At 39.5% G+C, this 72,089-nt stretch overlaps 1 protein-coding gene across 1 annotated transcript; it reads right to left on the bottom strand.

Moving 5' to 3' along the window:
* Nucleotides 1–37,155: 37,155 nt before the first annotated feature.
* Nucleotides 37,156–61,356, bottom strand: pde1a (phosphodiesterase 1A, calmodulin-dependent). The gene is made up of 17 exons (XM_053328324.1): nucleotides 61,093–61,356; nucleotides 60,902–61,029; nucleotides 54,775–54,801; nucleotides 49,943–50,056; nucleotides 49,673–49,855; nucleotides 47,870–47,936; nucleotides 46,821–46,937; nucleotides 45,256–45,396; nucleotides 44,651–44,751; nucleotides 43,786–43,911; nucleotides 43,574–43,675; nucleotides 40,162–40,282; nucleotides 39,958–40,039; nucleotides 39,699–39,819; nucleotides 39,364–39,548; nucleotides 37,297–37,476; nucleotides 37,156–37,211 (listed from the first exon to the last, which is right to left on the bottom strand). Exons 1-17 carry the CDS (start codon nucleotides 61,336–61,338, stop codon nucleotides 37,156–37,158), a joined length of 2,097 nt encoding a protein of 698 aa, XP_053184299.1. The 5' UTR covers nucleotides 61,339–61,356.
* Nucleotides 61,357–72,089: the final 10,733 nt, after the last annotated feature.

The raw sequence follows: 72,089 nt of genomic DNA, 5'->3' as shown, positions 1-72,089 counted from the left end.
GGCACAAAACAGAAAACGGAAGAGGGAGAAAGAGAAAGATTTTGCAGGGATGAAAAAAAGCTTTTCAAAGTGGTTGAAAGACAGTAGGTAAGTTATGTCAGTGTATCAAGAGGAGGCTTGTAAACATTCAGGTTAGCTAAAGCTACTACTAGTAAAACAACAGGTTACTGTTGTCTTGCAACTGTGTTTTTTATTTATATAGCGCATTTCATACACAATGGCAACTCAATGTGCTTTACATAAAACAGAAAAACATGTAATTTGAGAAACTTAAAACATACAATTAACCCCCCCCCCCCCCCATAATAAAAACAAAGTACAGAAAAATAGAAAGACATAAATAAAATGATTGCAGCATAAAATAATAAATTAGCTTTAAAATCATTAAAAGGACATAGAGTGCAAATGAAAGATTAAAATGTAAAGTGCTTTAAAAGAGCTCAATCATAAGCACAGGAGAAGAGAAATGTTTTCAACCTGGATTTAAAAGTGTTCACAGTTGGGGCAGATTTCAGTTCTGCTGGTGGTTTGTTCCAGTTGTGTGCAGCATAACAGCTAAAAGCTGCTTCACCATGGTTGTGTCCGAAATCACTCACTCATTCACTACTCCCTACTCACTATATAGTGAATTCAATATAGTGGACTATATAGTGGACTCAACGGCGGAACGTCTCGGACACGCTCGGACACTACTCCGCTCGTTGCTCGGCGTCTAGCAATGCATGATGGGATATCTTGCTCCGGTTAGTGACCATCGGATGCTCACTACATTCCGCGGTGGATTGTGGGATAGATTCAGTGCACTATATAGTGAACATTAATAATCACTAAACATTCGGACACCACTACAAAATGGCGTGGTCACTATATAGTGCACTATATAGTGGTTAGGGGGTGATTTCGGACACAGCCCATGTTTAGTTTGAACTCTGGGCTCAACTATCTGACCTGAGTCAGTAGATCTCAGAGCTCTACTGGGTTTATATTCTACTAACATGTCATTCATGTATTCTGGACCTAAACCATTCAGTGATTTGTAGACCAGTAGCAGAACTTTAAAATCTATTCTATAGCTGACTGGGAGCCAGTGTAAAGACTTTAGAACTGACTGGGAGCCAGTGTAAAGACTTTAGAACTGACTGGGAGCCAGTGTAAAGACTTTAGAACTGACTGGGAACCAGTGTAAAGACTTTAGAACTGACTGGGAGCCAGTGTAAAGACTTTAGAACTGACTGGGAGCCAGTGTAAAGACTTTAGAACTGACTGGGAGCCAGTGTAAAGACTTTAGAACTGACTGGGAGCCAGTGTAAAGACTTTAGAACTGACTGGGAGCCAGTGTAAAGACTTTAGAACTGACTGGGAGCCAGTGTAAAGACTTTAGAACTGGAGTAATGTGCTCTGATCTCTTTGTTCTGGTTAAAACTGGAGCTGCAGCGTTCTGAATGAGCTGCAGCTGTTTAATGCTTTTTTGTGGGAGTCCAGTCAGAAGACCGTTACAGTCGTCGAGTCTACTTGAGATGAAAGCATGAATCAACTTCTCCTGGTCTGTTTGAGACATAAAACCCTTCACTCTGGATATGTTCTTAAGCTGATAGAAGGCTGTTTTGGTGATTGATTTGATGTGACTGCTGAAAGTCAGATCTGTGTACTGATCAGTATTTACAATATAACAGATCATGACAAGAAAAATAAACTTTTTAACTAGATGGTGAATCATAAAACAGATAAATTATAGAACTTGGGATACACTTGAGTTTAATGTCTTCACTCGGATATAACACTACAGTGCTGTTGTGATGTATCTGATAAGTCAGATCAGATGCAGCGTCCAATCAGTAACTGATATCCAATAAGGACAGGGTTAGGGTTAGGTCCATGTGGTTTGACTGCTGTATTTTTGAAACCTCCTTAACACAAAGTTCATGTCATTCAGGTGTGAGGATGGAGAGAAAGAATCAGGACACACATCTGAGCTCGCGATGCTCACTAGGGGCACTATCGTAATCTCATGACTGTCTTAAAACTGTCATAATGTGATGTCGTCTTAACCCTTAACCCCTTATTTCGCTCAAATCATACAAATAATACAAACACAAATAATACTAATACAATAACATAAAGTGACTGAAATTACAGCTGGGTTACATAACCATTAAAAAAAAATTCAGGCGGGGGTGCCGGGTGGGGGGGCGCCTGCAATGTATCTGCATACCCCTCAGAAAGTAGGTAGTTGCACCCCTGAATGTGATCAATCCTTAATTCATGTTTCAGAGAGCAGAGAGAGTGTAGACATGAAAATATAACAGCAATAATGATGGAAATGTATTTTATAGAAAGTGAACTGTGGAGTTTATTGTAGAACCATTAGAGCCATCAGTCTTCACTGCCACATCATAAAAAGAAATCCTTATACTATCTTATTAAAACTATTAAAGATCGTGTAAAGTGAATTCAGACATTTTCTTCTAAACACATTAAATAGGTCATAAATGTATTTAGATGTGAATTGTGGAGCGAGGCTTCACAAACTGTGTTTCAACATTTCTGTGTTCAGGATTTAGTGGGCGGGTCTGAAAATCACTGTTGCGTTAGCATAAACCCGTCCCTGCTGCTGTAGAGATATAAATACATTCAGCACACACTACTACTACTACAGTCTACATTTAGCCAGTTAGCTGAGTTAGCCAACGAGCTAGCTGCCAAGCTAGCAGCAGAAAGCTCTCAGACGTAGCATCCATGTTTCTGGTAGAGGTGGTGACTTTGATTGACAGGTGACACTTGGTAGGGGGCGGGGTTTCAGTAAAATCGGCGGGCACTCCCACAGCGTTTGGGAGCAGAGAAAGAGGCTGATTTTTACACAACTTTGAAGCCTAATTTCATATATTTGGTGATTTTTTTAATCATTCAAATTTGGCAGGGTGGTTAACAACACACTTTTCTGTGGTATGTCAAACTCAGAACACATATTTATTCTTACTTTACACTGACTTTAACTATTAATTTCACTAAAACACATGGCAATAGATACAGAGATAATTTGACCCAGAACAGCCTCAATGGACAAACATTTGTAGCACCTATACAAATGTGTACTATTTTAAAATATTTTCATTTGTGTGCATTTTGGGGCCACTTTAGGAAAAGTCATCACATTTCTGAACAGTATGTTAGGGTTAAGCAGCAGCAGTTCACTGAGGTTCAATTAGTGAAGTGAGGAGTGTAACAGTCTCACAACCTCTGGAAAGAAGCTGGCCTTAAACCTTGTTGTCCAGCCAAGGTCAGGGGGGGCTGATTTCACCGACCTTCTGCAGAGCCTTTCTGTCAGTTTCCTGATGTGATACGTGATTCTGCATGTGTTTCATGTGTCAAAGTATCTGCTGTGAGAAGCTCTTACTGGTTAAATATAAAACCATCATGCATTCAGAGGGTTTCCTTTAGTGAGGTGAGGTCACATGACTGATCATGAGTCACGCTCCAGGGTCAGCTCTGTTTTCTGTGCTCTGAATCGTTTTGTACAAAAATGAGATGATGAGATCTCACCAGACTGGATTGGCTCTCAAAGGTCAGACGAGACATCATCTCCTGCAGGCGTAAAATTACAACCTGGCATCATTATGATAATTATTACATGCTTTTTAAAGGTCTAGACTTGTTGTGACAGTGCAGCTTTGTTGTGCTGTTGGCATTCACTGAAGGATCTGTGGCTTTAAAGATTCCGGTGGCTTTTAAAAAAAAAATTGCTCACAGCACACTTCTGTAACGCATCAAAAATATCAATTATGAACACAGGTGCAGCTGCCAAGTGCTTGTGAAAGTTAGAGATAAGGGTTGGGCTTGGTATTCTAAAATATGGAGAAATCAGTTTCATTCCAAAGCAAATCAGTCTTTAAAGTTGTGGAGGATACACACAAATATAAAAAAAAGTGTTACTTTCTTCTTTTCAGGAGGTTTATGCTGCAAAGTATGCATTCTGAAAACAAGATACCTGAAGTTTGTCTTTGCCGTTGCCGTTAACATGTCACCATCACAACATGCACTGATTACCCTGCCTGCTTGCTTTATATATTAATGTAGGGACAGGAAGGAGTTAAGGGACTGAAAGTACTCCACTAACTTTAACTACCTGTTTAGAGAGAGGGCCTGTGTGTGTGTGTATGTGTGTGTGTGTGTGTGTGTGTGTGTGTGTGTGTTCGTGTGGTTTAGGTCTGTGGCTGGGTGTTATGAGACTAGGTGGCTCAGACTTTGTGTGAATGCATTTTTAGTGGAGGCTTAGTGAGTCAGCAAAGTGAAGCACTGTTAAAAAGGTGATTCATATCTTCTTAATCTTCCTGGGAAGAAAAACGTTTGAAAGCTAGTTGCAAGATCAACAATAAAATGTTAATGTAAAAAAAGAAAAATCAATGTAGAATGATATTATAAAGATGGTGCGGTCCCTCAGGAGATGTAAGTGGCACCATCACAGAGTCAGCATCTCCTCATCTGTCATCACATCAGCACTCACCATGAAAAAAATGATTGAGGATGACTTCAGTATCTGGGTCTGCCTCCTTCAGCCAAGTCAGGCCGATGATGCAGGTGTCTCTGAAAGCCCCCTCCACCAGGCACCTGGACTGCAGCACATCAGTTTTATTCTACAGTGATGTAGGGAAGAGGAAGATGGAGCTCCTCATCTACCTCCCTTTCCTCAGTCAGATCTCTGATGGAAGGATGAATGCTGACATCTTGAGACTGTGGTTATACTGTAGAAGATCTCAGCTTTAGATAAGTGGTATCTCAGACGTTTAGCTGGACACTAGACTCAATGCCAGACAATGTGAGACTCATACAAACTCAGTGTACAGAACAAGACAAGAAGGAGAACTAACATGACATGACAGACTGTGTCATCGCAGCAGTACGCACCGAGCATTTCAACTGCCGTACTGGAAGTGCTTCAGTAGCCCAGTGATCACTGTGCATGCCGCGTAATCACAACATCCCTGGTTTGACTCCAGCAATGAACCGTTGTTGCATGTCATTCCTCTCTTTCTGTTTCCTCTTGGCCTCACTGCCATCTACTTTAATAAAGGCAAAAAAAAGCCCAAAAACATACTATTAAAAAAGCTATATTCTAAGGTCCAGGAGTTCAGAGATGACCCATCACTGAGGGCGATGCGATATGCATCTTGATGCATTGCCAGTGATCCAATAAATGTGAATCAGCTACCAATGCAAAATGATATGATCCACACCTGCAGTGCGATTTGACATAATTAAAGACAATGCCATTCAACATGATATGATGTTATTTGACACACTGCAAAAAAAAGATGCAATGCAATTTTAATATGATATAAAGAGTTTGATTTTATTTCTTAAGCATAGAGTTAATTATAGATGAACTAAAAAGTGGCATTTTTACTTGACATATTTGTTTCTCTAGTACTTCAACTCACAAAAATACCTTTTCACAAGTCCTGATTTAAGAAGATTTTGAACTTCTCTACAAGTGACTTTCTGAAAAGAGAATCAGGGGTTGTTAGGGACCAAACAGAGGTAATGAGGAGATGGGAATGTTGGCTAAAAACAGGGTTTTGTTTACCCAAAAGAAAGCAAATATTTTTACAAAACCAAGAACTTTATAACTAGACCTATAAAAGCAGTCAACAAAAGATACTCAATATAGCAACAAAGAAATTGAGCTGAGAACAGTATTGAAAGCTCATAATGACATGAGGGAACACTTATACTGGCTTTACCAAACCAAACAACACACAAGGGTGAAACTAAATAGACGCCGCCTACAACTAAATACAAAGCAAACTAACTAAACCAAACCCTAACTGTGCTGGATAAACAATATCCATGGAAGTTCCTTTTACAGCTATAAAGGCTACTTCAGTTTCTTCCTCATGGCTGTATGCAATGCCTAATTTCATATATTTGGTGATTTTTTTAATCATTCAAATTTGGCAGGGTGGTTAACAACACACTTTTCTGTAGTATGTCAAACTCAGAACACATATTTATTCTTACTTTACACAGACTTTAACTGAAGCTAAGTTTACTGAGTGATACATTCAAACTCAAGTCCATGTTTTTATGGCAGCACCATAGCACTACATGTAAATATTCTACATGGCTTGTGCATTAGTTGACATATATTTATTATCTGCAAACTCAGCCAGTCATAATGTAAAATAAAGGCTATGTAACATGAAAAGTCAATGAAACATGAAACTGATGGGCTGAATTGTTGAAATGTAAAAACATTGTTATTCTATAGCAGGGGTGTCCAAAGTTTTTTTAGTGAGGACCGAATACAGAAAAATAAACAAAGGGCCGAGCCACACACTAGAGGTGACATATTGACACATGAAAACTGTGTTGTTATGACCTGCAGGTGGCACAGGGGCTCGTAACAGTGTGTATTTCTAACTCACCTATAATGTGAAGAACATTGCACTCAGTGGGAGCAGTGATGCTGTCCTTTGGATTGAAGGATGGCTGACATGTCAGGAGAAAGTTTGGTGGTTGAGACACGAAGGACTTCACAGAGATGGCTATCAGTCATTCTGCTTCTCAGTCTGCTTTTGTTCTGATTTAACAGAGAAAATGTTTGTTCACATATGTATGTTGAGCTGAACAGGCTCATCATTCTTTTTGCATGACAGAAAAATCTTGGAAACGCTGGTTGAATTCTGTCAGGAGAGATGCAATCACAGACACATTTATCCTTTTTAGCAGAAAGGTCGGCCTTTGGAAAAGCAGACTTGATTTCAGACAGCGCAGGGAAGTGTGCAGCATTAAAGCTTCGTAGTTGTGTCTCAAACAGGCGGAGCTTTACACAGAAGGCTTTCATATGCGCATACAGGTGTGGCACCAGCTGTTCTTTGCCTTGTAGGTTATTGTTCAGTGTATTCAGATGATGAGTAAGATCAACTAAAAATGCCAAGTCGGCCAGCCACAGAGGGTCACTCAGTTCATGACGAAGTCGGCCCTTCTCTTTCAAAGACTGGTCAATTTCTGATCTCAGTGAATAAAACCGCTGCAGCACATAGCTGCGGCTGAGCCAGCGCATGTCAGAGTGGTAGAGTACATCCTCGTATTCAGCATCCACATCAGAAAGGAAAGCTTGAAATTCTCTGTGGTAGAGTCCTCTAGCTCGAATTATGTTGACAGTTTTTACAACAGTGTTAATCACATCGCCCAGCTGGACAGTCTTGGCACACAGTGCTTCTTATTGGATTGCAGTGCATCCTTACAGCCTCACCTCCGCTCTCTTTTACCTTGGCGCACACAATCGATGCCATTCCTTTGCGATCGCCCGTCATGGCCGGAGCTCCATCCGTTGTTACTCCACAGAGCTTGTCCCATTTAAGCCCCATTTTTTCAACTGTCTCTGACACAGTTTCAAAAATATCTCTACCCATCGTTGTGCCTTTTAGGCTCGTCATATCAAGCAGCTCCTCCGTACAGCAAAAATTATCGTCTACTCCCCGCAAAAAAATTAACAGCTGCGCGGTGTCTGTAGCATCTGTGCTCTCATCGCATGCTATTGAGTAAAAATCAAAAGCACAAGCTTTGTCTCTCAGATGAAGTTTCAAGTTAGCTGACAAGTCCTCGATTCACCGCACCACTGTATTTCAGGATAAGCTCACGTTGTTGAAATCCTGCACTTTCTCCGGGCACATTATTTCTGTGACTTTGGTGAGGCACTGCTTTATGAAATCACCGTCTGAGAACGGTTTGCCGTGCTGGGCAATAAGTTTAGCAACAGTTGTTGAGTTTGCAGGTTAGCTGCCATTTGCTTGACTTTCTGTGTTTGTTCGGCACCAGTGTACGATGTGTAGTTCTGATGTTTGGTCTCATAGTGCCGACGGACATTATACTCTTTCATCACAGCAACATCTTCATTGCAAATCAAACAGACACACTTTCCGTTGATTTATTTGAAAAAATATTCATTTTCCCACCGTGTTTGAAATCTTCTACACTCACTTGCTATTTTTCGTTTTTTGGGTGCTGCCATTTTTGGTGACTCGTGGTAAAAGTTTTTCTTTGCTTAATTTTGTTTAGTAGAGGTTGAGCAGCACTGTTTCCGTGGCTGGTTCCATCTACTGTTGAAACTGAGAAGTGCAACAGAGTTGAGCTCAAGCTTCTTCTGTGGGCCATATTCAATTATATTTTCAGAATTTGCTGCGGGAAAATAAAAACTGGACCGGCCCACGGGCCGTAGTTTGGACACCCCTGCTCTATAGCGTCCCTTGGTTTATCAGCAAATAGTACACAGGCTACTGTGTTCTGTAGCTAATACAATAACTGTTAGCTGTGCCATGAGGTCTCTGAACTACAGTAGCCTGTAGCCTAGCCTGTAGCATAGCCTGTAGCATAGCCTCAACTAGCAGTCAGAACAACAAACATTCCCTGTAACTCTGTGCCAATCACTGATACACAGGCTCAAAATAATCATTATCAGTTAGCAGTTTGTTTTCAATAAAAGCAAAAAAGTGACAAACTGCACTAAACAGACTTCTTTAATGAATCATGACGTAAGGATGTGACTACATAAATCATGTTTTTTACATTTGTTTTTGAGAGTTTGAGGATTTACACTGTTGGAGATGGTGACTTGGAACTGGAAAATGAGCAGCACCAGGGGCCCGAAGCATGAAACACTGTGGAGTCATTGTAGGAAAAAAAACCTCATGTGCACCAGTCTCATTTCCACTCCCAGAATTAGCCATAAATGTACACCTATTTATACTGTCATGTCATATCATGCATTCATAACATGGACCTGTAAACCATCATTGCAAGTAGTAGTAGCTTTATTGTCATTATATTGAGAGTCAGACAAAAATATTTGTCTGACTCTCTCGCTTCTTTTGTTTTCACACATCAATTCTAGTTATGTTGAAAGATCGCCTCCTACTGTTAATTGTTCTAGTTTTTTTTTTTACCTGTTTGTTTATTTTGATTTCTTGTTTGATTGATTTTTATTTCCATTTAATTAAAAAAAAGCCCTCTCTGATACTTTGCATATACATGACTGTGTACTGTGTACCTCAACCTCTATTCAGAGACATACAACATTCTTGAACTAATGATAACTGTAAACAATACCTGTACAGTATTTTATATGGCGATGCGTTACGGATGTGTAGTCAATAATTATTTTTTATTTCTCATATCGAAAAAACTTTTTTTTTTTTTATTTGGGTCATTAGTGCCCCAATTAATGATAAAAAAAATATTAAAAGCAAAATGATGCCTGTCATATAAATTAGAAGTATGATCAGAAGGTAACCAGGCATTTGATCACTGATATAATCAGTGTTTTACAGATTCCTGTGTAACCATATAAAAATGATATAATCAGTACAGTTGGTCATCAATTTAAACAATCTTGCAGATTTGGACTTATTTTTCCACCTTCATGTCATCATAACCTGGCGTTAGCTCTGGGAAAACGTGTACAGTTTGGTCTTAAATATGCACGAGGCATATTCTATATTAATAAATACCATTGTATGTGTGGGGAAAAGGGTATGTGTAGTTTTTGTGTGTAGCTACACATCATTTATTCATCTGTCTCCGGCTGTTTATTTTGAGAGATTAAATTAGATCATAACGTGGCTTGAGCATCTTGGCTTCTTGCTTATATTATCACAACTGCTTTGTGTTTTCTGATATCTACTGTTGTTACCAGCAGAAAACATCTGTATCATAGCAATGACTCGTCAAAATAAGGGTTACCTCTAATAGTCAGACTCAGTTGCAGTTGTGTCTATGTTAACAGCTGTTCATGTGCTGTGTTGATGATGTACTGTAGCTTTAATCAAAGATCAGATGACAGTGTTTATGTCATACAGTACAGTCTGATGGTCATGGCCACAGGAAATCTGACACCAGCTTTTTGTAGTGTTCAGTGTTGGAGGCGTTTGCTGGTGTCCACATCAGGATCCATATTTCTATCAACATTCTGATAGATGCAGCCAGTGTTTGCTCATCACTGCAACAGGTAGTCACTCTATTATTTTCTGGAAATCTGGTGTGTCAGCAGAATGGATATTAATAACGTTCTGCAGCTGGCCCAGGTGTTTGAATATCAGCACCATCTCCACTCTATTTCTCCAGTGTTTTTGCCACACTTGATCATATCAGTCACGGACTTATGGCTATATGTTTTTGCAGATCTACTTCTAAATCATTAACAATCACTTCTGCCATGCATATCTGTCACTGTGGAGAAGCATGGAGACAGTATATAAATGCAGGAAGTTGCAGACAAGCTCTCCAAACTTTCGTAGGATATGCAAGATGACCATAATGTGCATGCAAATAGATACTTAAAAGCAAGCATGTCAGTTTCCTGAGGTGGATGTGTTCATCTCTCCTTCTCCTAGATTACCACAAAGGCAACAACAACATGGCTTCAAAACTGAAACTTTTCAGTTATCACATGCCTTTCCTTTGCTAATGTACCACACTTTAGTGTATTAGAAAGACAAAATGTCAAATGTTAATCAGGGGTGTTTTTCCAATATTGTCCCAGATTAATGTCATGTAAAGTTTTATGTTGTAACTTTTATGTAACCATTTATTTGACTTATTCCAACCTCACCCTGCAATATAAATATTGAAAAGAATACCGTTCAGGGTCAAATTTGACCCAATTTTTTACATTTGAGAGCTGTAAAAACACCATATACACACCTCTACTCAGTGGACTTGTCCTAATGTGAACCACACTATAAATAAACAGAAATAAAATGCTTTTTTAAAAAAAAACATTTTTATATATGCATATATGTAGTTTGATATGACGTTTACCTACTAAGAGAATCATAAATCAGTTGTATTCAGTTGTATTGCCAGACTCTATATCTCACCTCAGGATCAAACAACGTGTCTTTTTTCTCGATTCCTCCTCCGCTGTATAAAGAAAATAAACAGAATGGACAAAAACTCTGGGAAGCTGATTCCATCTCATTACATTTACACTGTCCAACTTACAGTCACATTTATAGGAACTAAATTACAAATTCAATCAGCTTAGCCTTTGACCATTTATCTTAATCTCATCTGGGAGCTGAGCACATAAGATTTGATGAAAGGGGAGATAAATGAGAAAAACCCAGTGTATTCTTAAAACTTTTCTTTTTTTTCCTCTTTTGGTTTGGAGTCATGTGACGTTGTCTCTCATGAAGATGTGCGGTCATCTATCTCCATCTGAAATGCAATGCAGCAGGGGCCACTGTGTTAAATCTACTTGGAAATGAAGTGCTTCAATATATCTCCTGTATCCATCACATCCATATTACATCTCCAAAGCAATTGGTTCTCTACTTAGGCACTGTGAATGGAGATATGACATTCACATTCAGCTCACTGTTGAAACTGAAGAACAGCCGAGCATCTCAGGAAACTGGAGTTCTAGTGTTCTCAATAGACACTTTTATGTTTACCTCACTCCAGTGAACAGTACGGTATGGATGTAAACCCATAACCTGCACTTAAAGTCCATGTAGAGTAAGAATAAATATGTGTTCTGAGTTTGACATACTACAGAAAAGTGTGTTGTTAACCACCCTGCCAAATTTGAATGATTAAAAAAATCGCCAAATATATGAAATTAGGCTTCAAAGTTGTGTAAAAATCAGCCTCTTTCTCTGCTCCCAAACGCTGTGGGAGTGCCTGCCGAGTTCGCTGAAACCCCGCCCCCTACCAAGTGTCAGCTGTCAATCAAATCAAACTACCCGAAACATGGACGCTACGTCTGAGAGCTTTCTGCTGCTAACTCAGCTGCTAGCTCGGCGGCTAACTCGGCAGCTAATCGGCTAACTGTAGACTGTAGTAGTAGTAGTGTGCGCTGAATGTATTTATACCTCTACAGCAGCAGGGCGGGTTTATGATTTTCAGACCCGCCCACTAAATCCTGAACACAGAAATGTTGAAACACAGCTTGTGAAGCCTAGCTCCACAATTCAAATCTAAATGGTTGAAATGCTTTTTACACCTTTTTTAGAAATACATTTATGACCTATTTAATGTGTTTAGAAGAAAATGTCTGAATTTACTTTACACAGTCTTTAAACACATCCAGTCACCTATAAACATGCTCACATAGAGATGCTCACAGAGAGAGCTAAATGTACTTCAAATCCAACTGAAATCAAGAGTAATGATTATTATGATGAAGAAAAAAAGCCTGCAGAGGAATATGAGAAATGCTTCATGTTGTCTCACCCAGGTGGAGCAGCGTGTTGATGTGTGTCTTGTTTGACTGCCAATAGCTGGCAGGTGGATATGGAGCGAGAGAAGGTAAATAAACTGCTGTAGCTACAAGTCATTTACAGACACTGTGTAGGAATTTTGAAGAACAAGTGTAAATGTTATAAGAATAATGTAATTCTGGAGGCATTGAATGGAAAAAATATGAGTTAAAAGACACATAAGAATTTAAAAGCATAAGTTAAAGCTGCTAAGTTCATTGCAAAGCTGGTTTAAAAGGTATGAATTCATTACTTTATAAAAAGATTTTGAGTTAACCATCATGTATTGTTCATACTCTGACTCACAATTTGTCTCTACATCAATTCACATTCATACATTTAGCTATAAATAAATGTTTGATTCATCTTATGGAAAAAAAGACATTCACAATCACTATTTTATGGTCCAAGAGAATATTTTATAGAATATGAAGAATACATCATGTTTGAATGCTGATTTATGATTGTTGTTTCTTATAAGCGCAGGTCAATGCCATTTTTTTTACATTTGAATATATAGAAATGTGTATCTGCTTTTATTTCTATTTTTGTATACTGTGGGTCACATTAGGAGAAGTCCAGCTAAAATAAGTGTGTATAGGGTCCTTTTACAGATCTCAAATGTGACTCTGAATAGTATGTAAGGGTTAAAATGCATTATGATCTAAAGATCAAGATTATCTGTTATCCATTGCTCTGACCTTTCAGGTAAAAGAGGTTAAAAAGATAAAAGGGATAAAAAGATGATCTGTGTTTAAAATGTCTTATTTACTTTTTTGGAAAATGTACTGTAAGTTACATTTTGCAGTGTTTCCTTTTGTTTCTGTGTTTTAAGTTCTTGTTTGGGTAAAATACTGATCTGCTTTTGATTGCTAATGCCTCGTTCAGCCTGTGTAGGGGAACTTGTGACTTATTCTCGTCCATTATAACAGTGAACTTAAGTGTCCGTGTTATTGTTTTTTTTTTCAGTTTGAGAAACTTTGAGCTAAAGGGCTTCCATAGCTAGGTGGCTCCTATAGCTACATTATAGATTTACTGTTGCCCTATGAGCCTTCATATCTTCAGGCAAGAGTCTTCTACTTGTTCCTTCTACCTGTCTTCTTACCAAGGGGGACCGGGGCCATCTCTGTGCTGGCCCCTCAGCTATGGAACTGTCTGAGTATCTCAGTCAAGCAGAATCAGTTTCGTCTTTTAATTCACTTCTTAAAACTCACTTTTATGAAAAGACCTTCTTATAGTTATACTGAATATATTCCTCATCCTTTTGTGTTTTCATTTCTATATTTAATCTCTAGTTCATGGTTTTGACTATTATTGCTTTTACTGTTTAATGATTTGATGTTTGCCTGTACTTTTATCAGAACAATTTTGCTCTTTCTTTTTTTTTTTTTGTTTTGCTTGATTTCATGGAAAGTGCTCTATAAATAAAGTTATTATTAGTATTATTTTGGCGACTGGACCTTCTTCAGGACTTTCTTCTTTCTTATTTACATTCTTAGTAATACATGAGCTCATAAAAGACACAATTTCTTGCCATGGGACAGTTCTTTTTACATGAAAGGAGGGTGTGAGGGTCTTTCTAACCCTGATGGCCTCTCTTGCTGAGTTATCAGCTGTAAGGTTTCCAAGAGCAGGCAATAGCTCCACCTCACCAACAGGGATGTGGGCCCTGAATGCACAGGTCTGGATTATTCCCTGCAGGAAGTTCACACAAGTAGCCTTCACACATTTCTCTCAAACTGCTGATCTCTGAGCAGCGAGGCAGAGAGGAAAATTGCAATTGATCTTCAGTCCTCTGTGGTGGGCAAAGTTCCAAATAGTACTAGCAGTAATAAAATCACTTTAGGAGTGGTATCAAGGTTCTCATTTAAGTCGAAACAAAAAAAAAGCCAATAAGCACATTTCCCAAAATGTCAAAATATTCCTTGAAAACATGCACGTTTTCAGGGAACATTAAAAACTGAAGAGCATGTTCATAAACTTAATGGTAATTATCAAAAGCTAAATGCCAACTTAATAACTTGTGTCAAGATTCATGCAATAAGGATGTGAAAACGAACCATAACTCACATTGTTTGCAAAAAAGCTAAGATTCTTGTGATTCAATTGATGCAAACCATTTCTAGATACAACTACAACAGCAGGTACAATCAAACCTCTGTCATATCATCTCTATCTATCGACTCTTTCTATCTATAAAGCGCCAAATCACAACAAAACAACTGATTAATAAAACGTTTTACATTGGCAAAGGCCCAAACGATCCAATCCAGTAAAATATGTATTCCAAACACATTATTCCATCAATGAATGCCCATGGACTGCTGCTGCATCATTTCAAATTAGTTGGCATAATTTGAGTTATACATGATAATATTAGCAATATCATGGTATCAGAATGGCAGATGCACTCTTTCGTCCTGCTGTGATCTTTCGGCTGACACCTGACCCAATAGGAACGTCCATTTCCTGTCCACAGCCTACATTAGCCAGTGAGAGTCTGTGCCGCCCATCTTTTTTTTTTCATTTAAAGACCAAGCTTATTGGACAGAAATTCTGACCGTGACCATATGCAGCTTTAGTGGTTTCTATAAAGCCACAACAAGGAAATTATGCAAGTTTAAGATAGTCTGTGGTGCTTTTCCACCATAGCACTTGTTTTGGCTCTTTTATATGCACAAAGTTTAGTTTCAAGAAGGGAAAACGCCTAATAATACCCCTAGAAAAACATTATCTGTGGTACCGGTTTCAAATTTGAACTTGGAGTAGGAAAGGCTAAAAGCTGTGGTCCCATTGTGTTTTCTAGTTAATAAGTCCCAGTTATAGTTCATCTGCAGGCAGCTGTATGCAAACAAATAAGTAAAACCTAAATCACAATTCCAGTAGCACTGACTGATGAGGAAAAAACATCAGTGTTACCTTTCGAAAGGGACCAAAACCATCCATGTACTCCAAATAATAAGAATAAAACATCTTTATAAAGATATTTTTTTAGTCCGTTTTAACCTTCTGTTTTATTTGCTGGTTTGGGTCCCTCACTATGAAAAACAAGAACAGGCTGAACAGCATAGTGAGAATGTGTGGTAGGATTGTGGGAACCGACTTTGAGGAGTTCTCTGTACTGTACAGAGCCAGGGCCATCAGGAAAGCAGAAGCTATCCTGGCTGACCCCAGTCACCTGCTGTCCTCCGAATATCGGCTGCTGCCATCTGGTCGCCGGTTCATGGTACCAATGTGCAGGACCAATAGATTCAAATGCTCTTTTGTGCCTGTCACTATTGGCCTCATCAACAGCTTGTCATGATCGGTCCCCTCTGAAACATTAGTGCACTTGGATCTGTTGTATATTGTGGTTGCATGTGTAGGTATTGCTTTTGTATGTATGTATTGCTGTATTGTTGGATTCCCTGCTGGCTGTATAACAAATTGTCCATCATGGGGATAATAAAGTTTACTAACTAAATGATTCAAGAACAGCTGTCTTTCTTTTTTAACTTTAGGTATGCCTGGGATAGACTTTTTTAATTCATTTAACAGGTATTATAAGAGGTTTAACATCTTTATGCTGTGTCACAGTGGTGCCAATGACTTCCAACCCTAACCCTAAGAAAATACACTCTCAACCGCATGGTGGACTGACAACCAAGTGCATGATAACCAGGTCGCCTTGAGTGCATTAATCTCCGTCTCCACCCCTCACTCACCTTCTCTGCTGCCGAAACCCTGATTCATGCTTTTATAACATCCAGACTAGACTACTGCAACAGCATCTTATACGGTTCATCATCCAAACCCCCCCAAAAACCCAAATACATTCAGAACTCCCCATCTCACCCTGCTCACCCACAAATCACTTAACAACATGGCCCCCACCTACCTCACAGACCTGCTCCACCATTACACCCCCTCCCGTGCCCTCTGATCCTCAGAGGGAAATCTCCTTGCCCTACCCCTTCGGACCAAGCACAAACTTGGGGGGACAGAGCCTTCTCCACTGTCGCCCCCACCCTCTGGAATTCACTCCCCAAACCCATCAGAGACTGTACAGACCCCCACCATACCTTCAAATCACTCTTAAAAACACACCTTTTTAAACTGGCTTTTAATCTGTAAACTGTTTTTTATCCTCTTTCCATTTTATGTCTTTTTAACCTTCTACATTGTTTGTTCTTTTCATTTTATGTTTTTACTTGTAAGCGTCTTTGAGCACGTGTAAAAGCGCGTTATAAATAAAATGTATTATTAATCCTTATTATGTCACACGGCCATAAATGTCATGGATGGATAGTCAAGTTATAGTTCTGGTAACATAAGGGTGTTATGGGTAACTGTACATCACACACACAAAACTCTCAAATCTCACAATGTATTGAAGAAGCTGATTTGTTAATCCAACTTTCTATTGAGATGTGATTTTGAGAAAAGAAAACATACATTTATATTTGTATAAGAAAAAGAATCATTAGAATGATGACACTGACAACAACAGCTGCATGAATGGTAAATGGACTGTACTTATATATTGCTTTTCTAGTCTTTTTGACCACTCAAAGCGGTTTTACATTACATGTCACATTCACGCACATTCATACACTGATGACAGGGGCTACCACTCAGGGCACCAACAAGGCCATTAGAGGAAACTACCTCTTCACTCACACATTCATACACCATTGGTGCAGCCATCAGGAGCAATTTGGGGTTAAGTATGTTGCCCAAGGAAACATTGACATGTGGACTGGAGGAGCTGGAAATTGAAAAGCAGATCTTTCGATTAGTGGACGACCACTCTTCCTCCTGAACCACAGCCAGTTTGACGAGGCTTGCAAGACCTCATCAAATATTTTTCTCATTATAAGTTGAGACATTTACCTTTTTTAATTGAAGTAAAAAGTAGGTTATTTAGGTTTAGATAAGGTTATGAACTATTCACAGTCCAGTGTATGCTTACAAAAACATGCTGTTTGTTTTTTTTCCAAAAAATATGTTTTTTTATTATTATTATTTTTATTATTATGTGTGTATGTATATTGTTCGTTACTTTGAAAATTGACAATAAAAATATTTTGAAAAAAAAAAATATATTTTTTTAATGAGATCAACACACACTATTTCCATCCTATTTTCGCCTGTTGGGTGTAATTTCTATGCAGCTGCACCTCTTGTTCATCATCAATAGGGATTAAGTTTGGGTGATGAAACAAACAAAGTTAATGACATTCCCTTTCACCAGTAAACTAAATGACTGTATTCACAATCCAATCATTATGATCCTCAGTGTGGTGAGACCTCCTCCTCCCTCTCAGCGTGATGGCATTAGTCATGCCATCAACTCAAATAAAGAACAGACACCCTGAGTGTCAACAATGAGACAGACACTTCTTTCAGCGGATACGTAAATGACCAGCAGTTGGTCAGTCCTCTGACAGCTTTTGATCATTTTCTCAAGGCCTGTTTCATTCAAACTTTCTTAACATATTGGTCATCCGTTATTTTCTACCCTACCTTTCTAACCTTTTTCATTTACTTTCAGCGCCACTTGAATTCACTTCTTTGAAAATAGAAAACCCCCAACCCCCCGTAGCAGCACAGTAATATAAAGGAGGTTAAGAGATAGAGCCAGGTACTGTAGGCTTGATTTAAACGGTATTATTCAATTTTTGTTTGGGGGTGGAAGAGACCTCACAATATAATTCATTCCAATACAACAAACTATGACTTGAATTAAAAAAAAACACTTCTGTTCAACCAAAGAAGTAGGAAGACCTATTATGAAACATTGTCCAAAGGGTTCTATTGTTGTTGTAGGAATGTGTGCACTCAATAGTTTTATGATTTTATGGGCAAATAATGAATTATTATTGTGTGTAATGTAGGGCTGGGTATCAGTACTTGATACTTTTAAGGCAAATAAATCGATACCAAGTAGTATCAAAACATCAACGATACCTGCAATCGATCCTTTTTGCACCCAGATTTAGAAAATATGACTATTTGTATGGACTTGCTCACTGCCAACTAGGGTTTAATATTTTTCCCGAAAACGACATGTATCAGATCCCGGGATAAGACGACCTATTTCCCGGGAATCCCGGGAAATACCTTGTTTTTTTGTTTGTTGTTTTTTTTTAGCCCAACTAGGCCTTATGTATGTATCATTCAAATATACGTTCCCAAATCCCAAACGGACATTTTGTATCAAATTATTACACATTATTTGTATCATTATTAGGACAAAAGAATACACTTTATGCCCATCAACAAAGCAATAATAAATTCTAGGCTACTGGACGACATCTGCTGCAGCGCTAATTATGAAATAATAATTATGAATTATGAAAGGATTGTCCGTGACCGGCTGCAAACGGGAATAATCACTCTAAGTTAACCAAATATTTCTTTATTGGGCAGGCCAGGCATATTTCCCTTTGAATCACATACACGTTCAATAAAGAACAACACAAACACAACACGTTCAAACGCACACAACACGTTCAAGAAAACGAACCAACAGAAATGTAGCCTACAACTCACTGCAAAAAGACAGGGCCATATAAAACGATAGCTATATATAAAACGATAGATTTGAAATAATAAAAATAATCAATATGCAGTTTACAATTCATTTATCACCCTGTCCTTTTTTCTTTTTCTTTTGGAAGTGTGCTTTCAAGAAGCAGAGAGCGTCGATAGACTCTGCGCTCAGGCGGTTTCGGATTTTCGTGACAAATTGGCCACAGATAGAAAACGCTCTCTCTGCCTCCACAGATGTAGCCTGAACAGTGCTTAGAGCGTCAAACAACTGCTGCAGGTGGGGTGGTCTCCTGTTGGTGGCATCGAAGAGGGAAAACTCTTTAGTTAGAACTTTCATGAGGTCACTGTCTTTCATTTCCTCTGACCCTGGCGTAGTGGTCATAGAAATGGCCTGCTGCAGATCTAATGCTAGGTTCCCTTCACTCTGAGTCGAGACATCTTCATCCGGACTCGGAACTTCCCCTTGCGCACTCGACGGTGTACCATCTCCTGCCTCTGAAGAAGTCACACCATCGGTCTCTTGCGCTCTCTCCTCGTCCTCTTGGCAGTGGCTGACTAAAAGACGCTCCGCAAGTCCCTTAGCGGTCCTCAACAGCATCTGTCTTGATGGCAGGCCGAAGATCTCAGTGGGCCTTGGTGCTTGTGCGACTAGAGCACCAGGATCCAGGATCGAATAAGGCTCACCTGTACAAAGACGTTAGGTTCTTCTGTCTCCGCTGCGTGAATCTGGTCTCTATTGCGTCTCTCATCTCGAGGCTCAGTGGAGTCTCCTGCTTACTCAGCTTATCCATCATGAAAATAAAAATTCCATCTGCCTTGATGAGAGTAGTGTCTCGTTTGGAAAGAGATTCGACTCCCATCCTCACTGGTTTCAAGCAGGAGCTCAGTTGTTTTATAAGTGCGAGCTGCTCGTTCGTGATTATTAGTGCAGGGTTGATGTCAATGAGGGTCTTGGTCACTGGTCTATGGAGTACAATATAGCGATCCAACATATCAGCCAGGCTGTTCCAACGGGTACGGCAATCCAAAATGAGCACCAACTCTTTCCCATGATCTTGTTTGACGCATACCCTCAGCTTGTCATTACTGACAGGTGACTTGTGGAAATACCTGGCAATTTTCCGGACTCGCTTCACGCTCTTGTACATGTCTTCTCTCACCTTGACTGATCGATAATCACCATCCTCGACACACTCACCGGACTCGTCATCAGACTCGAGGTCACTATCCTCCTCTTCCTCGCTTGTCTCGATCACTCTGTCAGGGACGCCACGGCGGTAGAGCACATCTGTGACAGCCAGGTGAACCGCATGGGCATAGCACAGCTGTAGTTCGGGCAGGACCTGTCTCCCAAATTTCACCATCACTGATGCTCCATCGGTAGTGCAGCACACAATGTGTTTGTCCATGTCAAGTTTGAATCTTTGAAGCTGGTTGTCAACCAACACTTTGACTTTCTCAGATGGCATTGTTCCATGAATTTTAATGATACCTAGATTCCAATATGTTTGTGCACCATGCACGTTTATGCTCATAAATCTTTTATTTTGTGAAGAAGTGTATTCGTCGATGGTCAAAGAAAAACGCATCCCCTGCTTCACCATGTCTTTGAATGTATCTGCCAGTTTGTTTTTTTGTTCATTAGCAAACCCTCTAACCTGTTTGGATATTTCAGAGGGATTCTTTGGGAGAATATGCCCGTCTCTCTTCAGTGCTGTTCTGAGATAGTCGCATTTTGCCATACCATTAAATGTGAATCCGTCAAAAGCTGCCATCTCCGCCAGTATTTCCTCAAGCGACTTGCTAGCTTTGCTAAAGTAGCAATCTAGCGTTCTCGCGCGTTTTGAATCTTTCGGTGGGCATTCAGAATATTTATCATGTTGAGACTCTAAATGTCTGCGCAATCCACTCGTCGATCCTCCAGAACACCTGATAAGCCTGTTACACAACATGCACTTAGCGTTGTCGTTGTCATTGTTATGTGGTTTCTGAAAATGCTGCCAAACAAAACTGGACGCTGACCCAGACATCATGAAAGGTAGTATGCGCGTGCATATGATGCGCGTGTACAGCGCACACTTCAGTTACGTCAGTAGGGCCAGAAGCTCATGACCCCAGAGCGCTTCTCGTTGGCTGATTGGAAGTAAGGGCGGGCTCTACACAGGTCTTGCTACTGTATGACAACAATAGACGCACACCTTTGATTTTTTAATTATTATTATTTCCCGGTTTCCCGTCATAACCTTTCCCGGGAATCGAGAAATAGTTGTAATCAGATTTCCCGGGAATCCCGGGTCCCGGGATTAAACCCTACTGCCAACCAACACAAGCATTCTTCGATTAATACATATTAATAATTTGAAACTTTCAAAATGCATTTTATGTAATTTAATGTTTCTATTCACATGATGGGTATTCAATGAAGTACTAAATTGGTATCAGCATCACTTTAAGGGTACTTAGTACTAGAATCATACTGTTCTGTCTGTCCTATTAGTTTCTGCCCTCCGTCTGTATGGTGATGGTGTGGCTGAGTGCCTAAACCAGGGCCAGGGGATCCAGCTGATGGTGCTAGTAGGCCATACAGCAGCCTAGAGCTGTGTGGTGTTGCAAAACTAGTTGCATTACTCCCACCTGGGGGGAGGGTGAAATCTCTTGAACTCTCATTGTGTTAGTTTTGCGTTATGATATCCTTATTTTGGTTAACTAGATAATCAGTTTAATTGGCTTTGCTTTCTTCTGTTTTGACAAAGTAGTTTTTCTTTTGGCCTTATTGTGAACCCTATTTATCTGTTTACCTTGTTTTTGTCATTCCCTGGGTAACGTCACTGTTACTCCCTTCATCCCCTAAATTTATTTGGGGACCTAACATTGTGCACAATATTAAATTATTCATTCAGCGACATAACTCATATTAGAGTATGTATAAGAATAGGGAGATATTCCTAGTTGGGCACACAAGAGAAGTAGATTAGAATTATGATGGTTATTAATCATAACTATGATTTTGCGGATCAATTAAAGTAATTTAAGGTTAAGTGACTGAGATGTAAGCAGAAGAAAACATCAACAACTTTACCTTTAGTTATACACCTATTTATTACTAATACTATCAATCAATTACGTCAATCAATCAGTCAAAATCACAACAAAATACATGCAGAGCAGATCTATAGACTGCTCTCTTTAATTTAATTTAAGGAGACCCAACATTCCTCCATGTGCAGAACTTGGTCACAACGTCAAGGAAAAACTTTAACAGGAAGAAACCTCAAGCAGAACCAGACTCTAAGTGGACGACCATCTACCTTGACCATCGTAATACTACAGTTACATTTATTAAACACTACAACATTTTACAATAAAGACACAAGATTGAAAGGGGAAAGTGGTACACAAAGGCTAGTGAATGAAAGATGTGGAGTTATATATTGTGTAGTTAGTACAAGACATCTGATAAACATTTGAACTTGAGTAGCAAAGAATTTGACCTGATGGTGGCGCTAAATGAAGATTTAGGAGAGCACTAAAGTCATCAGTAGGATTCATCCTCTAAGACCATGAACGTCTGTAAAATATTATAAAAATATCACCTAAAATATCATGCCCTAAATCAGGCATGTCCAAACTATTCCATAAAGAACCATGTGTCTGCAGGTTTTCATTCCAACCAAGCAGGAGCACACCAGGCTTGACTCATTTAATCAGCTGATCTTCAGACAGTTGATCATGGTTTGGACATGCCTGGGCAAGATCATGATAGTAGACTGACCAAACAACACTGCAATTCATTCAGTCATACCGCTAATGTGGCTAAAAATATTCAGTATATAATTTGATGTAGTGTAACCAGACTGGATTGTTTTTCTTGGGTGGATAAAATTGCTTTGTTTCACAGATGTGACCTCTTGTCACCTCTATGTTGTAAACTACAGTTTTTGCCATGACTGAAATTCATTTTCTAGGATTCTAGAGTCCAGACGAAAAGAAAAACATGAACCACATCTAAAGATGGAAGTTTCTCAGGTATTTTCTTTTCATTCTATTGTTCTACCTGCTTAAGATTTTGAACGCTGCCTTAATGCCTCAGCTACTTCCCAGCTTTCTTCTAAATAAAGGGATTCCCAGTTGACAAAGGGCTTTTCAAAGCTTCTCCTTTATCTTGAACCATTGAATCTCACAGTGGAGAGGGAAAGGCCTCTTCAGTGGAAATATGTTTGCTCACTGGAGCTGAACGGGGCTGCAACACCAGCCTTTTCTCCCCTAGACAAGACTGTTGAGGCTCTACCTGAGTGGATATTCAGCCTGCTGCCTCTGCTGAGACTGAATGTGGCTTTAGGGGCATTTGGCTTTGATCATACATTAACAGTCGGATTCACTTTAAGTCCCTTTCAGGTTTTTCATCTTGATTGAGTCATTTGAAGTTTTAGTGCAGCTTTCTGGTCTGTTGGCCTTTTATTTCAGAGGGCATGTTCTGCTGCTCAAATGTCAGCCATGCCTCCTCAAACTGTCAGGTTTCAACTCGATCAAACCGTTACAATGGGACAAGTGACCTCCAAGATCAGCTGCAGGTCAGTCTGTCTGGGTCAAATCAGAAAAGAACACCCAATACACATAATAGTATGACTTTCTCACTACAGGCATGTAGACATGTAAAACACAGGTGGAACTGGTTGGTATATAATAACATTGAATATTTTTTTCAACTCTCATTGTGAGTATATGTTATTGGATTTGACTGTGCAGTCAGGTCAGTACTCTGAGGGCTATTGTGTAGCTGCATTTTCTGGATTGGTGCATGGTTGCTCCAGACTGTGATTGGCTGCTTAGTTCAATACTTAGAAAGAAATCTGGATGGCTGCTTTAAATGTACCAATTATGTAAAGACTATATTCAGTATCTTGTAATCAAATACAAAAAGGGTAAGAGGTAAAGAATAAGGCTCAGGAGTTAGAGCAGTCATACACTAATCGGGAGATTGGCGGTTTGATTCCCGGCTCCTCCAGTCCACATGTTGATGTGTCCATAGGCAACATACTACGACCCCAAATTGCTCCTGATGACTTCGCCAACAGTGTGTAGGTATGAATGTTAGTTTCCTCCTGAGGAGCAGGTTGGAACCCTGCGGGATCGCCCTGTCATCAGTGTACCAATGTGTGTGTGGATGAGTGAATGTGACTTGTAGTGTAAGAGCATTTTGAGTGGTCAAAAAACTAGAAAAGTGCTAAATAAGTACAGTCCATATACCTTCAGAGATAAAGAGACACATTCAAAGTCTTTGATCTCATCTCAAATCTATTCTGATTATAATGGACAGCTCAGGACCAAAACCTGATGTTTGTTATCATGTTTTAACGGTTTCTGTTGATGTCTGAGTGAAGGACTTTGAAATTATATCTGTCTCAAGATGGCCTATCAGCTGCTCCCAGGAGTTTCAAAAAGACTACTTACCTGACCAGCCAACAGATCTGTAGATAGTGGTGCTGGCTTCTTTCCTTGCCGCTGTCACCAAGTGCCATGGCCATTGACCAGAGAGCAATTAATAATTGACAATATGCTAGACCCAATAATATTCAGCACATCTTGGACAGATTATAGGTTTTATATGTGAGAGAACTGAGGAGCATCAGTTTAACTCTATCGTGGGTGGCGGTGGGATCTGGGAAGATATAGTTTAAATTTTGTTAAATGAACAAATATTCACAGTATTAGATGTTGTTTCAGAACAATTTATGACTGCTGGGTTGAGCAGTGGTGTGTTAAATGTTGTTCATGGGTTTTAAGATAAAATAGCTGTCAAACCTTGTAGAGTTGGGGGCTATGTATAGTTCCTGTAATGCAGTCTTCTAATCATCTTTAAGAATTTGATGACACAACAATAAGAGCCATGTTAGCTCCAGAGGCCTGTACTACGAAGCTGGATTAACCTATCCAGGATCTCTCTCCGTTACCTGGGTTGACTTAACCAGATCTTCGCAGTCCAGGATAAGCGGTACTACGAAACTGGTTATCAACTCGGTAAATCAACCCAGGGTTTTCCAATCTGGATCTCTGCGAGCTCACATAAAGGGGAGGTGTTTGCAGCGTCTGACCAATCACAAACATGGAGATACCCTGCAGAGCAGACTACTTTACCATGGAGGAGCAGACAATTATGAAGAATTCAAACACATCATCCAGGCCAAAAACAACACTGTTGCTGCAGCAAAAGCCAGGAAGCAATGCTGGCAGAAAATTGCCGACTCTGTTAATGTGTAAATTCACGAGATCATACAATATTAATTTATCAGACAATATAAACGGACAGCACTCTGATCACACAATGTCACTTTATTACGGCACAGACGTTTGGGGCAGATCGCTTCCTCAGTGCCCTTCCTCTCATAAGAGACATTAAGTTAGTTTAATATTCAACATTCAAAATACAAACCTATTATGCTTCAACCATTTGAGTGAATGATTTCAAACCAACTGTATAACATACAGAATAATATCCCTCATGTGTCTCAAGGATTATTTTACAAATATATATTTTCGTCAATTTTTTACAATTACAATAAATAAATACAGTTATTATGCTCCCTGACACTTTGATCTCAGGATGTCAAACCTACAGAATAATATCCCCCACGTGCCTCAATGATTATTTTTTAAATATATATTTTGGCCAATTAAAAAATTGCATCTATCCCTAAAAACTCTTTCTCTCCTAAGCGCTCCTCTCGCGATCCGCGCACCAATGTTGACAGCCAGGATCTTTTAAGAATGGGCAGGTCATTTTCTAAGAGAGCTGATTGGTCAGGAGGTGGTGCTTTTGTAGTCATTGATCTCTTATCCAGAACATAACCTGCTCCGGAGCAGGTTAGCCGTTCAGCATAAGTTACCATGGTGATTTACCCCGGTAAGAAGTGAACCAGTTTCGTAGTACGGAAAACCCAGAGTTAACCCTGAAGTTACCTCGATAAGAGAAAATCCAGCTTCGTAGTACAGGCCTCTGGTGTTTTTTTTAAACTGCTACTGCTGACAAAGAACAGAATGTTTTCTCCTCTTTAGTTTGTGAAGCTTTCATAATCATAAATAATCACCTTATCAGCATGAGTCAGGTCTTATGAGAGATGGTTAAATGAAAAACTGATAAAGAGTGTCTGCATGATTTACAGGCATGGTATGACAACATTTGTGTGTGGCAGTCTTGTTTAAAGCCAAATAGAGCAGTTGTTGACATTTTGGACATTTCGTGACCTTTTGGCATCTGCTGACCCATTTATTGCTTCTATTTGATACTTTTGCTCTCTGACATGTTCTGTTGCATTCAGTGCAGAAGATACGATCCTGAGTCTTTGCATGTGTGTTCCCCCGTATTATCATAACCTGTTAAACTGCCAACAATACAACCATAACCTTTTTGTCCAATACGAGACACAACATAAGGGTTACATTTGGGCTGCAAATTTGGGTCCCATGTGGGTTTGTCCACAGTTTCCATAGTGCTTCAAGTAGGTTCTAGCTGGGTTTCATGTGGGGCCCAACTGCATGAGACCCATGTAGGCCCCATATGTTTGCCCATATGGGGTCTAAATGGGATCAGAATTAACTTTAAATGGGGCTCATTTAGCCATCCCACATGGGCTTCACATTTCGGCCCCATGTTTCTGAAACAATATGGGGCCCATACAGTTTGCCCTGTTTAGGCCCATGTCCACTTAGCCCACTTACATCCTTTATGAGGCTCATACAGTCAGCCCATGTGGACCTGCAAAATTTGCCCTGTTCAAGACCATGCCCACTCAGTACCCATGTAGCCCACATTTAATCCATGTGGGGTCCACATGGACATGCTGGCTACTCGTGGGATATTTCATGCAAATACATAATATTCATTTTCACCTTAACTCAATTGTATTTTTTGATAAAATCCAGCACCACATTAATCAAGTCCTCACTTGCTAGAATTAGAAAATTTGCAGTTGAAAGACTCCAAATCAGAAATAATTAATTCACTCTCTCTGGCCCTCAGCATTATTAACATCCTCTTTCTGAGCTGAGCGCCTCATCTAACAATATTTAATAAGAGACCTCTAACCTACGTGTAATTTTTGACTCACAATTGTCTTTTGATGCTCAGGTGACTGGTCTTTACTCTCATTTGCAGCTCTAGAGAAGGTCATTCATGCTTTTATATCCTCCAACCTTTACACTTTATTAACACTTTATTATAGTCTTAGCAGGTGAAACATCCAAAGACTGCAGCTCATACAAAGAACTGTTGCCAGACTTTTGGCATGTTCCAGGAGAAGTGACTACATCAATCAATCAATCTTTATAGTGCCAAGTCGTCTCAAAGCACTTTTCATACAGAGCAGGTCTGGACCATACTCTTTAATTTAATTTAAAGAGACCCAACATTCCCACATGAATAGCAACAGCAGCAAGGAATAACTCCACGCTAACAGGTACAAACCTCAAGCAGAACCGGGTTCTTGGTGGGCAACCATCTGCCTTGACCAATTGGGTTGAGAGAGAAAGAGAGTGTGAGAGAGAGAGGGAGAAGAGGGCAAGAGAAGAGAGAGGCACAGTAACAAAAAACATTGAAAATAATAGAAGTATGAATAATGTAGTGACAACAGCAGCATGTGTAATAATAATAACAATAATAATAAACTTTATTTCTATAGCACCTTTCAGAAACCAAAGTTATGATGTGCTTCACACAATGCAATATTACACAAAATACATTAAAACAATAATCAAGCATAAATAGATGAAACATTAAACAATAAATAAAACAACAAAGAGCAGCAATTATACAATATTACAGAAATGTGTCTGTACAAGTGCATCTTTAAAAGCTTTTTGAAAATTAAAATTAAATCACCTGACCTGATTCTGAGTGGGAGTTTGTTTCCACAGAGTTGGGGCTGCAACAGTAAAAGTGTGGTCTCCTTTGGTCTTCAGTCTGAACCTTGGAACATGTAAGAACATCTAATTTTCAGATCTAAGGGAGCTTGGTGTATAATAGGGTGTGAGGAGTTCCGAGATGTAAAGTGGAGCCAGGCCATGTATGAATTTGAAAGTTATGAGTAAAATTTGGAATTGGATTCTGTAACAGATAGGGAGCTGGTGTATTTCAGCCAGGACAGGAGCGATGTGTTCTCTGTGTCGAGTGTTAGTGAGAAGCATTCTAGTCCAGCCGGAAGAAAATGAAGGTGTGAATAAGTTGCTCAGTTATGTTTTTCGGGAGCATTGGTTTAATTTTGGCAATATTTCTTATTTGTAAATAACATAACATGGCCCTGTCTCTCAGAACCCGGAGATGTCCCGGCCCATGAGACCCTGGACACCATAAGCCCTGGATGCCCATCAGGACCCAGACATGTGACCTGTGACTCTGAGCCCTGCTACAAGAAATGTTGAGCTTTGCAAATAGAAGACTGTAGCTGTGGACTTTTTCAGTCTCATTCGAGGTTATAATAATTATTTGCATACGAGTTTTCAAGGTAGGAAACCTCTACATCCACCTCACTCCATCACATATTGAAATAGTTTACATATCCCCATGGTTACATATAGTCATTAATTAATTACATTTTAAGATATCATCATTCTGTTATGTGTAATATGTGTTTTTGTTGTTTTTTTCTTGCTGTAGCTCGGTATATTTGTTACTGCAGTACATCTACTCAGTCATATCAAATCAGTCACCAAAACAGCCTTCTATCAGCTTAAGAACATATCCAGAGTGAAGGGTTTTATGTCTCAAACAGACCAGGAGAAGTTGATTCATGCTTTCATCTCAAGTAGACTCGACTACTGTAACGCTCTTCTGACTGGACTCCCACAAAAAAGCATTAAACAGCTGCAGCTCATTCAGAACGCTGCAGCTCCAGTTTGAACCAGAACAAAGAGATCAGAGCACATTACTCCAGTTCTAAAGTCTTTACACTGGCTCCCAGTCAGTTCTAAAGTCTTTACACTGGCTCCCAGTCAGTTCTAAAGTCTTTACACTGGCTCCCAGTCAGCTATAGAATAGATTTTAAAGTTCTGCTACTGGTCTACAAATCACTGAATGGTTTAGGTCCAGAATACATGAATGACATGTTAGTAGAATATAAACCCAGTAGAGCTCTGAGATCTACTGACTCAGGTCAGATAGTTGAGCCCAGAGCTCTGAGATCTACTGACTCAGGTCAGATAGTTGAGCCCAGAGTTCAAACTAAACATGGTGAAGCAGCTTTTAGCTGTTATGCTGCACACAACTGGAACAAACTACCAACAGAACTGAAATCAGCCCCAACTGTGAACACTTTTAAATCCAGGTTAAAACACTTCTCTTCTCCTGAGCTTATGATTGAGCTCTTTTAAAGCACTTTACATTTTAATCTTTCATTTGCACTCTTTGTCCTTTTAATGATTTTAAAGCTAATTTATTATTTTATGCTGCAATCATTTTATTTATGTCTTTCTATTTTTCTGTACTTTGTTTTTATTATGGGGGGGTGAGGTGGGGGGTTAATTGTATGTTTTAAGTTTCTCAAATTACATGTTTTTCTGTTTTATGTAAAGCACATTGAGTTGCCATTGTGTATGAAATGCGCTATATAAATAAAACTGCCTTGCCTTGCCTTGCCTACTCTAGGATCAATCAAATCAATCATCATGTCAGATACAAGCAGACTAAAATATAGTAAAAAGAAGATTTTTAACAGTGATCTGAGTCTCAGGCTTTGATCAGAGCTGTGGCACTCGCCTGAATTAAGTTGGCAGAGCCGAAGTTTTCTCTGGGTGCTGAGACAGACCTGAGTCTGCTAGCAAACACCCTAAATCAGAATTATAGTCTTAATTATAATGAGTTTGGCCAGACTTCACAGGCTGCTGCTGACAACCCATACTGACATTTTGAACTCAGAAAGGGAAACTCAATCAGTCGCAGATGTTGTCCGGGAATATTCTGCTGAGTCGGGGAGAAGTCCACTGTGCTAACAAATGAGTGACCGTCTCATGCTGTGAATAAACCATGTAAAATCCTATAAATAGGCAAATTATGGGCTTTAGTAAAATCCAGGATCTCACACAGATGGATGCAGGTGTCAAAGAAACAGCCATGATCCACTGTAGTCATAGTTAAAAGAAACATTGTTTGATGACAAGGTGCTTATAGGACTTCACAAAATTATAAGGAGAATTTACTGTAAAACATCACATTAAAGCCAATTCGTACAGAGATTGCTTTGGCGCCCCCTAGTGGTGAAACAAAAAAGTCTACAATTTTCATCAGGACTGTCTCCATTTTCTATTAATAAAATCTTCTGCTATTAGAATAATTTGAAAGATACTAAAACCACATAGACTTTGGCACATGGGCACGTTTACCTTGATTGAAAATGTGTATACTCACAGTCCAATCAGAAACCGGACTAATGATGGTTATTCAGTCTGACTTGACAACACCACACTAAAGTGGAGGGGAATGTGACAGTGTTCAGTGTGTTTGGCTCTGATCGATGATGCTTTTAGTATTTCTAAACTGAACCAATCAGACAATAAACAGCAGTGGCAGTGTATCAGTGAAAAGCCCTAGCTGCTTTGGATCATTTCAAATAGGAACAACTACAACAAAAACATGGTAGAATAAGGTTGGGAATAATAGACTGTCAATCATATACAGCACATTGGACATGCATTTGTCTTAACCCTTGCCATACCATATCATACCCCCAGCATTTAACAGCTGCAAAAACACCTCAAATGTCTTTTACTCTGAAATTTCATGACTTTTCCTAAAATGGCCCAAAGAATATTATACTTTTGTATAGGTGTTTGTTCATTGATGCTGTTCAGGGTCACAATTGACTCATATCTATTGATTTGGCTTTTTGGTTAAATGAATAGTTCATAGTTTTAATAATTATTTTTATGATGTAGCAGTGAAGACTGATGGCTCTAATGGTTAAACAATAAACCCCACACTTCCATAAAGTTCTGCTCATTTTCACTTTACATAAAATACATTTCCATCATTATTGCTATGTTATATTTTCATGTCTTAGGTCAAATAGGACATGATATTGTGTGATAGATGTTTATGGTGTAAAAGCTAAAAAAATACACTCTCTCTGCTCTCTGAAACATGAATCAAGGTTTAATCACATTTACTGATCAGTCAGATCGACTATTGATGCTTTCTAAACACATCTGTGGTTCAACACTTGGTATAGACACTTTTTATGAGGGCATTATTTTATTGGGTCAAAACTGACCAGGAACATACTGGTGTAGAATATGAACAGCATGTGAGGGTTAATCACATTATCTAAACTCACAACAATCAAGTTAGTGTTCAGAAGATGGATTCTCAGCATCTAAATACAAAATAACATGATGTGACTTTTTTCTAAAGCTGTTAAAGGCTTGTTTACATTTTGTAATCTAAGTAAACACAACTATATTTTCAACTATAATCAGCTGCAAAACACTAAATACGTCTTTTGCTCCCATATATCTCATCCTTTAATTAGTCCTTAGGAACACAAAGTGCTCAAATCTTGATTCCAAAACAAACTACTTAACAAAAACTAAACTCAAAAATTGCGGTGCAACCACTGGATAAGAAACCAGTCCAGGAAATAATGAATTAGAGCATGAACATTGGTGTTTGGTTAATTGATACTGCCATCTACTGGCAAATAAAATACACTGCATCAGGGTGGCCGGTTCATTTGTATTTATCCACCATGACTGCTATTTACATTCAGACAGTCGCACCGAGCAAGGATGGAGGGTTAGGGTCTTTCACTGTCATCATCATCATCATCATCATCATCATCATCATCATCATCATCATCATCAGGCTATCAAAGGTTACTGGAGCTCCTGGAGCTCCTCTGTGTTAACTGCAAACTTGCTGACAGTGAGCAATATGTTTGTACTATCTAATTAGAGGCTAAACTGCATTTCACTATACTGGCACTTACTGTGTGAAATAACTATCAAGTAAATAAATTTAGCATCTTAATTTTAAAAAACAATTCCCTGGTTAAGTGTATTATTATTATTATTATTATGATTGTTATTTTACCCACTTGTCAGATTTTCTACTATTATTTTAACAGTTTTCAGTCGCATTTCTAATACAATACTGTTTAAACTATACAACATTTAGGTTTCTGCTTTTTGACTTGTCAGTCCACTCAAATAGAGGTGAATGAAACAATCAAGATGTGATTGAAGTGCAGACTTTAAGCTTTAATTCATGGGGTTTGACAAAAATATGGTATAAAAATGTTAAGAACTGCACACATTTCTATACACAATTCACTTATTTCGGGGGCTTGAAAGTAATCGGACAAACTAAATAATCCTAAATAAAATGTTCATTTTTAAAACCTTGTTGAGAATCCTTAGCAGCCAATGACTGCCTGAGGTATGGAAGCCATGATCACCAAACGCTGGGTATCCTACTTTGTGATGCTTTTCCAAGCCTTTACTACAGCTGTATTCAGTTATTGTTTGTTTGTTGGTCTCTCTGTTTTGTCTTCAGCAGTGAAATGCATGCTGGATCATGTTGAAATCAGTTGATTGACTCGTTCATTGCAGAATATTCCACTTCTTTGCTTTAGGAAACTCTTGGGTTGCCTTCACAGTATGTTTTGGTTTCATTGTCCATCTGTTACTGTGAAGTGTGGTCCAATGACCTTTGCTGAATTTGGCAGAATCAGAGCAGACAGTATATCCCCATACACCTCAAAATTCACCCAGCTGTTTCTGTCCTCTGTCACATCATCAATAAAAACTAGTGACCTATTTCCATTAGAAGCCATGCATGCCCAACCATCACACTGCCTTCACCTTGTTTTACAGATGATATGCTTTGGATCATGAGCTGCTGTCACACGTTTTTCGTCCCATCATTCTGGTACAGACATGACATATTAGTAGAATATAAACCCAGTAGAGCTCTGAGATCTACTGACTCAGGTCAGATAGTTGAGCCCAGAGTTCAAACTAAACATGGTGAAGCAGCTTTTAGCTGTTATGCTGCACACAACTGGAACAAACTACCAACAGAACTGAAATCAGCCCCAACTGTGAACACTTTTAAATCCAGGTTAAAAACATTTCTCTTCTCCTGAGCTTATGATTGAGCTCTTTTAAAGCACTTTACATTTTAATCTTTCATTTGCACTCTATGTCCTTTTAATGATTTTAAAGCAAATCATTATTTTATGCTGCAATCTTATATTTAATGCTCTATTCTAGTATTTTATTTCTCTCTTTCTATTTTTCTGTACTTTGTTTTTATTATTAGTGTAGGGGGTGTGTGGGGGGGTTAATTGTATGTTTTAATGTTTCTCAAATTACATGTTTTTCTGTTTTATGTAAAGCACATTGAGTTGCCATTGTGTATGAAATGCGCTATATAAATAAAACTGCCTTGCCTTGCCTTGCCTTACAGGTTGATCTGAGTTACATCTGTCCTGTGCTGCTTTTAGATGTGTTTTTGGCAAGTCTAATCTGGCCTTTCTATTCTTGAGGTTTATGAATGGTTTGCACCTTGAGATGAACCCTCTGTATTTGCTCTAAAGAGGTCTTCACTTAATGGTAGAGTTGGATAATAATATGTCTACCTCCTGGAGAGTGTTCATCACGTGGCTGGATATTCTAAAGGGGTTTTTCTTAACCATAGAAAGGATCCTGCAATCATCCACTACTGCTGTCTTCTGTAGACATACAAGCCTTTTTGTGCTGCTGAGTTGACCAGTGCATTTCCTCCCTCAGAATGTACCACACTGTTGATTTGGACACTCCTAATGTTCTTGAGATCTCTCTGATGGAATGTTTGTTTTCACAGCCTAAGGATGGCCTGTTTTACTTGCATTGAGAACACTTTTGATTGCATGTTGAATGTTCACAGGAACAGCTTCCAAATGCAAAGACCACAACTGGAATCAACTCCAGACATTTTACCTGTTTAATTGATGATGAAATAACAAAGGAATTGTCCACATCTGTCCACGAAACAGCTTTTAAATCAGTTGTCCAAAATGGTCCCCTCAAAAAGAGGGTGGTACATATTAAAGACCCTTTCTCCACTTTGGATGTGAATACCCTCAAATCTAAGCTCAGAGTCTGCACTGTACACCCATATTCACCATATAGCTGTAAGTTGAATAGGTTTTGGTAAACAGGTAAAATAACAGAACTTGTGTCAGTGTCCAAATATTTATTGACCTAACTGTAATTATTAACATCATCATGTCTATATATGGACTTATCATATGATACATGGACATGACATTGGCTAAGCAAGTAGTGTCCTCAATTCCTCACTGTGTACGTCCTGAGTGGCGACTGCAGAAGAATTAAAGGTAAATAACCCCCCTATTCGAATACTCATTCGATAAATGTTGTTATAAAGCAGTGTCATTTGTTTTTCATTAGAGTAATACCTTGTACTTGATGTATGCAACAAGATGACAGTTACACAGATGTAAACAACAAATCCTTGTTTTTTTTGTTGGTTGGGTGTGTTTTCACATGTTTTCTTTTGGAAAAAGTTTAGTCTGGTTCAGCTGTTCTGCTGCATGACCCTGCATCTTTCTCCTGGAGCCCACTGGATCAACAGTTGCCACCTTCAAATTCAATAGGGGACTGTGTTTCTTCACATTAAGGTCAAAGATCAGCAGCACATTGGGAGATGTTGGAAGAACTGATAAAGTTTTTTGCCAACTTGCATTTTTGTTGTGATTTCAACATTGTCATGATGACCTCCCTCTTAAACCTTCATTTACTTTTAACATTGTATCTTAAGTTTCCAAGTCAACTTGGAATTATTCAGTCCCGATCTGACCACTCTTTTAACTCTCCAGATTGTTCATATGTGCATGCTGGTTTGGGAAAGTGAAATAAAAAGAATATTGGGAGGTGTTTGAGCCACCTCCAGTAATCCCATATGCTTTGTCACTGATTCTGCCTGAAAATTACAGTGAGGTGTGAGACTGCATCCTAGCATTTTCTACATTGTTATGTAAAGCTGACCTTTGACCTGTAGTCCATATATGCAGCATTAAATGCAAGAAATAAGACTTGAATAAAATTATAACAGGTTCTGAATGTTTAATACAGAAAACAGCTGTACAGTATACCATGCACACTCACTCTTTCTTTCTCTCTTTCATACACACACACACACACACACACACACACACACACACACACACACACACACACACACACACACACACACACACACACACACACACACAGACACACACACAGAGAGAGAGCCAAAGAGCACACAATAACTATAGCACACATTGCATTAACAAACACAGTGCTCAGAGGATCCAAAGAGTTCACTTTCAGCCATGTTGGCTCCACCCTTTAGCTCGTTTTGGCCGTTGCTATAGAAACTGGTGTTTCTGTTGCCCTGGTCACCAGGGCTCTGTTCTTTATTCACAGTCAGAAGTGACAGTAAGGTGATTTTGTACAGAAATAACAGAAGCTGTCTGATCTCTGAGCTCTGCATGAAAGAAAATCCTGTTATTTTCTGACAGTTGCATTTCCTTGCCTTGTCTATACACATGTGAGTACACATGTCCACAGTTTCTACCATGATATTGGAGAGTACAATGTTATGCTAACCTATAGTATTGACTAAAGGTACAACAAGATGACCCATGCTTTAAAAAAAAACTTCCTTTAAAAGGTGCAATATACAGAATTCAGCTATGTGAAGATATTGTGGAGTAATGGCCTCCTGAGCAGAGAATGAAGAACAACTTCTGTGTTGGAACGTGAGGTTGTTTTGATAGCCAGTGTCTGTTTTCCACATGCCAGGTTACAAACTCTCTCACATTACACCTAAACAGTGCTCTAATTTCTATATTATTGAATGTATGATGCGTGCTTTTGTTTTGGACTGAGATGCTGGTGCTCTACTGCGACATCTAGTGGGGCTGAACGTTGTGTATTGCACCTTTAAAGTGGTCACATGTTAACTCTTTGATTGCTCATTTAAATGTTGACATCCACACTTATTTGTTACGGCTACTCTTCTCTCTGTTGGCTCACACTGTCAATCATGTTCAATGTCTGGCCACACCCCAATCAGTGATGTCACAGCGAGGACAGGTAAGGCCAGTCCTGTTGCATTTATAACAAACTTTCTGTCTCAAATGAAAGAAAAATTTGCTAAACGTGAGGAAAGTGAGATAAATATTCAACAATGTCAGCTATAAAACTGTAATCGAATTTTCAGCGCCCTAAAAAGTAGTGTATTTTTATCAAGCTTAATCCTACTATCTCTGAAATTCTTTTTGCATTCAGTCTGAACACACATTTAAGATTGTACTTATGTACATCATTATTGATGTACAAGATGTTAGTTCCCCAAGGCAGCCATGCTAGTAGCTCTGTGAAGCTGTATAGGGAGACCATGCTTTGAGGTCAATTCTAACACCAGCATGCTAACATGCACACAATGAAAATGCTAATATGCTAATGTTTACCATCTCCACCATCTTAGTTTAGCATGCTAGCATTTGCTAACTAGCTGTGAGCACAAAGTGAAACTGATGGTAAAGTCGTTACTTTGGCAGCTAGGTCACTGGTCATAAACCAAAGTATTGGACATGTTAAAAGTTAAGTGCTAGGATTCATCCATGGGGGACCATGAATGTCTACAATGACATCTCATCCGATAGACATTCCAGCCTGGATGAAAGTGGTGGACAACAGACTGACACGGCCATCTAAAGAGCCACAGCTCCAGTACCCTGTAGGATCTACTGACTATTGTTTGACAGCACTGGTATCACAGATTGGGGTGTGACTAAAAATCTATGCTTGATGATTTAATCCCTGAACAGAAAGCAGAGCAGAATTCAATCTTTAAACTCCCTAACATAAACAGGGTATAACATCACACCTGCCGCTGTGCCCAACTGCATTCACAAAACTTCAACTGTTTCTTAACAGCTCCATGACTCCATACTCCTGATAATGGACATTTAACCTGCCTTGCATGAATCGAGCATGAATGTTTCAGCTTCTGTTGTTAACTTTATTTGTATTATGATTTCAACATTTCCACTTATTTAACAGACATCATTCCTATGAGTCTATAAAATCACAAAACACTTTTAAACTGAATCACCACCGTGAATGGACCATGAAGCTGCTAAGAAGCTGTTATTTGATGAATGCTGTCACTTTGAGTGTTATTTTCATGTTAAGGTGGCCCTTTGGGGACAACTGAGGGGCTATTGAGTCAGCTGCTGTGTTTCAACTCGCTGTACCACACCACCTGTTGCCATGGTGATTTTCCACTTTCAGATACAGTGGGAAGTTCGCCCACGGAGGGTCGTCAGGCGTTTTCAGGCACTTCATTGTCATCCTCCTTCTCCTCCCCTGGCCCAGCTCCTGCAGTGGTTAACACAGAAACAGCTCAGCTCACTGAGAGCTTCACTTAAGGAAATGTTTGTGTGTGATGTCATGCTCATTATACCGTTCCAGGCCAGATGATCAGGTGACTTGTTGTCATTAGTTTCATCAGGTGGGGAGCTATCTGAGTTCTGTGATTGGTTAGAGGTGTGACCATCAGGGACATTGTGGCTGGGTGAGGCATGTGATTGAATGTCTGAGTTGATGTTAGATTCTTGGTCTTCTCGCTCCTTATTGGCCAGCTCTGGTCAAAATACACACACAGGAATATTAAAGTTACAGGTAATTCCCAACAACCAACAGAGGTTTCTCAAGTTCATGTTTAACCCAACAAGAAACCAAATGGAAGAATACCAATATACAAGTCCATTCAACAACAGCAAAAATGAAAAAACCCAATCACAGCCTAAAGTTAGGTTTATACTTGACACACTATCCCAACTACAAGGCTGTGAAGGCATGTGAACTTCTGTATCGAGGTGTATGCTGCACAAGTGGTTCTGCTGATTCTGGTGTAATGGCTGCCGCAGTTCATCAAACATTTTGATTTGGAAGTAAGCGAGAGTAATTACAGTACACAAATGCAATTGGTTTGGTGGTACATCAGTGTTTACCACCAGCAGGCAGCTGGAAGGTAGGCACTACAGCGGCTGTGGTTCAGAGGGTAGATGATCTAGTAGATCATAGGTAGGTAGGTAGGAGTAGGTAGTTGGCCACTAATCAGAAGATCGGCAACTTGATTCATGGCTCTACCAGTACACATTTCAAGGCTTTGCCACTAGTTTGTGAATGTGCATGTAAATGATGAGTTCCTCCTGATGAACAGGTACTTTGCATGGCAGTCTGCCATCAGTGTATGAAGGTGTATGTGAATATGCACTTTGAGTGGTCAGAAACCTAGAAAGGTGTTTTACAAAAGTAGTCTGTTACAATCTTCATTTGTCTTCTTTTGTTCTTTTTTACTTTTCATCAGAAAGTGACCAAACAAAACAGGAACATTTGTAACAACTCTTTCTATGTTGTAATTAGCAGAACAAAGCAAGCAAAGACCACAAACATTGTTGACTTCTTGCTTATTCAAAGAGTATTTTGTTTGTACGCCCCCTGGTGTTTTGGAGAATACTGCAACAAACTGTTTAACTAAGTTTGAAACAAACCCAACTCATTAAAGTAATAGTTTTGCATGTCCTCTTATGAGACAGATTTTTGTCTAACCAACACACAAACATATATGTAACAGATTCTGTGGAAGAAAAGAATGCTTCTGGTCTTTTTTCTTTGTTTAAGTTTAGGCAACTCTGAATAAAGAAAGAATGATCCCTATATTTTGGATGACATAACATTCAACGTCTAATTATAGTCTTTACTCGTATGAAAAGATGTAACAGCTTTATAATGCTTCTACAACATACAGTAGATACAATGAAAAAAAACATTTGAATAGGAAAAAAACTGGTAGTTGTAGTGTTGTAATTAATTGAGAGGTCATCATTTATCAGTCATTGCATTTTCAGCCTTATGGTCCCTCATCAGTCTCAGTAACACTAATTGAAGGAGAGGAGTGGCTGGTCCATTAGACTGCATTAGACTAGACTGCATTTTTTATTGCAGAAAACCACCCAAATGGAACAAGAAGCAGCCCGAATTATCATAAGTGGTCCAAAACCAATTGTATCTGCCCAGTCATATGAAAAGTAGCCCAATGTGGCAGAAAATTGCCCAATCAGGCCACATTCTCAACGTAGCAGACATGCTATTAAGTAAATAAGTTGTGTACTGTAAACAATTTGTGCCATTTATTTAGGGAAAAAACAGGTGACCCATTGTTGATTTTCACAAAATTCTAACAACAGAGCAGCTGCTTCCTGTAATGAACTGTCCACCAGTCTGTTCTGTATCCAGTCCATCCTGCACACATCCTTGTCATCTGGAATAATCTTTGTGGAAGTTCTCTGTCTATTGCATATCAAAGGTGATTCCCAGAAGGAGCCATGTTTCATTTTTAGACCTTAAAAACTGCGATGAAACTGAACCAAATGGATTTAAAACCCAATAATTAAGAGCAAGTGGTCACAGCTAATGCTACAAGTTGTGTGTGTGTGTGTGTGTGTGTGTGTGTGTGTGTGTGTACCATGCACAGACAGCTCCTTCCATCGGTCCTTGTTGCTGGCGATGACGCCGGAGAGGTGGAGCTTCAGAGCCGGCAGGTCGATGGCTGTTAGGGAAAAGTCCATCTGTCCATCGTCGCTGTTCCCGTGGCGACCACTACTATGTCTCTGCACAGACTCCACGGTAACGGAACCACTTCCTGTTAGACTGGAAAAGAGCAGCGTTATGGACCAGGATCAGTTTTAGTCAAAATCGAAATGTTTTTTCATGTTTCGACCAGTGGGAACTGAGAAAGGACTTAAGATCAATCTAAATCTATCTGTAGTATTCTCATTTTATATTTATTCTGTCTAGTACCTGGACCTCCTGTTTCCAGTCTCCCTGGCCCTCCTGTCCTCTTCTATCAGAGGACCAATCACCTTCTCTGTGGTGTCGATCAGAACACTGAAGGTTGGCTCCACAATGAAGTCTATGAAACCTGCAAGCAGACACAGAGACGGGCAGATGGGATGGAGAGAAGAGAGAAAGAACAGCAGTCCTTGAATCTGTTACTAGTTGATCGTACTCCTCACCTGCCTGTTGTACTTTGTTATGATTGGCTGATGGTTGTTCTTACCTATCTGTGATTGGGCAATCATGGTAGCTTTGCGGTCGCAGAGTGGAGAAAAAGGAAGGCCGAGCTCCACCTCTTTATCTCCCTGGAAAAAGACATAGTCAAAACAGTGAGATGGGTATAGTGTGTGTGTATATATGTGTGTGTTTGTGTGTGTGTATGTGTGTGTGTGTGTGTGTGTGTGTGTGTGTGTGTGTGTGTGTGTACCTGTCTAAAGAACTCCTCCATCAGACTGTGAGTCCAGCGGTAGTGTAATGGCCAGGCTTTAGCAGGATGACTGATATCTGCAGCGTGAAGCATTAGAGACAGAACCTTCACTTTGTCTATACTGGAGAGAAAAAAAGATCATTTCATTAATAAGTCAGTCACTAAATGAAGTTTAAAAAAGCATCATATCTCATGAGTATGAGATATGATGACATTCATCTGTCAACACACTCTGGATTTGTATTCCTTTTGGAGGAAAAAAGCAAATCTCCATAATGTAAATCATTAGAAAAAGTCGTAAAATATTAATTCGTGGCTTAAAGACCATGTAAAGTGAATTCAGACATTTTCTTCTAAACACATTAAATAGGTTATAAAGGTATTTCTAAAAAAGGTGTAAAAAGCATTTCAACCATTTAGATTTGGAGCTAGGCTTCACAAACTGTGTTTCAACATTTCTGTGTTCAGGATTTAGTGGGCGGGTCTGAAAATCACCATAAACCCGCCCCTGCTGCTGTAGAGGTATAAATACATTCAGGCACACTACTATTACTACAGTCTACAGTTAGCTGAGTTAGCTGCCGAGTTAGCCGCCGAGCTAGTTAGCTGAGTTATCAGCAGAAAGCTCTGAGACCTAGCATCCATGTTTCTGGTAGAGGTGGTGACTTTGATTGACAGGTGACTCTTGGTAGGGGGCGGGGTTTCAGCGAACTCGGCAGGCACGCCCACAGCGTTTGGGAGCAGAGAAAGAGGCTGATTTTTACACAACTTTGAAGCCTAATTTCATATATTTGGTGATTTTTTTAATCATTCAAATTTGGCAGGGTGGTTAACAACACACTTTTCTGTGGTATGTCAAACTCAGAACACATATTTATTCTTACTTTACACTGACTTTAAGTTTAAATTCAGAGCTACATTGGTTTGGTGTAGTGAATGCAGCACTGCAGTGAGGTGAGCAGTGTCATGTCTTTTATTTAGTATTCTGATGCAGTGTACAGAGTGAACAGCTCTTCAGACAGCAGCTCCTGCAGATACACAACCAGCCACAACCAGCATATCAACAGCGTCTTCCCCAAAATCTCATCCAAGCACGATCTGAGAAAATTGTAACAGCTGCCCACCTCCTCACCTCAGAGAGGGAACGCTGGACTTTGATCAGACTCTGTATTATTCCTGTAAAGCCTGAACAGGGACGCACACAGACCAGTCTGGTTTACCAGCCTGCTGAAACTTATGTTGTCCATTCCACCAAACTCCCACTGATGATCTGGTCATGTTCATCAGATGGAACAGCCTCACACAGTCTGCCTTTACTGGGCTGGCTGACAGAATGTAGTGAGCATGTCTGTAATCATAGACTCAGAGCTACATTTTACTAAAAGCTCCATTCAGGTCTGTCAGGTTTTAGTTTTGGATACTTTTGTTCTTAATTAAATGAGCATTATTCCTGGTTGATTGACCCACTCCACCTCTCTCTGGATCTACCATAAGTGCCCATGGGCCCTTGAACAGAAGGGGGCCCTCAGTGATGGGAGAAATAAAATGTGTGTATCGGCCTCTACAGTATGTATGGCATATCAAATGGACACAGTTTATATTTTAGGCTGTATTTTTCTGGTTCATGGACCAAATATGGTGTCACCCATGTCATTTATTAGATGGGTGATCTACCTTGTTAGATATCCCATTGCCTGATACATGTCTGGATGCACATAATTGGTTATTTTTTTGTATATTTGTTTAAATACCCTGTTTAAATACTGCTTGTAGTGTGTTTTATGATGACCATGATGAAGCCCACAAACTGAAACAAGTTGGTCTATTAATAAAGTTGTTCTATACTACAAGTGTTGATGGAGCTTTGACTTTCTTTGGACTTTTTTCTCTTCTCCGTGCACTTTGTGCACTTTGTGTAGGTGAAGTTGTGCCAGTTTCCACCTGACAGTAGCGTTATCCAATCAGAAATTTAACAGTAACATTTTCCATATAAACTCCAGATATTCTTTATTATATACATAGGATGAGAAAGAGCAGTGGACTTCTGATTATGTTTTAAACAGACACCTGCACCAGTCCAGATGAGTTAGATTGAGAGTGCTCTGAAGAGGAATGCATCAAGAACAGGAAATGATCATTTATATTTGAAATGATATTTTTATTAAAACATTATGCAGTGTAAAATGGTTGTAGGTTGCAGGCTACTATGCCATCTTTATATAAATGAAACAGCCTTACAACACATCATGATATGATTTGGATAATTTTATCTGAGGGTTGCTGTTCTACTCACAAGTATACTCACAAGGTCATCTTCACAGTCTAAGAACAAACAGTCTGGATGAATGAAATGGCCTTGTAACCAACCTAAAAAGCTATTATTGGGAATCGTGAGAAAATTTCAGGGCAACAGAGACGCAAACTCTCTGTCACCATAGTAACTCGCTCTCACTGCTGTCTGTGTGAGCTCAGTGTGAGAGGAGAGGAGAGGAGTGGAGAGGAGAGGAGAGGAGAGGAGAGGAGGAAGAGCTGCTGTGCTGCTGCCAGAAGAGCCTCTGACTGAAATGACTGTGAGCAGCATGTGTGGGAATAATAGACTTGTGTGCTGCTGTTGTCTTCTCTGTCTGTCAGTGTCTCTTTTTCACACTGCAACATTATCAGTTGTGAATTCCTTTATTTCGCTGTGTGAGAAAATGGATGTGTGGTGTGAAAAGTGGCAATTGCGTGAATCTCATAGTCAATGCGTGAGTTGGCAGCTCTACAACAAACAAGCTATCAACAAGTGTGCATCGTAGGATCTGAGACACACCTGTCCACACTTTGGCCCCTTGTGGGGCCCATGTTACTGAAACCATGTGGGGCCCACAAAATTTGCCCAGTTCAAGCCCATGCCAACTCAGTACCCATGTAGCCCACATTTAACCCATGTGGGCTGGGGAGGCAGGTACAACTAAGATTTTTTCTCAGGGCACCATGATGAGATATTTCAGTCTGGACCCAAGTAGAACACCCAACTTTACCATCAGTGTGGTGTGGCTAAAAAAAAAAGTCCTTATAAAATATGAATGAAAATGAACACAGCCCTCTAGTTCTTAGGGCTCTGTCCCTTCTCAGCCACTTATGTCATTTGGTAGCACTCTGTCAGCTGTTCCCAGAGTCCAAATTAAACATGGAGCAGCAGCGTTTAGTTACAGTGAACCACAGAGAAAGTGTCTGACTGACCTCGACTTTGACTACCATCCAGGTTGAAACTTGTAATGTTCTACACTGCATTTGACTGAACCTTACACAGCCATCAGTATCCACCTCATACATCTTAAAACACCCTCTATTTCATTCTGATTTGAACAGTTTTCTATTTGTTTGGGTTCAGTCACCCATGAAAAAACCAAATGTCCGGCTGGTCACTGACCCGTGTGTCTGTGTCAGGGTGTTCCTCATTGTCTTGATCTGCTGGAAGTGACAGGACATGTCTGTGGACATCACCATCTCTATCACCAGAGCCCTCAGCTCCCTGTCAATAATAAATACAGCCAATGGAGACAATCAGTCACAGGTATCAACACATCAGTAATAAGTGATCTGTGTGTGTGTGTGTGTGTGTGTGTGTGTGTGTGTGTATACCTCCAGTCGTCCTTGTTCAGGTTGACCAGGATGTTCATATCATCCTCTGCCATCAGCCTGTAGGCGGCGCTGACATGATGGTTCTCCAGCACTGACCTATCATTGTACAGGATGGCAACCTCTGACCTGACAGACAGATACACCCAATCAAATTATAGATATAAATTGATTATTTACATGTTTTTTGTGGAGAGTTTTAGGATTGAATTTTAGTGCAAACTGGTCCAGACTAGAGTAACATATCACAGCAGCTACTGACCAGATCTATTTAGTTTCTGCTGGTGCTACAGTATATAACAAAAATCACAGATGATCACAGATGGGCCCAAGAGGAAAGACGAGGATGGAAGAACTGCCGCTGGTTGTGTTTGATTTTCCTTTTTTCTTTTCTTTTCTTTTCCTTTCTTTTCCTCCTAATGAGAGCTCATGACTGTCCAGATTTACATGAACTTTAATGGACATTAACTCAACCTCAGTGACAGATATCTCACAACCAGAATGATATAGATATAGAAAACAAGACGAAGAGTATTTGTGAGGTTGTGATGCTCATTTTTAAAGAAAAACAAACATTTTTAATAATATAGATAAATGAAAGTATCGGACAAATTCAAACACAACATTACTGCTGTCTGTTTTGTAGAAATGATAATGTGATTTTTATTAATGAGGAAACTTCACATAGTGCACAATAGTACAGTCAAATAAGCTTTAAAAGTACTGTGCAGCACTGTAGTATTGTAGTACACACAAAAAAACAGACAGACAGACATACACACACACACACACACACACACACACACTCACACAAACACACACTCACACACACACATACACACACACACACACACACACACAGCAGTACCTGGTGTGGATATGAAAATTGTTCGTGGTTCCTGTGTGTTCAAAGTCGTGGATTGCTGCAGCAAAAACCATCGCAAGAATCTCCAGCTCGCTGAGCCAGTGCTGCAGACACACACACACACACACACACACACACACACACACACACACACACACACACACACACACACACACACACGTACTGTTAGCTGTGAAAACAACTGTTAAACTGTACGAGTGATACTGCAAGGTTGTAATGCATTTAAACAGAATACGCGCAGTTCTATAATTATAATGTAGTGATGATTGTTCTGTGATCATGTGATCATGTGTCACTGTAGAGGTATCAATATATAATATAATATAATACAATATAGTATAATATAATATAATGTGATTAAATAATATTGTGTCAGTAGTGAAAGAAGTGTTCAGATCCTTTACTAAAGTACATAACACTTCAGTGTAAAATACAATACATGATAGAATTAAATACAATGGAATGATTTGTAGTGAAAAAAGTATGAAAGCTGCTTAGTTGGTGATTTTTGGTATTATTATAATACAGACTTTTATTGGATTATTACTATTATATATTATGTGTGTGTGTGTGTCTGTGTTTGTTACCATGAGCCCAGTGTGCAGCATCAGGAAGTGGGCGGTTTGAGTGACATCAGCGGCATGGATCAGGTTGTGGTAGGGGTTCCTATGTTTACTGTACCCATTCTCCAGAGCTTCAACAAACTGCACCAGAGCCTGAACCGGGATCTGAACACAGAACTACAGCTAGTACATGCTCCACAGGTAGAACATGTTCTTCAGGTAGAACATGTTCCACAGGTAGAACATGTTCCACAGGTAGAACATGTTCCTCAGGTAGAACATGTTCCACAGGTAGAACATGTTCTTCAGGTAGAACATGTTCCACAGGTAGAACATGTTCTTCAGGTAGAACATGTTCCACAGGTAGAACATGTTCCCAGGTAGAGCATGTTCCTCAGGTAGAACATGTTCTTCAGGTAGTACACGTTCCTCAGGTAGAAGACGTTCCTCAGGTAGAGCATGTTCCTCAGGTAGAACATGTTCTTCAGGTAGTACACGTTCCTCAGGTAGAAGACGTTCCTCAGGTAGAGCATGTTCCTCAGGTAGAACATGTTCTTCAGGTAGTACACGTTCCTCAGGTAGAAGACGTTCCTCAGGTAGAGCATGTTCCTCAGGTAGAACATGTTCCACAGGTAGAACATGTTCCACAAACATGTTCCACAGGTAGAGCATGTTCCTCAGGTAGAACATGTTCCACAGGTACAACATGTTCCACAGGTAGGACATGTTCGACATGCAGGTAAAACATGCTCCACAGGTAGAACATGCTCCACAGGTAGAACATGTTCCTCAGGTAGTACATATTCCTCAGGTAGAACATGTTCCTCAGGTAGGACATGTTCCACAGGTAGGACATGTTTCACAGGTAGAACATGTTCCTCAGGTAGAACATAAATTACAATTATCCCATAATTCTAAAATGCTAACTTTAATTACAAGATAAGGAAATTGCAAAAAACATTTCTGGGTTAATTAGTGATATCTGGAGTTAATTAGTGATGTCTAGAGTTAATTAGTGATATCCAGAGCGCTGGTGGACAGATCTCTTTAACATTTGAAGGGAGCTAGACCAGCTGATTCTGTCTGTTTCTACTAGCCTTTATGCTAAGCTAACCTTTAACTGGCGCAGCAGCAGTTGTATTACCTACCAGCACCAAACTGAAGACACACAACATTAGAGACTAACTAGTGAACAGAGTGGAACATTTTCTCAGGAGCTGGTGGAGACCAAACCAGAAACCAGCTAAAAGAAGAGTGAATATATAAATATTGGCCACAAACACTAATCTAATGGAACGATAATGTTGCTCTGTGTCTTCTGGATGTGGAAGTCGACAGCTTTGCTAACATGTTAAAATATATTTTGGATCAGATACATTTTTCAGTTTGAATTAGATTTCATTCTGCTTAATTAATCTCTGCTCTTAAATATGTTTTTCAATCACTTTTGGATGACTTTTTGGACTATTTTTGGAATTTACAAAAAAACAGAATCAACACCAGCTTCAGTCATTAAGAACCTATAAACGTAACCCCACCCACCCTGACTTTAAGCCCCGCATGTGTTAACAATATGAAGTTGTGTGTACCCTGAACCTGTTGATGAGGTCATAGCGGGTCAGCAGGTCGTAGACCAGGAACTTGAGGGCGTGGTCTCCGGTTGCCTCGTGGAAGGAAAAAACATCAAAGGACCACTGATCCACTTCCTGGATAACAATCAATAAGATTGACCTCATCATCTGATAACAAACCAGTATAGATACAAGCTGTACTGTTCATTCAATTAATGCAGTGTTGTGCATCGTTAAGCCAGTAGAGGGCAGTGTGCTGATAATATTTACTCATGTTAAGATGAAGTGAAACAGTATGCTTAATGAATTTCATAATTCTGATCATTAATTAGTTTATGATTATATCTATATAAGGATAATGGTGTTTTCTGAAGTGTTGTTTTATGAAAAGTGTATTTGTATTGTTTCCATGTGTTTTATATGATGACAGAAGTCATTAGTAATCATTATTATAGTAATTTGATTTTTTGTCTGAGTTTGTACAGGAAGCCCTGAGGGAAAATATGTCGTTACCATTCTCCACCTCCTCCATCTCTGTCTACTTCTTTCCTTTTTCAACTATTCAATTTATTCCCTTTATCCACCTTCCCTGCCCATCCTCTTTCTTTCTTCTTTTATCTCCTTTCCATCTCTATCTTCTGTCCTTCTCTACTTCACCTCATCTGCTTCTTCTTTACCACCTTTTTCCTTCCCTACCTCCTCCTTTCCTTTCCATCTTCCTTCATCTTCTACTTTCCACTTTTCATCTGTTTTCCTGTTCCCTTTTTCCTTCTTTAACCTGCCTTCCTTTTCCCAACATCCTCCTTTCCTTCCTGTGCTTTCCTTTCTTTATCTACCTCCTCACTTTCTACTCTAATTTTATTACTCCATTATTATTATATTATTATTACTTTTACAGATTTCTTTCCTTCTTTATATTTGTTTTCTACTCCTTCCTTTCCTCCTTTACATCCTCCTTTTTTTTCAAGTTCCAGGAGCTCACCAGGGTTTCTAAAAGCACACTCACACACAGAGTTAAACAAACACACTTATGTCACTTCCTGTTGATGGGACTGCAGCATTTTTACCTTCAGAGCCGTTAGAGCGGTGGGAGGGTAGGTCAGACCGGCCATGTTGGATGTCCGTCTGTACATCCTGGTGTCACACACACACACACACACACACACACACACACACACACCCACACACACACACACACACACACACACACACACACACACACACACACACACACACACACACACAGACACACAGACACACAGACACACACACACACACGATCGATAAAAGATCAATCTAATCACATATAAATGCAGACAGTTGCATGTACATATAAACACTGCTCGCACAGACCTCCAGTCACCCTCCTCCACAATTTGTGACCAGGATGGATTGGTTGTTGCCATAGTAACCATGCTCTAAACACACGCTGGGTGATGCTTGGTACCGATGCATCAGATATTTTTTGATTTCATGCGTCATTAAGCTGCAGCAGATGAACTGATACCTTTCTATCACTCCAAGACATTTACACTCTAATGATATTGGACTTCAGTTTCCCTGTGATGATCTCCATCTCCAGCCTGCTCATGCACTAACGTCATTACACTTCTTGTTCAACCTCGTAATCACATCTCGGGTGAAGTCGCCTGGATGATCTAATGTTTGTTTTCAAGAATGTGATGATTGTTTTCTGTTCTGTTCTCAGATGCTCCAGATTTCTACTGAGGTTAAAAAGAACAGAGTAGATTGTATATTTGAAAGTGTTTCTCTTTAGTTTTAGATAATCAGCAGACTGGACTTTCCCCTGTTATAAACATAATCCATCACAGGGCTAAAATTTTGTACACATGAACATTTCACTGATAAAGTATGTAATCCATCTTCATTAATCTGCTGCTATAAACAGCCTCTAATCTTCTGCTTTCAGGCTTTCCAGCAAATATTGGACCCTGGCTGCCAAAAGAGCATCAGTGATGTGCAACACAGTCGATGTTCTAGCTCATTCTAAAGGTGTTGGATAGGTTTGAGGTCAAGACTCAAGTTGAACACAAAAGTTAAGAATAGAAGTAAGAATATCATGTCATTATATGCTGTAGCAATAAGATACTAGCTGGAACTAAGGAACTCAACCCAAACCTTGAAAAGTACCAAAAGGTACCAAAACTATGAGGGCAGAGGTGTTCATATACTTTTGGACATATAATGAATGCAATAACTAAATCACAACTCTGTGTTTTAGTCTCATTCAGCAGATTATGTCTAGAGAATTTAACCATAGTTTGTCTATTTATACAAAAAAAAGTGTCTGTATTGTCTTATGTTAACATGAATTCATCAGAATTCATTTCTCAAAAAAAGTTGGACTCTTGTAGTAAAATACAATAAAATAAACAGTTTTGAATTATTTAAGATTATTTGAGATTTATACTTCATGTTGACTGGATACTGTTGTTGTGGGGCTGTGCTTAAATCCTCCTATATAGTTTAAATTGTGTCTATGGTCAGTTCGGTCAGTTTCATCTGTCGATTAACTACTAACAGAGGCTGAAGCATCAGTGCTGTTGCCATGGTTACCTACAGCTTCGTATATACCAAACACTGATTTAGAGCAGAGATTTACAAAGCTAAACCAGAAGTATATTTATGAAGGTCATGTGTATTTGATGATCATTTTAGCAGCCACCACCAGCCAATCAGAAACTAGTGTATTCTGTAGCCATTAGTACCAGTTAGAGAGAGCTTGTACGTGGAGGTTTATGGGTTTCTTCCTGCATTCTTTCATTGTGCATTTATTTTCATTCTACAAAAGCCTGCAGAGTTATCTGCTGCTCTCCTGCACAGCTCAGTCTGGCAGCAGCAGTGTTTACCTCTCCACAAATATCCCAGCTTGCACCGCATGCACAATGCTCCTGAATCTTGGCTTCTCCTCAGGACGACGTTTGGCCACGCCCATCCTCCTGCTGAAAGTGCATGCCAGCCAATCACGAACTTCGCTGGGCACTGACTCCGCCTGCAAGTCACTGAGCTCATCCTCAGTGTCCAACAGACGCCTGCAGAGCAGAGAGAAAGCAGTCACAGCTTGGATGACCAGTGACAAGGATTTATTTTCTACACATCCGTCCGGCCGTCTGTCTTACTTGGTCTCATCGGTGTAAACAGCATCCAACATGGCAGCAGCGAGCTCCAGGTTCCTGCGGAGCTCTGGCAGGTCCACCACACCGCGGTCCATCTGCTCCATGACCCCCTTCAGCCTGACAACAACAAACAAGATGTTCTCAATTAATATACTGTATATAAGAGGACCGATGCCAGACACAGAGGAAGACAAAGACTGAGAGTGTACAGTCTTCTACGGCAACACAATAATGACTTAGTTATTAACTTATTTGTTATTTTATTATGGTGATACATTTGTTGGCTGGTATGATCGTTCTGTCCTACATCTTACAGGGGATGTACCAAACAGGTTTAACTTTGCTTGATATCTGAAATGTGTTCAGATTTAATCCTACTGTAGATTTAAGTTAGTCCAAGTGACTTGACACCAAGTTTGAGACCTTTAATGTTTTGAAGGTGGATGAAATGACAATAAACATAGAGAAACAGAGAAACCCTTATCCTCTATATTGAAAGAAGACCCAACTGTCAATAGGGGTCAAAGGTATTCCAACAATATCTCAGTAAACAATAAAGGATAATCCTTGATTTAAGAGTTGAGGGTCAATGAAGCAACAGGGAGCTAGTTCAGGCAGCCCAGCTCAGGCTGCCGCTCCACTCACATATAATACTCCCCTCACTCTAACATATATCTAATTAGTGCTGGGTATCGCTACTCGGTGCCATTCAACGTATCGACCAAAATAAATTGATACCAAGTAGTATGGAAACGTCTCCCATCAAACGATATCTGCAATCGATCCTTTTTGCATCCAGAGCTAGAAAATATGACTATTTGTATGGACTTGCTCACAGCCAATCAACACAGGTGTTTCTTGATTTGATGCGACATGTGATTGGACCACTGCCACAGATGCTACAACCCATCTGTGGTGGTGAAGTCGTGGTGAATTTGAATTAGCGTGCTTAGCAGTTCAGCAGCCAAAATGCCAACTAAACGCTCTAAAGTGTGTCTACACTACACAACCGTTACACCTGATAAAAGACAGAGACCTAAATGTGGAATAGGTATCTCATGAAGTACTCAGTTGGTATCAGTATCATTTTAAGGGTACTTGGATTGGTACTGTGTTTTTAAATGATATATTGCCCTATATCCAAAGCATTCCTTCTAATCACGGTGGCGTATTTAAGCCATCAGTGGTTTACTCACACTTTGCTGCAGGCCTGCTGACACACTGCTCACTCTTACTTGCTGCCATCATTCATTTAGTGTTTTAAAAGCTCCATCTTCACACCTGAATCCAGCAGCAGGTTCTGAATCAATTTTACCCAAGAGTTGAAGTCAGTATCATCACTTAGGGGAGTGAGGTCAGAGCCTAAATGCCCAACATGAAGACTGTACATATTCTACATTTTAATATTAATCTATTCCACCTGAGCTGGCTGACTGAAATGTGATGCTGACCACAGTAAAGCTCTTCAATTGTTATGGGATTTGTAGCGCAGCCTGTGAGCTATTCAAGGCAGTCAGCTCCAGTTTGTTGATCCACTCACCTGGCATACTCTCTCTTACTGCAAGATATGTTCAACACAAAATTTTAATCACGCTGGTGTACTTAAGCTGGCATCCACTTGTAGTTTCTGAGTCTATCTATGTCTGACTCACTCGCTGCTGTAGTGCAGAGCTTAGTGCTTAGAGGTCATACAGTAAATATAAACACTGTGTATATTCTACACACAGATAATAATCCATTACATATGAGTTGGCTGTTTGAAATTATTTTTATGAAGAGATAATCTCAGCCTTAAAAGCAGGAATGTTTAGGTGTAAGTTGCCTGGGCTGCAGTTTTATGCGACTGAGATCAGATACAATATATGTAGCTTACAAAACTAACATCACCATGCTACTATGCTCAAATTAAAGTTGTTGCAATTCAGGCTGAGGGAGACATGGACAGAGTTTATTGAGTTTTTCTAATTGATCATACTCTACTTCAGAGCAGCTGTGACACAGGATGTATAGCGGGTCATCCACCAACCGGAAGATTGGCGGTCCATAGGCGATGTTTCCGTAGGCAAGATACTTAATCCCAATGGTGCGCCAACAGTGTATGAATGTGAGCAGGTTGGTACCCTGTGTGCTAGCTCCTGTCATCAGCGTATGAATGTGTGTGAATGGTTGAATGTGACATGTAGTGTTTATGCTCAACGTTAAATTTGGATTTGGATACGGACGGAGCCTTCTGTCTGTGTTCCGCGTTCATTTTGTCCGTATTTCTACACGTTTCCATAAAGCTTACGGACATTATCAATATCTCCTCCACAGTCGCCATGTTTGTTTTTGAGTTTGTTGTTGTCATAAACGTTTGATTCTGTGCTGCCCCCTGGTGGATGCATTGGTTAACATCCATGCCAACGTAAAGGACGCATGGAAGTATGTGAGCAGTGACGGTAACATTGTTTGAAAAGGACGTATACATTTTCATATGTATGTTGAGCATAAATGGGCCTTAAAAGTGCTTTAAGTGGTTAAAAGACTAGAAAAGTGCTATGTAAGTACAGTCCATTTAGAAATTACTGAATTTGTACCATATTGTAATGTTCTCTGTTGGCATTCTACTAAACACAACTCAAAAGAGCAACGGAGGTCTTCAGACATCCTCTCTGCAGACTTCATACACCTGCTAACTGACAGAAGGAAGAACCGGTCTTCATGCTTCGCACCCACACAGCTGCTGTCCCGTTCACACCACAGAACCAGAACATGAAAATCTGTTTCCTCCAGATGGACACATGACACTCCTGCCTCATGTCAATCAGCTAACACCTACAGTGAATATAGGAAGTCTCCTCCAGGAAATGAACACGTTGCCTTATAGACCTGACTTCATACTTACTGTGTCTGTGAGCCTGGACTAAAGTTGACCATTCTGGACCTATCATGGACCTATCTTTGTACTGGACACATAGATGAAACATAGATACATATTCTACTCTGAGACAACAAACATGGCGTTTCAAACACTCAATATACTATCAATTTTAATTTTCATAATATCTCAATATTTTACTGCTGGGAGATGCTGGGTGTGTGTGCAGCTACATGGATGGATAGATAAAGGATAAAGGGATGGATGGATGGATGGATGGATATTTAATAGTCTACATTGTTTTGACTGTTCAACACACAATGATGGTTGAATGTTTTCAACAGGGGAGGATGACGACAGGGAGACACAAGACTCCACTGCATCCAGGCTTCCTGCCGCTGTCATGGTAACCAAACATCTTCCTGTCAACTGGATGAAATTTGTTTTAGTTGCCATGGTTACAGCTGGAGTCAGAAAGACAAAGCGAGTGAGAGAGAACTGTTCCAGACTGCAGAGATTCCAGGATTTAATATTCCCGAAAAATCATATAGTTTCATTTTATTGTAATATTTCTACATTATTATTATTATTACGAGTAGTAGTCGTAGTAGTAACTGGAGTTGTGGGCAGAGAGGGCTTTGAATTGAGGTGTGAGTTCAACGGTCATTAATGTAAAAACTCTGGTGTCATGATGTGTGGTTACTGATCACCATGAACTCAGCCACTAGACTCATATCAGAAGGTCCACTGTAGAAGCACATCATTAGAAGAAGAATCAAGATTCCTCTTAACACAGAGCTTCCACATTAGCCTGGTTCAAACCTCTGAGTGGCTGCTCCCAGATTTGTCAACCAACCAAATTGGTCTGGTGCTGCCATCACAAAACATCCTTAGCCTAAAAGTAGCTCCTCACTGGCTGAGCTCCTGAAATGGAGATGCAGGTTAATTCTAACTTTCGACTCCTAACTTCTGGTCTAATTTATTGCATTTTCTTGCAACAAAGAAGTTCTACATCTGAGAAAGATTAGAGGTAGTCCAGAGTACTCCTGTGTCATTATAAGACCTGCTCGTAGTCAGTCTGCTGCTGCAGTTGATCAGCCTCACTGCTTCTGCATTTTGGAAAAGTACAGTAATAATGAAGTATATTTTGATGAAGGGCCATTTAATGATCCACTTAGCTCAACAAAACAACTGCATGCACTACATGCAGAATTTTTTTCTTTCAAGACCAGCTAGCAAGATTTTTGTTTTGGCATATTTGACAGTAGAAAGACAGGAAATTACAGGAGGGGGGAGAGGGAGGGCTCTTAACCACTCGACCACCTGTGCATCAAGACCAGCTAGCTTCTTAAAGTCACATTATAGAAAAGCTTCCTGAGGGACTCAAAACAAATGTGATTGGTTGTCTCTGGGTTGGCAATGAACATTTTCATATATAACTTCAACTTGAACAACTGAGTGTTGCATTGTGGTGGGCAGGCCCCATTCACAATAAATGACAGGCTCATAGTCTTGTTTCCTTTTGTTGTAGTTGTTGTTTGACACCTTCTACATTTCTCTAGCTGGTTTGCAGAGTGGGAGTCAGAGAACCAGGATGACAGGACTGACTGTGACAAATGTCAAACGAGTGAGTGACAACAGGAAGAGAGGTGTCATTCAGAGGTATTTGACAGACTGATAACATTTTAAGAGTTTGAAAGAGCTTTTCAGTAAAAGACAAATATAACTATAGCCCATATCACACAATGCACAGTTTTACAGCAAGAAAAACACACATACACAGTTAGACAAACAGTGAAGACAGTGAGAGAGATTATACAACGTGTCTGTTCAAAAATAGAGATCCACAAAAAGACGGACAGACAGGGAGTCCAGGTGTGTGTAGGAGGAGTGAGAGTCTCTTGATCATAAGTCCTGTACTTCAGACTGAGAGCTTCCTCTGTGTGTATGTGTGTGTGTGTGTGTGTGTGTTTCTTACCTCAGTGATGTATTTTTGTATTTCTGCCTGTAAACAAAACAAAACAGAACAGTCACTCATTTGAAATTGAACCAATCACATGTTGCCTACAAGTTGTGCTCATAATAAATGGATAATTACATAATAAAACTGATCATGTCTCAGAAAACAGATGAATGTCTCCACACATATGCATGTAAACATACAAGACATGAGTGTGATAACAATGCTTTATGGTCACAATATTTTTTTAATGGGAAGGGTTGTTTTTGAACTTCATATCATTATTGCTATTATATAGAGTAGTGTGGTGTGTGGGTCACATTATGGCCATGGCTCACTGCTAAAACTACTTTATGTATTGGATTGGAAAATATTTAAATTTGCACACCACATATAGTGGAGTGCAAGCATCTTAATGCTCCGTTGGCTCTGAAATTAGCCAATCACAGCTCTGACACCTCTCAGCTTTGAAATCTGGCAGCAGGAACCTGTTATTTCATGGTTGGTAATTGTACACTGACATGTGTGTGTGTGTGTGGGGGGGGGGGGGGGGGGGGGGGGTGAGCAACCCAACGCGGGTGAGCAGCACCAAGGCCGATCTGTTTTTGTTCTCTTTGGTCAAATAAAAAGAAGTGTGTTGCAGCATGTGATGGTGACAGGTGAGGAATGACTCACCGCTCCACTTCTCTGACTTCTCTGAGCCGATACCGTCAGTGTGAGAATGAACATTTTCTTTTTTAAGCTGCGATCTTTTCTGTCCTTGTGCTAATACATTTTATAGTTTGTGTGTCCTTGACCATTATTCATATCTAATACATTTATTCTTGTATACATGATCTCTACATGATTGTGAGGCACCTCAGGCGGTTGCTTTTGCACTTTTTAGTGGTTAGCTACACCGCCTACATCAATGCTCTGACCTGAAGAAAAAGAGCTTTCATTAAAATGCACACATGCGCGCACACACACACACATACATATATAAATACACACAAACGACTTGGATTCCATTGTCTTTGGGTGCATGTTTAACAGTTAAATATCAGTATAAAGACATTAGAATATGTGCATCATCTCTCACACTTTTTCCTCTATCAATCTTCTAAAGCTTATAAAAAACAAAAAGAATACACAATTAAGTAGACAAAAGAAGATTCTCTATTCTCCTATATATCACAATATATGAAAATAAAAAAGCTGTCCTGCTCTCTCTCTCTCTCTCTCTCTCTTCTCAGGAGAGAGAGAGTTTGCTGCATTGAAACGCTCTGCTGTTACTACGGAAACTAGGAAGGACAACAACAAAAAACCCAAATATGCACACTTATTTGTTGTCTCTCCAAGCACAGAACACCTCTTTTGTTTGATGACAGCATCTATTGTTTGTATTTGTAAAACATAAATGGATATGAAGAAAGAAAAGAGCACTTAGTGGTTCAAGCACAGTGGTGCATAAACACACGCTATGAAGCAGGTGGTGATGAAGATGATGATGAGTGAATGGATCTTATTGTCGTTCAGAGTATTTGAGCTTGTTTAGTTTGGTTGTACTTCTGCTGCTCTGTCATTCATTCAAAACTGCAATACTCCAAATGTCAGTGGATGTCATAGCAGACAAGCTGAGTCCTTTCTATTGCTGTTATATTGATATGACATCCACTTATCCTATCTGCCTATAGGATAAGACTAGGTATCAATCCTTCAGGGGCAGCGTGGCTATCAGGTCTATCTTTCAACAGCATGAGAACATTGAAAACTCAAGAAAGGTGGAGGCATAAAGGTGGGGATGAAAATGTTCAATGTTAAATGTTAAATTCCAGTGAAACCAAAGCAACTACATTCCTCAAAATAACTATATAAGCCCACAGAGTCCAGTGAAAACACCAGTCAAGGCTCTGCAGCTGAAGTGGTGGCAGGAGAAACAGGGATGAGATGGTGCGGCTGTGGCTCAGGAGGTACAGCCAGTTGTCCACTGATCACGAGAGTGGCAGTGTGGAAGTGTCCCTGAAACTGCTCATGTTATTCAGACCATCAGCATCATGCATGTGTGTGTGTGTGTGTCTTATATTAGTAATGTACTTTGCGGTACTGTCCATATTGTCCATCTACTGTCCATTTAATACTTGTAGTTAGTATAGAGACTGGAACTGAACAATACAAATACCTGAACAATTTAATTTAATGCACGTGGAGCTGCAATAAATACAAGTTACCCCACTTATCAGTATTTTCTATTTAATTTATCAGATATAGGGCAGTTTTGGAGACTGTACTGTACTTTGTTGTAGTGGTGTAACAATGGACAGCTTGATATGAAAAAGTGTTTGTAGTGTTTCATCCACCTCACAACAAACTAAAAGAAACACCACAGAATCTGATCTGAAACCGTGTAAATAACAATTAGATAAATAGTATTTCTATTTCATATAACATATTCTACCTTCTACTTATTCTAATTTAAAAGGTATAATCTCTGTCACATGGTCGTTATAGCTGCTGGTGTGTCTCCAGGTTGGTTTTGGTTGGAATAAAAAATCCTGGGCTGATTTTTATTCCTACTTCTCTCCTGTTGAACCTCATTACTTTATGAATATAATACCAAAAATGTGTGACTGTCAACTATTGAACATTGGCATCTTGGTCCAATTCTTGGGCTTTTTCATTTATTCTTTGGTCAGGTATTATATTTGTCAAATAAAGTTTTTATCTAAATTGGGAAACTTTCTATCTTAAGACAAACTTCAACATAGACAACGTTCTTTAGCACTGATACACTGAGCCAATTGGCATGTTTTGTCAAGTGAAGGTATTCAATTAAGTACTCTTTTGGTACCAGTAGTGAAGGTTAGATATTGTTACTTACAGTGACAAACACCCAGAGATATATCAGCCAACTCAGCAGGTCTATTGACTGTTTTTGAGCACATTATTTAGGTTTTAAATCCCACAAACTTCTTTCTCAACAAGCTGCCCAACATCAAACAACTGACAACTGACAAAGTAAGCAACGACCTGGTCAACAAGTGGAGGCAGATATTTCTCTCAGGGGGTGGTGGAGACCAAAATCAGAGCTAAAAGAGAGAATACTGGATAGAAACACGACTTCACTGGTTTGATAATGTTGCTGCATTTTTAATTTTACACCTTCAGTTTTTCTCTCATTGAATCACTGCTGACAGATGACACATTCATTTGCCAGTATAAATTATAGGATTTGGCAAAATTAAACACTTCTCTTGGCATCAACTCATTCAACCAACACACCAGCTTCTGCCGCTTCCCGTTTTTTATTTTGTTTTGTTGCCAATTACTTACTAAAAGAAGCCGCTGTGTAGAAAATAGGGTCTGTTAAATGGAAGAGTTGCCAAGCGGCAGAAATATGAGTATTTCATGAAAGTGATGCAACGCACATTTCATTTCACTGCTGCCACTGATGCAAGAAACTTTCATTAAATCAAACAATGCTGGTCATTTGTCTACCATAACATGACAAATGAGACCACAGTGACATGTGAAGAATGATGATGTAAATGTATAAATATATCTGAATGAGTCAGAGAAATGTGTTGTACACAATGTGGATTTGTACACAAGGATATTGTCATGTTTAAACAGTAGACCCTGCCCCAAACTGTTGCCACTAAGGTAGAACAACACTGTGGCATGTTTTACTGCATTAAGATTCCCCTCCACTGGAAGTAAAGGGTCCAAACCATGAAAAACAGCACACACAATGTGATCTGTGTCTGTGGACAAACTATTCGATGGATTCATGTTCCCTTCAGGATGAACTGTAACCACTTTGTAGACCCCCTAATATTTCCTCTAATGCTATCACCAGGTCAAATATTTAGTGACTAAATACCTGCGTAACTACAAACATTCCCATCAGTCTCAGCTGTACTATGTGTTCAGGGCTGGTTAGCAAATGTTAGCATACTAATGGTGAACTTGATACACATCAACATTAGTTAGCATTGTGAGTATGTTAACATATAGCTCAAAGCTAAGCTCATGGATGTGTTATAAGAGCTGGATACTGGACCAAAAGTGGCCAAAAGGCATTCAATGCTATAAGAATTGCTCAGCTGGCGCATACACCAAAAAAGGTTTCTAGCTTCTGGGATTTCTTCCACAAGGGCTCAGCTCATAGACTTACCATTGTGATGATATCACAGATTGTTAAATAGCTTTTTTCAGCTCTGCTATTCGAGGTGTCCTGTTAACAGTTTACAGATGTCTCTTTTATAATGGTGGTATAATGTTTTTTGCTTTTTGTTTTTTGGGCCACAGGGGGATTTTTTCCTGCAATACTGTGAGTGACCACTGGCTTATAATAGATCCATGACTGACATACAGCCTCACAGCGCAGCTAGCAGAACGGTGTGGGGAATCCACACAGAAAGCATGTTTTGATGTTGGTCATTCACCCGACTCACAGAACACATATGCTTCCATCTCTTCCAATACATATGTACACCTATGTGACCCCCTGCTACCTATGTTTTGTACATATTAACAGTGTGTGTCATAGTCGATCAAGATACCCAGTTCATGGCCTTTCAGTGCAGTGAAAACTGCAGGTATCTTAACTGCAGTGATGCTGTTTTCTTCTTGTACTAATGGAGTTTTTGTCCAGTCCACTCTTGAAGGTTTGCAATAAATGATATTATTGTCATTTGAAGATCATTTTATACCACTGATAATATGATAGTATAACAGCATGATAATGCAAGAGGGGTGGGGGGTTGGGATTGGAGAGTGGGTGCTCCACTGCCCTGTCATTATAGTTGGGGACAGAGTTCTTTACCTTTAATTCTTCTACAGTCTCCACTCAGGACGTACACAGTGAGGAATGGAGGACACTACTTGTTTAGCCAATGTGACATGAATAGCCTCTTAGCTGCTAATGTGAAGTGTGGCAATACTGAGGTCAAGAAAAATGATCAAAGGTCATGTCCATGTGTCATATGATAAGTCCATATATAGACATGATGATGTTGATAATTATGTTATTGTATGATAAGTCTAGGACTATTGACAGTTAAGATTTCAATTATTTTGCTGTTGATGCATTAATATGAAATCTCTGATCAAAAAACCCCTAAATGAACCCAGAGTTCTAGACCTGTCCAAGCATGCCTCCAAGATAAATCTCAAGATGTCACAAGATGGTTAATAGGATAGGCAGGAAAGAAAAAAAATGTTCAGCTTGGCAAAATTATGTGTATTTTTTCTGACTTTTCTCTGATCTCTTTTTTATGAAACACTAGATTCATGCCTCTAACATTCAGTCAAATGAAACATACTGAAGTTAGAAGGAAGAATTGCTCACAGCTCATAGGGTATATGGAAGTTGGGTTGGCAACAAAGGTTGGGAGCTGTGGCTCTAAGAAAAGTCAGCTTCATGAAGATGCTACTGTTGAAATAAAAACATATGACATAAGTTCTACACTTATTACACTCATTAAAGTCATTAAATACAGGTATGTACTGTATTAAGGAGTCAGTATGGACAGAAGCTTGTGAAGCTCTAACAGGATATCAAATCAAACTTGTTTGTCTCCCTTATCTGCTCTGTTTTCACAGAGTTTCCTCTGCTTTTCTCTCTCTCTCTCGCTCGTCGTCTTGCTCCCTGATCTGTCTATCTTTGCTGAGAGTTTGCTGCATCACAACGCTGCACCGTTACCATGGCAACTATTAAGAGCAAGAAGGCATGCTGTTTTACATCTGCTGCCGTATAGCCCCCAGTTTAAGACAGATGTTGCAATGTTCCTGCTGGGATGTTAGCTTGTTAGCGTCCAGTACAGAGGAGGTACCTGACAGACGGACCTAATCAAATACACACACACACACACACACGCACACACACACTCAGTCTCTCTCTCAGTTCATGTTCACTGGTGTTTCACGCCCACTGTCTTCTACTGATTTACTGTAATTCGTCCTCCTTCTATCCTTGGTCCGCCGCCATCACCACGGCAACCGCACTGAGGCCATCCACAAAAGCTGTCAGGTGGATTCCAAAACTAACAGTGGCCGAGTGATCCTCTCATCATAATCACCAATCATCCATAGTGCTATTACATCATCAACATTACATCATCAGCCAGTTGATGGAACTGAATGATCTTTTGAGTTTACTCACATTCCTCTGAGTCTCATCAGGACCTGATTGTTGTGATTCTGCTCCAGAGCATCCATAAAGTCCTGCACCTCCTCAGTGTCTGACATCTCCTTTGTTAATGCCTCCTCCTCCTGCTGCTGCTGCTGCTGCTGCTCCTCCTCCTGTTGAACCCCCACTGTGTGCTGCTCCTTCTCCTGTTGAGTGTTCTCTACCTGCTGCACCTCCTCCTCGTCCTGCTGCGTGCCCTCACTCTTCTGCTCCTCTTTCTCATCATGCTGCGCCTCCTCTCCCTGTTGTGACTCCTCCTCCTCTTCTGTCTCCACCTCCTGCTGCTGCTGCTGCGCCTCCTCCTGCTCTCCCTCCTGTTGCTGCATGTCCTCCTGCTTCTCCTGCTTCTCCTGCTCCTCGGCCTCCTGCACTTCCTCAAGCAGTTGCAACTCCTCCGCCTCCTCGTTCATCTCGGTGTGGAGGAGGAGAAGGAGGTAAGGATTTTTTTTTTTTTTTTAGGGTTTGAAGAAGTGTTCACAAAGCGTCCGAATGTCTCTCAGAGTGACGGAGTCGTAAAAACATCAACACCAATAACAGCCAAGATTTTTTGGGTTAGATAGAACTTTATCCAACTTCCTGTGATGTCACCTGGAAGCTCAGCAAAATGTTGATCTTTGATCCGTTGGGGGTTAAAGGTCACAGGACAAACAGTAGTTTCTGTTTTCTTAAAGTTGAAACAAAGAAACAGACTGACGGCAGCTTTTCAATCTGACTTCCTTCACCACTTCACAGCTGACAGTTCTGCTCTGCGCTCCGGCACTGCGGCTGCAAAATGATCCAGCTGAATGTCCCAGAGCATCGCCGTAGCAACGCAAGGAGGAAATCGACCAGCAATAAAGACAGGATGGAGAGAGAGAGAGAGAGACGGAAAAGACAGAGAGAGACACGAAGAGAGAGAGAGAGAGAGAGAGAGAGAGAGAGAGAGAGAGAAGAGTGATAGAGGGGGACAAAGGAGAAGCAGAGAAAATCGCATAGCGTTTCCGTGGTAACTCAACAACGGTTGCTAAGAGTGATGGAATCCTGCAGCCGACAGACCTCCCTCTTCCTCCTCTTCCTCCTCCTCCTCCTCACCTCCTCCCAGTTTCAACACATAACTTTACACTCCATTCAGACGCAAACAGCAAACAGGCATCTCCATCTATGTGTGTGTCTGTGTGTGTGTGTGTGTGTGTGTGTGTGTGTGTGTGTGTGTGCTGAACTGCGTAAGAGAGAGAGTGAGCTTAGAGTGTGTGTGTGTGTGTGCGTGTGGATTTCTTAGACAATAGTGATGTAATGTTCTTGAAAAATGACTATCACAAAACCTCTCTAGTCAGGTGGCAGAAGCAGACTAACAGTGTTAAGTTCTTCTGGCATCCCCTAAAGGCTGCAGTGGTTATTACACTTTTATAATATAAACATGTTTCAAAGAAAAACACCTTCTCTCAGTCTGATCAATGATGGATCTAAAAATGCAGAGTTTGTCCCGAGAGTGGAGCTTAAAAACAAAGTAAAGGGTTTATCCTCTAGGGAGCTACAGTGTTCATGCATAAAGGTGGGTGACTAAAGAGAGTTTGATTAGAATAAGAATAATCAAAGCAGCGGTAGCAGATACTGACTTTTAGTTCCTAAATGGGTATGGATCACTCTCCAAAAACAGTGCATCATACATTATTTCTATGATGCAACATCTTTCATTAATCCCTCCCTGTCTAGTAAACACAAACTATGTCTATGTTTCCTTTAAGCCAGGAGCTGGAATCAGCAGAAAGACTGGAAGCAGATCCTGTCAAAAGTTTAAAAAAATCCACTTTTACCAACACCTCTAAAGCTCACTTGGTCTGTATCTTTTATATAAACAATGTATTAACCCTTACATACTATTCAGGGTTTGTTTTCTTTTGGCCTGAAATTTGAGCCATGTGCCTCAAAGGGCTTGGGAGGTTCTTTCATACCATCAGCCATCAGACTGTACAACACCACAGCTCCCAGTAGCTCCCAGTAGCTCCCACTAATAAGACTGAGGCTGTCCTCACTGTTTAATCCCAGGAACATTGCAGATTATTTTAGAGATTGTTTATTGTTTTCAGTATGTTTAATTAATTTTATTATATGTGTATTATTTGATTATTTATTACAGTATACAGTTGTGCCAGTTTTGAATTTTGCCATCCTAGGGGGATCAGGTTTACCCTTACCCTTAAAGTGACCCAGAATATACAAAAATGGAAAAATATCAATTTACCTCAACATTTTTGAAGAATGCTTGACCCAAATTTATCCAAAAATTCAAAAAGTTTATTCTTCACATTAAATATAATTTATTGAAATCATTTTGTTCTCCAGTCTTATATACATCAGACCATTACTCTCTCTGCTCATTGATGAATAAATGTAAGCTTCATTAAGGATTAATCACACATTTATGTGGTTCAAATGTTTGCTATAGACACTAAGATAACATATTCCAGAAGTCAGAACAGTATGTGAGGTTTAAATGACAATGTGTAAAACATATCAGAGAATCACTATCAGTGACTCTGCAGCTCCCCATCACTTTACAGCACTTTATTGTGAGCATCTCTACAGTTTTGGTTAATTCTCAGTGCTCTCATACTGTAGCATCACTTTTAGCAGCAGCACACAGCTGATTTCTGAAAAAACACTGTACATTACCTGCTCAGAACCTGTACCTGTCCAGATCAGGAGCAGAAACTCGGGGCAGAGGAGACACTCCGGCTTTCCTCCAATTTGTATGTTCCAAACATTATATTTTCCTGACCTCATAACAATACATTTTCAGTGGAATATTCCTTTAAAAATTGTTTACAGTTTCCCAGAGCATATTTATTCAGCATCCAAGCTGTAACACTTCTTCTATGCCTCATGGAGGTAAGTGAGTGAAACATTGAACCCAGCTTGTGTTTGTTCACCTCCATGACACCCTCATCTTTTTTCAGCAGCAACAGATGCTGCTGGAGCTCGGAAACCCTCCAAGAGTTGTTCATCCAGATCCATCACACATTGTGTAACTGCACAGAAAAATTCATATTTTATAACACTAGTTTCTGTCTGATTTAAGTGAGCAGTAACAAATAATGAGGCATCCTGATTTACCACAATAAGAGGGAGATAAAGAACACCAGATAAGAGGAAATGGAAGTGTAGTTCTGAAGTGTATTGGGATAGAGCAGAAAATGTTAAAAAAATATGAATCTGTATATCCTCACAAAATATTTGGTTGTAGAAACTTGGTGACATACAAAAAAAAAAAAAAAAAAAAGAAACTTGGTGACATGGGCTAATGAAATTTAGCCCAGGCTAACAGGTCAGCTAACTGTGAACTTGGTAACTAGGACAATATTTTTTTAAATATCTTACTGCTCAGTTTACTGCCGCATTAATCAAAATTTTACAAAAAACAAATAGAGAAGAGGGGAATTAAAACTCTCTCTATAAAAAAAATTGCTCAGATAGCTTAATTAAGTCACCACCAGGACAATAACTTTGCAGATTTTACTCAAAAGACATATTTGTACTGTCAACTCCTGCCTTATAACCATCTACAAACCATTGCTAAACATTATACAACATTCTAATGTCCAATCAAAAATAGAGGAGAGGTCAATTACAACTCTCCAAGCTAAAGAACTTGCTCAGATAGCTTAATCTTAGCCTAGTTTAGTCTTTAGCAGGTCAATAACTTCACAGAGTTTACTTAAAAGACATAGTTGTACTCTGGACTGATGCCTAATAACTGTCTGCTAACCATTCTCTTTTGTGAGGACATTTATACTCTAGTTAATTAAAAATGAATGGTGAAACTCAGCTAATGAGATATGTTAGCTTCTTCCATTTTGGGCTCCAACCCTTCAAATGTCATCACAGCTTGTTATTGGTGCATGCAAATTAGTGAATTGAAATTCAATCAAAGATAAATTCAACATATGTTCAGATTTACCATCCACTGACAGCTGTGATTTCAATTGAATTAACTTGAATTTACTGATTTTTTTTTTTTTTTTTTTTTTTTGCCATTTTAAATGCTGGTGTAACCACACCAAGGTTCTTACCAGGTCTTGGGGTTTTTCACCACACTGTGATTGATGGTTCCATGGACACGCCTCCCAATGCTGCACCTGCTCCTAATTGGATCCTGCAGCCAACTCACTGCTTTGATTGGCTGTAGAGATTGGCCTGATGGAGAGAGAGAGAGACAGAGAGAGAGAGAGAGAGAGAGAGAGAGAGAGAGAGAGAGAGAGAGAGAGAGAGAGAGAGAGAGAGGTAAAGTTAAAAGGAAGAGATTATGAGTCAGTATTCAAAACTGAGGTCCATCGATTATAACTCTTTGGAGTCTTTGATTATACTGCTATATTAAGGCTGGAGTAGACTAGCAACAAATAAGAATCATACCAGGAAGTGGATAACCTAAGTGAATGATACGTCACAGGGAAAAGTGCAGTATGACTGGACGATGAGAGTGATCATAGTGACATAGCTGCATAAAATCATTGAAAATCATGATTCTTAAAATGTGTGTTTTTAGGACTTGAAGCAGCAGACCAGCAGGTGCAGATAATGTTCATACAACTAATGTCTCGCTGATATAAACTATTCTGAACTGTAAAAGTTTCATTAAAGGACAAACTCACACATTTTAAGATATATTGACCATTGGACAATTTCATTCAAAATCCTTAGTCCTTGTTTTACGCAAAAATGCGTTGTCGCCATAAAACGTGATTATTTTTTAACAGTGACTTGGAAAGCTGGAGTGCATTTCCACAGCCACTAGATGGCGTAAACGTAGGTTGTCTTTGCTGGCCTGAATTTTAGATGTATATACTATACTTTTTTACGAGGATGTCATATTTTTGATGTGATACTTTTGATGAATATTAGCACTAATATTAACTACATTTGAAAGATAAAATAACTTTGAAAGATATAGACTTGATTCATTTGGCTTAATATTAGCTTAATATTGGCTTCAGATCAACGTTTAAATTTACACAGAAGGAGGACTGTGGATTTTGTCCTCACTTACATTGTAATTACATTATGAAGGCATCTTCTAATGGTCAGTATGAACAGGAGGAACGATTACATCCTTTAAGCATGGCCAGATCAACCTCCTGTTAGACCTACTGACTCCCACAATACATGTTAATACTCAAGACCTAAAGTGAGTTCTAGACTTCAAGTGATGAATCATTTAAAAATGGGTTTCTCAGATGCTTCTCAGATGTTAATATTTACTAGTTTTCCTGGTTTCCTATGATAGTAAATGCAACATCTTTAGGTTTGTGACTGTTAAAAAGGCTTTTTCACTATTTTCTGATATTGTGTACACCAAACAATAGAATCATTCTTGATTGCAGTACTCGTATAATGGAACTGTCATGCAAATCAAATTTTCTGATTAATCAAATGATCTATACCCAAATGACAATTGGCTTTTCAGTGCTCTCGATATTTGAGTTGAATCAGTCGGTGAGATTTCCTGCATATTATTCTGTCCTCTTTGACCTCAAACTTGCTTTCTTTATACTCCACTGGCTCTTCAGAGGAATTTTCCACACAACACTGACCCTCGCAATTTGCAGACGTCAGGCCTAAAAATAGAAGAAGCTGAAAAGACTGCAGCTGAAATTAAAATGAACCACAGCAGCAACTGAAAACGGCAAAATCTATACTTTCATGTGACGCTGATATTATTTCACGTCATTCATTTTTTATTGTCTGTGAGTGAAAATTAATTGTCATGCTTGGAGCAAACTGACACTAAATATGATCATACATCATCTCTGTGTTAGAATTTACCATCATTTACTTCCTGTTGGTTCCTGCCTTGTATGTTCATTAGTAATAATGACACAGCTGAGAATAGAAGCAATTATAAAATAGCTGTAAGAAAAACAAAGAGCATGAAAAAAGGCTGATGGAGGCAGACAAAAAAAAGAAGAGTGACTACAAAACAGAATGAAAGGCAGAAGAACAGACAGAAAGACAAAAGAAAGACAGTAGGAGAGGAGAGAAGAAAAGAGGCTGAAGAGAAAAAGGCAGGCTGTGTGGGAGGAAGTAAGAATTATGGGAAATTAATGGCAATTTAATGGACATAATAAATCTGTGTATGTGTGTTCAGTGTGAAGTGTGTGTCTCCTGTGTGTGTGAGTCGTGCTGAACCTGCATGTGACCTGTCATCTGATCTGAATCGACCTGGTTTATCCTGGGATGGTCTGGGTCAACAACTGGTCTAATTTGGGTTTTTGTGGATCTAAGGTGTGAAACTGAGTGGCGTGAGGACATGAGGTAAAGACACTGTCTGAGGTGAAACAAACAAGGTTCCTAAAACCAACATGAGGTTAGTTATTGTAGTTTGGCCACTGATTTAGCCGCCTATATCAAAACGGCCAGCAGGTACTTTAAAATCTGATTGCAAGAAGTCAACACACCCCTGAGAGCAATGATTGTGAAGTTTCTGAAAGCCAGAGACAGGGCAACAGGGTTATTAACCCTTTAATGTTCTCACCAAGAAAAAAGCAATGGAAACATTTTTCTTCGCATTTTTTCGTGACTTGTGTCAATAACAACAACAGTCAGTTGATGTTGTTTTTTCAAACAGACCCCATAGTTATTAAGATATACAGTAGTGTACAGTATGGTAAAAGTAATAAATACATTTATAAATACCAAAAACATGTAGAGAAAGTCAAATAAAATGCTAAATCATCTTATCTCTGACATTAATAACAGTGGGTGTTTTCAACTTTTTTTTTTTAATTTTTTATAAAAATTGTAAACTTATTATCTTGGCATCACTACCCTTAATCACTACAACTCACCCATTTGGTAAAAAAAATCAGTAAATTAGCTATAATTAAGTTTAGGTCTAGGGTTGATTATTAGGTTTCAGTTAAAAATAGCTGCAACTCCACCTCCTCGGCCAGTGTCTTGAGGAATGTGAGTATTAATATAACTGGGAATGCATTCATTTAGACTGTAATATTCTGCCTGACACAGACACGTTTCAGTGAGACAAAATAAATCAATATGAAGATCTCATATTTAGTCATTTAGTAATACAGGTTTAGATGACAGAGGTCTAATGTTTAGGAGTCTACATTTAACAGTCAACATTTCATTTGTTGTATTATTGCAGAAGGGGTGTTAATTGTTATGAGATTTTTGTGTATAATTCCATCCATCCATCCTCTTTCGCTTATCCGGGGTCGGGTCTCGGGGGCAGCAGCCTAAGCAAGGAAGCCCAGACTTCTCTCTCCCCAGCCACTTCGTCCAGCTCTTCCCAAGGGAACCCGAGGCGTTCCCAGGCCAGCCGAGAGACATAGTCTCTCTAGCGTGTCCTGGGTCTTCCTCGGGGTCTCCTACCGGTGGGAACGTGCCCTGAACACCTCACTAGGGAGGCGTCCGGGAGGCATCCTGATTAGATGCCCGAGCCACCAGATTTTTGTGTATAATTCCTCTTCTATTTATTGCTCATTTAATCTATTTTAGTGATTGGATGACAGACATTTTATATATGTATTTGAGTGAGTTACTAATCTAATGGAAGCACAGGGAAGCATGTAAGACTGTCTACAATGGCCAAACCTCTGGGGGTATTACTGATAAAGGGGGTATTACTAGTGGGAAAGGGCATGCAATAAAACTCAAATTCTAATTGCTACCATATCTAAAACTCCTGAATTACAATGAGTTAATGAGAGTATTACTTAATACTCTCAGAACACAGAGACTGGCGGACACAAATGCAAGCAGGCAGAATCAGTTCTCAAGTAATTTATTCAGTCCAAGAGTCGGAAACCAGGAAGTCCAATATCACAGGGCAGAAGTACAAAATCTCAAGGCAGAAACTCAGAATCCAAAAGGCAAAACGGGTCGATAACACTGGGAATCAAAACTAGAAATAACGCTGGAACTCTTACAGAAAACTGACAAGACGATCTGGCACTGACACACAGGGGAGCACTGGTTATATACACACAGGAGGGAAGGGATAATGAGACACAGGTGAAACACATAAGGGCGGGGACAGGTAATCACACGGGGAGCAGGAAGCGAGCACAGAGACTAGGGTGTCAAAATAAAACAGGAAACAGACACATGACAGACCCTGACAAATACATTTAATCTCAACATCCTAGATTAATGTAGCAGGTGTAGGGAGGAGAAACGAACATAGTCCTTTGCATATGGAAATGTTAAACATTTTTGGTATTGGGCATTGGTTAAAGGAAATGTCCCTGTATTTCCCTTTGAACAAAAATACACACTCAAGGACAAACAAGAAAGTTTCTGGGGTCCATTTATAAAGTATATTAAGGACAAGGATCTATATCATATGTTGGATGGGTCTAGGAAAGGATAATTATAGCATCTAAGTGGCTGTGTTGGATAAATATAGTGCAGGATAAGAGAGGAATATTTATGTAGTGTAACCTTTGTTTCTTTTTTTAACAATTACAATGTTATTTAGTATTCATTTATTATGTAATGTAATTGGATACATTAATAGTATTTTTAATACTAATAATGTATCTAATTGTTTATGTATGTATTATATGTATATTTCATATGTATGGGTTTATATAGAGGGCTATGTAGTTATTATATGTTTATAAGCAATGTTTTTCTATTTTTCTTTACAATTATGTCACAGTTCATACTCCCTCTCAGGGTCATGACTTTGATAAATAACTGATAAATATATTTTTAGATTCAATGTGTCTCTGAGGATATTTTTTATCTGTGATGTCCATCACAAAAAACATCAATAAATCTGCACAGAAGTCATAGAAAAATATGCTCCTTATAAGTCCAAAACTTTCCTGAGAACATTTTTAAATCTTCTGGATTAACAAGGATACACATGTGGGTTTATGTAGTCTAAACAACTTCATTTCAATGTGCTGATTTGGGGGATTAATGGCTAAGATTTACAATACAACCACACAAATAATGGGAAACTTCTCTACATCTTAGGAAACACCACACACCACAACCTAAGAGAAAACACAACAGTACACTCTTTCATTCTACTTTGTTCAAATTATTTTTGTGTATACGCACTGTCTTGATGCGTTTTATGTAAAGCACTTTTGACTTGTTGTTGATATATGCTATACAAATAAATTAGCCTTGACTTCGTTGATTAGGAACACCTGTACACCAACTTATCTGTGCTATTATCCAATCAGCCAATATTGTGGCAGCAGTCCAATGCATAAAATCATGCAGACACATTATTATTACAATAATTACATATTATTGGTGCCAGGCGGGCTGATTTGAGTATTTAACTGCTAATCTCCTGGGATTTGTATGTACAAAAATCTCTATAGTTTTCTCAGAATGGTGCAAAAACAAAAAATAGGTAAAGCACCTCACAATACATGGAACCTTGATGTGGATGGGCTACAAGACCACAGAGGTTTGCATTCCTATCAGCCAAGAAATCTGAAGCTGCAGTGGGCACAGGTTCACCAGAACTGGACAGCTGAAGTTTCAAAAACATGGTCTGGTGTGATGAATCTCAATTTCTGATGAGGCATGTTGATGGTTGCATCAGAATTTGGCATCAACAGCATGAATCCATGGACCCAACCTGCCAGGCTGGTGTTGGTAGTGTAATGGGATGACACACTTTGGCCCATTAAATACCAATCAATCATGGTTTAAATGCCACGTTCTAACTGAGTATTGTTGCTGACCATGAACATCACTTTATGGACACAATTTACCATTTTCTAAACATCTTAATGCATCATGTCACAAAGCAAAAGTCATCTTAAACTGGTTTCATGAACATGATAATGAGTTCAGTGTACTTCAGTGTCCTCTGCATTCATGAATGAAAAGCGACTGCTAGGGAACAGAGGCTAGACCAGAGACAAAAAGAGGCCTTTAGGGTGATTGTTCCATTGGTTAGCTATGCAGGAGAAAGAATGTAAATACAGGGAGAAGGTCCTGAAGAATTTCCTTTGTCCCACCTCATTGGACCTCAATTTATTCTTTTGCCCATCTACATCCCAGTATGCAAAGAACACATAGTTATAGGAACTGTTTAGCTCAAACTTGTAGAATATGACTGGCAGTTATGTTGAATCCAGGTCAGAACACATCCTCCATTTGTGACCAGACCGAGACCACTTTTGTAAATAGACTTGGTTAAGATATTTTCTAAGACCAGACATAAGACCAGTAGAGACCAGGCTAGAAACTTCAAGTGACAAGACCATACAAGAGACCAGTTAAGACCAGTTAAGACCAGAATGGACACGGCACTACAACAGAACAGTGACCAAAAGCTTTACTGCTGAGACTTCTTTTCTTTTCCCCTTCTGAAAAACAGAAACTGTTGTGTGTGTTGGTGTGGGTTTACAGCAGGTACAGGTACGTAAAAGAATGCAATATGAAAGTCAAGTCTGAATGTTTATCAGACACATCCAGCATGAATCTGCGTTTTTTAAAACTCTGGAACATTTTCACAGCTGCAGAGATTTTCTCCTCTGTCCTCACACTAGGATTAGCATAGTGTGTGTTAGTGTCAGTCAGGTCATGTGTGTTCATGTCGTCCAACAGAGCAGCACTTGTAGTTGTAAACAGACCCTCATGGCAACAGCAGGCTGTATGATTGGTCAGCTGGCTAATGGACTGTTAATTGCTTCTTCATAATCAGCACCAATACTGAAGAGACAATTAAAGATGACCGTGTGGGCGGCTGAAGCAGTGTGTGTGTGTGTGTATATGTGTGTTCAGTAATAAATTCAGGTTTTTGTTTGTCAAAAGGCTTTTGAGATAACAAGTAGAACAACACGAGCAGAGCTGAGAGACATGCTCCTTTTTTTTAGACCTTCATCTGACTGCAGCTACAAAAACACTTCTGCAAACTCTATTTATGGTTCATTTGTGTTTTATTAACTATATATGCAAAAACATAACTGTCTTAACTTTGACTCAGTATTTCCTTCACTTATATTTATCCACAATATCTCCGGCATCTCAAAATGTCAGCTAAAAATAGTAGCAATTGTAGTAAAATAGTTATATTTGTCACACATAATGACATGTATATAAGAATTTGAAATGCTACAAGATCGAGTTTATTGCAAAAGTAAAAGTGTATACAATAGAGAGCTAATACTAATCTGGCTATAATACCTGC

The sequence above is a fragment of the Scomber japonicus genome, chromosome 11, assembly GCF_027409825.1.
Source record: "Scomber japonicus isolate fScoJap1 chromosome 11, fScoJap1.pri, whole genome shotgun sequence".
Lineage (NCBI taxonomy): Eukaryota > Metazoa > Chordata > Actinopteri > Scombriformes > Scombridae > Scomber > Scomber japonicus.
This window is presented reverse-complemented; position numbering and strand designations above follow the sequence as displayed.

What these genes read in the sequence shown, in the direction of transcription:
- pde1a (XM_053328324.1), bottom strand. Translation starts at nt 61,338, where the DNA reads ATGAACGAGGAGGCGGAGGAGTTGCAACTGCTTGAGGAAGTGCAGGAG. An exon ending in TACAAAAATACATCACTGAG is followed by an intron (nt 50,057 to 54,774) that starts GTAAGAAACACA and finishes TGTTGTTGTCAG; the next exon opens with GCTGAAGGGGGTCATGGAGC. An exon ending in ACCCTGACACAGACACACGG is followed by an intron (nt 40,283 to 43,573) that starts GTCAGTGACCAG and finishes TTTTCTCTCCAG; the next exon opens with TATAGACAAAGTGAAGGTTC.